The 72,089-nt window shown below is 39.4% G+C and overlaps 5 protein-coding genes and 1 long non-coding RNA gene across 6 annotated transcripts in view; 1 reads left to right on the plus strand and 5 right to left on the minus strand.

The window, feature by feature from the left end:
* The first annotated feature begins 8,384 nt into the window (after positions 1–8,384).
* On the plus strand, positions 8,385–11,227 carry LOC111875655 (protein lifeguard 1). The gene is made up of 2 exons (XM_023872077.2): positions 8,385–8,492; positions 9,371–11,227. Exons 1-2 carry the CDS (start codon positions 8,478–8,480, stop codon positions 9,752–9,754), a joined length of 399 nt encoding a protein of 132 aa, XP_023727845.1. The 5' UTR covers positions 8,385–8,477; the 3' UTR covers positions 9,755–11,227.
* A 16,315-nt stretch (positions 11,228–27,542) lies between these two features.
* On the minus strand, positions 27,543–29,269 carry LOC111875660 (neuropeptide-like protein 31). Its single transcript, XM_023872082.2, has 2 exons — positions 29,025–29,269; positions 27,543–27,854 (listed from the first exon to the last, which is right to left on the minus strand). Exons 1-2 carry the CDS (start codon positions 29,037–29,039, stop codon positions 27,594–27,596), a joined length of 276 nt encoding a protein of 91 aa, XP_023727850.1. The 5' UTR covers positions 29,040–29,269; the 3' UTR covers positions 27,543–27,593.
* Positions 29,270–33,384: 4,115 nt separating this feature from the next.
* Positions 33,385–37,961, minus strand: LOC111875653 (spore coat protein T-like). Its single transcript, XM_023872074.2, has 2 exons — positions 37,826–37,961; positions 33,385–35,380 (listed from the first exon to the last, which is right to left on the minus strand). Exons 1-2 carry the CDS (start codon positions 37,850–37,852, stop codon positions 34,961–34,963), a joined length of 447 nt encoding a protein of 148 aa, XP_023727842.1. The 5' UTR covers positions 37,853–37,961; the 3' UTR covers positions 33,385–34,960.
* A 15,691-nt stretch (positions 37,962–53,652) lies between these two features.
* LOC111875659 (protein FAM98B-like) lies at positions 53,653–56,383 on the minus strand. Its single transcript, XM_023872081.2, has 2 exons — positions 56,272–56,383; positions 53,653–54,399 (listed from the first exon to the last, which is right to left on the minus strand). The coding sequence occupies exons 1-2, from the start codon at positions 56,284–56,286 to the stop codon at positions 54,049–54,051; spliced, it is 366 nt and encodes a 121-aa protein (XP_023727849.1). The 5' UTR covers positions 56,287–56,383; the 3' UTR covers positions 53,653–54,048.
* Positions 56,384–58,679: 2,296 nt separating this feature from the next.
* On the minus strand, positions 58,680–61,896 carry LOC111875654 (glycine-rich protein 5-like). Its single transcript, XM_023872075.1, has 2 exons — positions 61,798–61,896; positions 58,680–59,395 (listed from the first exon to the last, which is right to left on the minus strand). The coding sequence occupies exons 1-2, from the start codon at positions 61,813–61,815 to the stop codon at positions 58,985–58,987; spliced, it is 429 nt and encodes a 142-aa protein (XP_023727843.1). The 5' UTR covers positions 61,816–61,896; the 3' UTR covers positions 58,680–58,984.
* Positions 61,897–68,206: 6,310 nt separating this feature from the next.
* LOC111875668 overlaps positions 68,207–72,089 on the minus strand; it is a 10,301-nt gene continuing 6,418 nt past the window's right edge. Inside the window, exon 2 of the long non-coding RNA XR_004512641.1 lies at positions 68,207–69,270. This is a non-coding gene — a long non-coding RNA (uncharacterized LOC111875668). The remainder of the gene's footprint in view (positions 69,271–72,089) is intronic.

The following is a 72,089-nucleotide window of genomic DNA, read 5'->3' on the forward strand; positions in this document are numbered from 1 at the left end:
ACCGTAATAAGTAATGCAGAATTCTTTGCATGACTCAGTGTGAGCTTTATCCGATCCTTCCTATTGAATGCCATTTGTGGTCAAAGGTGATTGCTTGCGGTCACATTAATGTTTCCATTTTCTCATTGTTTCACTTTAAATACTTAAAAACCAGGCAGCCATATTATTAGTAAATTAATAGCCTAATTATGCAATCATTAAAATAAATAATGAACGATTTAATAAAAACTAACTAATTACTAATCCAGCAATATACACGTAAATAATTTATTAACTGGCTGAAGAGCGAAGTAATTTCTTTATCTAATTATTCTATCAACTCGGAAGGGCCGTGTCATAGCTGAGGCAGTTAGTCGCTGACTTCTTATCATGATATCTCGAGTTCAGTCTTGAAGTACATAGATTTTTCCCTGTCAATTATCACTGCACAAGTTCTCCACACTTAGCTGGTATAGAGGCCCATATAAGACCGGAGTAACAACAGACACTATGTATTGTAGCATATAAGTGTACGTACTTTACGTCTAAACAACTTATGTGATGGTGGTTTCCCATTTGTAGTGATGTTTGCCCTCTGAAGATGGTCCATAGAGACCGAAACATGTAAGGGTGTTAAGTTTTCATGTAGTAAAAAACTTACAGGTCACATTGGACGGAGTTATTTATATTTGTAACAGACACAATATCACCCAACTGCTACGTTTAAGAAACGTAATTTATTAACTTAACAAACAGTTAAGTAACTTACTGACTTAACCGAACAAAATTTACTATCTTAACTAGTCCGATAAACTAATTGCCGAATAAACGAACAAATAAGTTGTTACTGACGTAAGTAACGGGGCTTCCTACACTGACTCAGCTTATTCCGAAGCATTTGCTCTGCTTTCAGTTATGCTAGTTCATGTACACAAACTTGTTTCCATAATGATCAGTTTACTGTTTGCCACTTTTAAGTTTAAACACCCTAAGTTGTCTTATTTCCTTGACATGTCACAGAATAACGCTATTAATGTGTTTGAAAATAAAGAGTTAAAAGATAGTTGCAAAATATAACGAAGATAAATATCATTTTCCTGTTTCGTGCTGTTAGGATTATAAACCAGCGGGAAGTGAGCGCAGAAGTTGGAACTTAGGGAGATAGGTTACGCGGAAAGGAAGTGGAAGGAACTGACCTCGTACTGTTTCCAGTCGCCGGCTTATATATTAATTTATTATATTATGTTCATTGCCTAAACATATCGTCTCAGTATTGCAGCACTGTAGCAGCACTTCAGGGCAAAATTAAGATAGACCGCGCCATAGCTCAAGCGGTTAGTCGCTGGCTTCCCACCGCGGCGGCCCGGGTTCGATCCCAGGTCTGGTCAAGTGGGATTTGTGATGAACAAAGTGGCGCTGGGGCGGGTTTTCTCCGAGTAAGTCGGTTTCCCCTGCCAATCTTCATTCTACTAAATTCTCCGTCATCATAATCACCCGGGGCAGGCTACACTAGGCCAATCAGTGGCCGCCGTGCCGAGTGGACCCAGTTGGACTCCACCCCCCACTAAGTGAATTAAAAAAATTAAGATAATGTACTTTTCCCATTCTTCGTATTTTGTTATACTAGTGCCTCACATTTCCATAGTTTTGCATCACCTGCAAGTATGATGTTTCAGAATGTCCTTTTTTATGCATATCATTTAAACTGCAATTGATTCCCAAACTTCAAACTTTGGTTCCTGGAAAGTAATCGCGGTGGTTGACGATATGTCACCATAATTCGTTTAAAACGTGAAAATGAGAGAAGTTTTGATATTTAAGAAGTTCTATATTACACAACTAATACTTTTAGTTTTGGGACAAAGTGAATATATATACGTATAGAATAAGAAACTAATGGTGCTAAAATCTTTCTTCAGAGATGTTACCAACTTGTTGTGACATTCAGCTGAAAGAATTTTCAGTTGAATATCACAACAACAGGCAACTCTCTCCTTCCTATAAGTAGAGTGTCGTAACGTGAAACAGGTTTGACGGACGAGTAAGCTAGACTAACAGAGGGAATGATATCAGAGGACAGTGACATTGAAATTGACCGCCTGCTCACACCTTTACACACACTTACCGTTTCGTTGCTGTTCTTGCTTTGTTTCTGCTGGACGGTATACGTACATTGTTCTGATCGCTCAGAACAGGTCATCGAAGCTCCTGTCCTTTCATTTAATTTGAGATGAGCGTGCAACGTGTGTCAGTGAAACTGATTGAATTTACGATTAACTCGCTAGTACCAACATCATCATACCTGTTTCCGTTTTTGAATACAGGTGTTTGAAATCCAGGCTTTCTTTTTGGCATTTCTTTTATTGCTAGTGGGGTGGGACTAAGTCCCTTGCACTGCGGCCACTTCTGGCCTATTGTACCAGCCCCAGATGATAAGTAAGGGTGACTGTGGAGCAGTTGGTGGAAGGAAGATTGGCAGGGGAAACTGAAGTACTCGGACTAAACCTACCCCAGGGCTACTTTGTCCACCACAAATCCCACTTGACGAGACCCGAGATCGAACCCGGGCCGCCGCGATGGGAAGCCAGCGACTAACCTCTTGAGCTATGGCGCGGCCCTTTAACTGAGTTAGGGCATTGTCTCTTTAAAACATTTTCTGCTATCCTTCTATCGACTGTATATCATTTAATGAAATGGCTGTAAATTTTAGTTTGGTATAGTCAATAAATGAGCAGCCTTGCCTACATTATTTATCATAAAATTTAATCATAATCTGGCAAATTCTTCGGGATAGAAAAGACGCGCTATTACACAATCAACGAAACGAAACCGAAATAGGATAATGTGCCTTACGGGATTTCCGTTTCACTAAGTGCTTAACCATGTTGGCTGCTACGATCTGCCTGTTGCGCGAGTAGGTGAGCGCATGCGCAATAACGAATAATCGGACTCGCTCTTTCCGTATCTTGTACTAAGGAAACAGTTGACAATCGTCACGGCAGCAAGAAAAACAATTCGTATACATTGATAAATAATTTGCAAATTAGTCACAGTTTGTCATGAAACTCTGCAAAAATCAGAAATCTGGAAGCAGTTGGGCTGTACAGAGGTATTTCTTGTATTGTCACGTGTTTCAGTGACTAAGACGCGGTTTTGGATTGGTGACTCGGTTTATTGGATCTTCATCAGTCGTAACTACAATTAGATCTTACACTTTCAAGACTACTGTAACTATAGGACGTGTAATGTCACACACTAAGTCTTCTGAGTCTTCTTCTGGTCACACTGCGGTTCCCTTGGAACTTCGGAACTCAAGTGAAGTCAATTCCCATTACCGTATTAAAAGCATCACAAGAAATGTAATTATTTACATTGAATTTCGTTAAAGGTTAACCATATTTCAATTGAAGGTTAAAGTTACCTTAATGAGATGTAAATACTTTTATGTGCTTTTTTAATATAAAGATATTTTCTCAGTTAAATTTCGTACATCGTACAATGAACTCATAAGCTTGAGTTTCATTGTGTTATTTATTACTTTTATATTTATTTATTTATTAATGTATTCCGATATTTTTACACACGAAACTGAACTTCATGGAAGTTTTCAAACGACAAAGTTAAGTATTGGATTACGCTTTTTATTAAGTATTCACAATACATGTTCGTTTCGTGATTCGTAATGCGTTACTGAAATCGATCTCATCATCCGAATTGAGGTTTTCCGTGACCGTATCCGTGGTGGCCATATCCATGTCCATGGTGACCATATCCGTGGTGACCATATCCTCCTCCATAATGAGGTCTGCCATATACAGAACGGCCCTGTAATCCTTCGTAACTGTAGCGTTTCTCACGAACCTCGTCTGCGAACGCAAGCACTGCCATCAGCAAAACTGAAACCTAGCGGGATACACAAGCACGTTAGAAATAATGCACCTTCCTGGTATGTGAATACCGCTCATGTTTTATTTAGTTGTTCAAAATTAGCTTTTTTAATAATTATACATTTCTCAAGCAACCAGCGTCTTAGATTTAATGAGAGCAAACTGCTGGAGAATATATTTCGACCTAAAAAGGATCAAGTTAGTAATTAATTAGTAATTAATGTGATTGAAATATTTTATTCTGAAATACTGTTGCAGGTCATAAAATATACTTCATAAGATCTTCGTTTGCTTGCTGATTCACTCACTGGTTTACTTTCTTGGAAGTTCAGATATGAAAAATTATAACTCAGTCCCGTTCTCATAATCCTGTTATTTGTCGTGTCTGCAAATGTGGCTGTGAAGAGCAACTACGACGGTGAAATTTTATGGAGTCTTGCTTCTAAGTATAATGTGCTATTATTTACTGCTCACCAGTAGGAATATCTTCATGGCTGTGGCCGGTACAGTTTCACGTCAATCTCTGGCTCCCGTTTGTGTCAGACTCGGGAGGTTTCATTCTATTTATACAGACGACGCTGAATGTTTACAGATGACTATCTTATGTGTCACAAGTCTCGAGCTTCAAAACAGCCACTCCGTAAAAATATCAGAAATCCATTAGGCTTTATGTTACGCGATGAAGGAATGTGCATTTCGGTATAGTAATTGGGGATTCTGTATGATTAGATTTTAAATGCTGTGCTTCTACGTAATATTTAACATATAACATTGTCTTTATAAAGTGAACCAAATACAAATAAACATGCGATATATTGCATTCTCATTTCTAAGTAGGTGCGACTAGAAACATGATTTTTAGGTGATACAGTTATTTTATTAATTATAATGATCAAGTCAAGGGGAATGAGGTGGGCAGGGCATGTAGCATGAATGGAGGAGGAGAGGAATGCATATAGAATATTGGTGGGAAAGCCAGAAGGAAAGAGACCACTAGGAAAACCAAGGCGTAAGGGGGTGGACAATGTTAAAATGGATCTTGAAGAGATAGGATGGGATGGTATGGATTGGACTGATCTGGATCAGGATAGGGACCTGTGGAGGGCTCTTGTGAACACGGTAATGAACCTTCGGGTTCCATAAAATGCTGGGAAATTCTTGAGTAGCTGTAGATTTGGCTTCTCCTCAAGAAGGGCTCATCTCCATAAGCAAGTAAGTTATTTTACAATATAAGGAGTCGGAAGAAAGGCGAGTCGGCATATCGACGGGCTGGACGGTCTGGATTCGATTCTTGGCAGTGCGATATTTTTCTTCCCCTACAACGTCCAGACCGGCTCTGGAGCCCACCCAGCCTTGTACTCAATGGGTACCGGGCGTAAAGTGGCAGGGGCATGAAGCTAACCACTCACCTCCATATAGCGCCGAGGTCAAGAATGGTGGAGCTTTACCTCCACTCCTTCATATGTATTCATGGCATCTGTAATCTATCTGTAGTAACTTAATTAAAATGGTTGACTTTAAAAGAATAATTCCACATAAATAACCGATGTATTGAAATATTTTCATCTTAGTGCGGCACGAATCTAGGATATAAATAGCCCAGCATGGTCTGAAATGAAATCGAAATCCATGTACTGGAATATGCTGATATAGCGATGACAATGCGTTTCCGGCTGTCGCATGACATACATCTTGTCTGCTCTCGATAAGCTATCAGCTTGTATATGTCTAACGACGGTTTAACGACGTCTTCTTGCAGACATTAATAAATCCCGTGAATCCCCGATCTCCTTGCGTCATTCTCTACTTGCAAAGAATTTCTAAGCACCCCCGTCAAAACAATATACTCGGTCTATTACGGTGAGCTGATAATAGGCCAAATCCCCAGTGAAGTGTATAAATTCAGTTCGCAGGTTTCTTATTGTAACATGGCCGGATAGCGCAATCTGGGATCTCTTTCTCCTCATTTTGCCATTCATAGCTCTCCTAACGTCCTGCGTCATTTTCGTAGTCTCGAAACAGAAACCTGTATTATGGAAACAGGCCAGTCGCTGTACCATGCTGTTTTATTCACGCTGAGAAAACAAAGCGAAGGGCGACGGTGTGCATTTGAATATGAGGCAACGGTTTACACTCCTCTGATTTTTTATTGTTTTCGTATGAAGTCGAAGAAGTGTCTTGTGTGAATACCAAAGTTTCAAGTCTCGCAAGGAGAAAGTTCTCAGACTTTTCCAATATAATATAGCTCTGATTCCTCTTTTCCTAGTAATGAGAAATTACTTCCCCTTTACTACAGCATTATGTAAATATGCGTATTAACATCGCACACTGAATTACCACGCCATTGTCTGTAGTTACAGAAACTGTTTTGTGGAACCTGATTCTACCTGCACGTCCTTAGACGTAGAAAAGCGAAGGAAAATTACTCAGCTTGGGAGTTACGTTTAGCAAGCAGAATGTGATAACAAATGATAGCATGTGTTGCTGAGTCACGTGTAATTTGTGCAGAGAGTAATTCAGAAAGCAGAGGAAGTTCGATTTGAAAATCTCACACCGAGGACTGTGAAGGGATAGGTCTGACGTTTCGGAACAACATTCCGCCTCCAATCTTCAAGGTCGAAACTGCCGTATATCAGACTTCATTTTCCATTCTAATTTTGCTCTTCTTACCGCCTGGTTGTTGCTGATTTCTTGCGTTGCTCATTTGATTCTGAAAATGGAGGCGATGTATTCCTCCGAAAGGCCGGACTTCATCCGAACTACGCGGCGTTGCGACCTAGAAAACTTTACTCCTACACGTACTTTCGATATCTGCAATGTTTATATTTTCATAAAATGTAAAATGTCAATATATTTCTCTGAAATATTTTGCATTTATCGAGTTTCGGTAAACAGAAATTTTCCTGCCATTGATTGTAAATCTTATGTATGACGGTTATTAGAAATTGTGTTCCTTGTGACATGGCCATCTCATGACCACAGATAGACGCACAGTAAATGGGTGGCAGGCTAATTTTGTTACAGATTAGTGGAAGTTTTACTGGTCCTCCACGATCAATCTAACACTGACCTCTTCTGTTTAGTAACGCCGTCATGTGATACTCGAAATAAAGATATTGTGACATGACGCATGAAAGCCGGAATAGCGGAGCCAGGGTAGACGTTCATTGTTAAGGAACGACTCGATAAACATGTTCCCTCGGCAACGAATACTCAAGCAACAATTGAGGTATTTTGAGGCTATAACGATGGAAATGGTGTTTTCTGTTTCGTCCTTACCGAGGATATATATCAAGTATTCCAGGCCAATTAAGGAAATAATTGAAAGGGGTCTTTTGAGACGGCAGTCGAGAGGATTGAGAAGAGAAGGAAACGAGTTCGTTGGGTTGCAAGAGTGTGGCTATGAAAAGAAGACTTCATATGGTATAATTACCTTGTTGAAATCCATTACCAGGATGCGACTAGTGAAAACTGAGAACCCTAGCATGTGTGTAACAGTGAAATGTATAGTGTGTGGCTCTGCGATATCGCTATATTACTTGTAGTTACGAGTTGATTGTGTAAGTGCGACAAATACGATCAACCAATCTAAACCCCGTCTAATAGTCGTACACACCCATACAAGTGGAAATATGAATGTTCTCTCTTGTTTAAAACGTATGATTGGATGATTGCGAAGTAATCAACAAATCCTAGAAGAAGAACCGTTAGCAGTACCCACCCATTTGCTTCGCTTACGCGATAGAGAACAACATCCATTTCTTTTTCGTAGTTTGTAGTCACTGCACTTCGCCCCAAATGTGTATATGTGGCTTTTCCGCTTACCGTGTCATCTACAAACCACTTCCAATGCTTGTTCTCTGTGCCTTCAGTATTTCCTTCTCCTGAGTCGTGTAAAAAGAGATATTTTCGCGTTTATAATTCATTTGATTCTGTGGTGGTCCGTGCAGCCTCTAGATAACGTGTTCATACTTTCATAAGCTAGGCTTTGGTAACTGAGTCATATAACAGTTACATTAGATATTAGTAAGATTCATATCCACCAGTCAAACCCAGCATTTCATTTGTGTCAAAGCGAAACTAATGTAGTAATATCATTTTGTACCTGTAGAAAACATAAAAAGGTTATTCCTCAGTAAGATATACAAAGGTATATAAGGTATGCCATCTACACAACAATATTCTCTATTTAAAAACAAAGAAGACACTACTGTATCAACATTTGCTTTTATTCTGCTTCTACAGACGCGTCTATAAAAGCATAATAAAAGCAAATGTCGATCCACTAGTGTCTTCTTTGTTTTAAATACAGAATATTGTTGTGTAAACTGCATACTCTGTATATCTTATTTATGACACACAACAGGTTGCACACTATGAAGGTTATTCCTCAGTGTTATCAGAATCACCCTGTATTTCTACACAAATATGACCTGCCACATTTTGCTCAATACTTGTGAAACCTGTCCAACTACCAGTAGACAAGGCCCGTGCGTGTAATGATAAGATTGTTACCACAGGGACTGTCAGTAGTGACTTGAATTTGAAGACAGAAGGAAGGAGTTTCATTTACGTAAATTGTATACAGTGAAGAAAAACAGAATCTCCCAAATGGATAAACATTCAGTAAGTATAAAATTGAAAAGTGTGCAAGAATATGCTGCCGGAGTCCGGGTTCAAATAACATGGAAACAGCATGAATTATTATCCGGAGTAAACCGGTATTGCTCATTTAATTTACGCTTATTTGCTTATTCCAACCTGTTGCATCACTTATCATATCCATTCAAAAATATAACAAGATCTCATCTTTCAAAATTATATTCGTATATATTATCAGAAATTTCAGCTTTTGAATCGAAGTCTCATCGCTCTGTTATTATTATTGTTATCTAGCAAGTTGTCTCAAGCGCAGTACTTCTGATTTTTGTTCGGTAGGTTCTCTGTATATCCCGTCTTAGATTCTTCGTCGTTTATCTCAGTCCCTCTAAGAACAACTATCTTCCAACGCCGTATGGCCCGAAGGTTGACAGTGTCGTTAAGCAATCTGCAAGTACGGAAATACAAATTGTTGATGCTGTTGATGATAGTGCATTTCCATTAGCTTCATGAAAATTTATAGGATCAGTGGAGGGCCGACTTTATCCTGCAGGGTCCTCCTCGGGAAACTTAAAATTACTCACCAAGCTCGGAGATTTCATGCTATTAAGGAAACTGAAAGTTTAATACCATGTTGAAAACATGCCACTATTGAAGACTATCTTACGCCAAGTAACTCAGTCTTCATTCTTACATCTCTGTCTATTCCCTCGAAGTTTCCGAAGACAACTGCCAACTTTTTCGTTTCCACCATTCGTGCTATAGTTCGCTTCTCTTTCCTGCCCCTCTGTTTCGTCACTCTAACAAAATTCGGTGAAGAGCATGAATAGAAACCCCTCGTTATACAGTTTCTTGCGTCCTCTGTGTTGGGCCTAAATGTTCTCAGTGTTTTATTTTCATTTCAGAGAGCCCTTGTCGTCGTTCTGTGTATAGCCATTTCCTCCACAATGATGGCTGTTGTCTCTTCTCAAAACACGCCACCTGCTGCTCAAAAGGACAAAGTGGGTATGCGTTTCTTCCCAGGTTCTTATCCCGGGGTCTATATGGGATCATACCCCAGCCCATATCCCGGAGGATACTTTGCGGGAGTCCCTGCACAACCTTATCCCAGAATCGTGGGTCATCCGCTGGGCTACCCCATGGGAGGATATCCTGTTGGACCAGGATTCCCTGTGGGAGGCTATCCTGTTGGGCCAGGATTACCTGTGGGAGGCTATCCTGTTGGGCCAGGACCAGTATACCCAGGAATTCCCATGTTTTATAATAACGGGAATACCGGTGGAAGATAATGAAACGTGTGTGTGTCTGCATCTTATACGATCACTTCCATTCATTACTAAAAATATGTAAAAAGTACAAATATAAATACCGGTAACTGTGTCAAAAAATTCAGATGTGTTCTGTGTGTGTTATTTACAAGTACTTCATTATTGGATTGATAAGAAAAATTTACTATCAACTGGTGGACGGTTACGATAGTCTCCGGAGCCAACAGTGTCAAGGTCGGGAACCACTGCTGGATTCTGAACTCCGCCGCCCATTCCTGATAAACATTTGTCGGTAGGCAAAGAAAGAACTCCCACTGTGGTCTGCGGTCAGATTTATATTACGTATTCATTCTATCATACACCTCATTCTGCTGCCGCGTCTCGTTATCTCTGAAGTGCAACAGATGGTTCGTATTGGGTGGAACTCTATGGACTTGTCTAATATAGAACAGGTATAAGAATCATTTCAAAACAGTACTGTAATTTCACTTCTACGTTATCGCACACGTTTGCCCTTTAGAAGCACGAATGTGTGAGAGAAACTGTGGAGGTCGGGAACCATAACCTGGTCCATAACCTGGTATGTCTGTTTCAAGCATGCAATGTATCCGGTGCCCAAGAGGTGCTCACTAGTCTAGCTGTTCATGGAAAAAAAATTATTAATTTGCGGCACGATTGTTAAAATGTATTTAATAATTCAGTTTATACTTCACAAGAAAAGCACATTGCCATCATTATAAAGATTGATTAATTATGTGCTGGGAATTGATGACTGTTTCTTCTGAGAATCATGCAGAACACATAGAGTCTTGGGCAAAACGCAGGCATTTTTGATGACAAGAAAAATTATTTTAAAACAGCCATTATGATTTGAATTGATTAACTCCAGGAATACACGTGAAATATTTATATGAATGGAAGTTTTTATGAGTTAAGGCGCTGTTGCTCTGTTGCCTGTATTTCTAATATGATATGAACATCTTTATCATTGAAATAGAAATAATTGTATTGGGGTGAATTTTTAATCTTAATCTTACATATTAACTAAAACATTGTTGCTTTCAAGTTATTTTAATTCACAATTATGTATAGATGCAACAGTTAATGTAAAATTAATTCCTGTCAATTTTTCTTATATGCTTTTGTGAATAATTGAAATCATTCTGTTTTATGTTTATGTTTGTACGTCTATGTTTATCCTTACACTACTTTAATACATATTGGTATAACATTAATGGTTCGGCTTTCTGTAAGATATATGTTCACTTCTCACTGCAATTTCGTTGGGGCTGAAATATTTAATTAATAATGAAAAAATCTTATTTTTCAAACTGTTAAACAAAAACTTAGTACTTCATAGTATTAAGGTATAAATTATATTCGCATTTTAATAAACAAAAGATCAGTGTTGTGTTTTGTACTTTTATATCTAGCTTTCGCCTGTAAGCCTGTACCTATGTAGCATAAAAAATAGAGAATGTTACGAAATGCATATTCGTCTATTATGTAGTGTCTTCTTGATTTGGGTAAAACACTGTTGTACCCATTGTATTTCTAAGGCGCACCCTATGGTGGTATAGAAATTTCGTTTATTAATCTTCCGCGATAGAATTTTGAACTGGTGTCCCTCAGCCATTAAACTCTGAGTGGAAGTTCTAAACATTTAGACTCAAGTGTTCTAACTATATCACACTTGCAGTTCACTTCTTTGACCCAAAGTTTCAGAGGAACAAAACGCATCCATCATTCAAAATCATCATCATTGGCTCGTCTGTCCTCTGTGAATCCTAGTCCTCTTCAGAGTCTCCAGCCAGTCTTCTCCAGGCACAGCCACATTCCTCCAATTCCTCACTCCTAGGGCCCTGATACCCTGGATCACACTATTCTCCCATCCCAGTTTGGGCCTTCCAATTTTCCTAGTCCCTTCAGGTCTGGTATCAAGCACTTTCTTGACTGTCCTACCACTTTCCACAAGTATAATATATCCAGCCCAGCTTAATCTATATATTTTTATATATTTAGTAATGTCTGACTCATTAACTAGCTACGCTACCGCGTGTATACAGACACATATTAAATTCTGGCAGACATGGGACTATATCCTCTGATACAGAATAATGTAAAAGCCCTCGGCGAAGAACTTTATTACTTCTGAGATGCGAGACCGTTTTGTCTGTTAGTTTGGTAGCGCCGTTTCGGATACCATCTTCCGTACATCCGCACCAATTTTCCCGCGAGACTTTCTATTCTACCCTGAGATTACACGGCATCATATCCCACGGAACCGAAATGCTGATATATCGCCTTAAGAATTTCAGTTCATATGTTATCCTGAAGTTACTTAGACTCATACAATGCTGTTTGTGTGGGTGCTAATCGTATTGGTATCTCAGAAAGTTTCCTCAGATATTTTCGAATTTGGCAAAGTTGGCCACGTTTTTAGTTTTAATTCGTACACGGAAAGAAACTGCACTGCAATCCTGAAAAATTAAGTTTGCTGCCCGCCTACATTATTGAAGAGCAGATTATGTGCACAACACATATGCCGGAGAAGTTGCCGCTCATGCACGGCGAACTATATCCTGTGTCATTATTAATGTCTTCGTAAGTTAATATCTAACTGCTTATTTAGTTAATTTTGCACTATCTACTCTAAATATGTATAGTAAGTTCCTTCCAATTATCACTGATGAGAACTTCACTTTAAGAAATATAATGATGTCTCATTTACGTGCCTCTATTACTTATAAAGGCATTGGCGATATTTTCTCTTGATACGAGCAGGTTAAGTTCCCTGTATAAGATATAAAACATACAAGAATATACCGTCTACACAACAACACTCTGTATTTCAGAACAAAGAAGACACTACTATATCAACACCTGTATTATTAAAGCTTTTATGGACGTGACATATTTCGGCCCCTATATCAGACTAATATTTACCTATACAGACTTCCCCCCTCGTCTCCACCTTATCGTGGTGAGGGGGTTTCAGTATGCCAAGGACCCTGAGAGCTATACCAGCGGTAGCGTAGCTACTGGCAGGGCCTCCCTTGCTGGACAGGTCAAAAGGTAGGCATCAGACGAAGAGAGACACCAAAAACCATAGACTGATGCCGGAAGCAGCGTCATCAACAGCGACTTGAAGCACAGAGCAAATGATGCTCGAGATGGTTCAAGTTCGTATAGCAACAGGCGTGACCAGAGTGGTTTGAACGGCTGTTGTACTGCGATGTGAAAGCAAATGGAAAAATTACCATATTATCACTTTTCCTGGATAGTCTTTTTCCAAAAACAGAGATACCATGTATGCGAGATGTTTCCTCTGGAGACAAAACAAAATGGAGGGGCGGATAGAAGTGCCCAGAAGACGAAGTAGAAAACGTAAGAAGATGCTGGATGACCTTGGGGACAGAAGAGGATATTTTTATTTGAAGGAGAAAGCTTGAGATCGCATTAAGTGGAGGAATTGTTTTGGAAGAGACTGTGGACCTGTCGTCTGACAGATTACTGATGAATGAGCCAGGCCATCATCAGGCGTACAGTGTTCGGCTTTAAGCTGCTGAACTGCATGCAGTTATCGTTCAGTTGACTAAATAAAGATCCTTATTGTGTTTTCGGACTTAATTCAAATACATAAATATATATAAAATAAGTCTTGATCGAAATTTTAACTGAATGTACTTAAATGATATGAATTAAAATGATACCTAAAAGGTTTAAATTAAAAACATGATAAATTAAAACAAGATGCTGAAGGTTAAGGCGGTAAAAGTTAACAGTTAAAAATTGTGTATTGATGGTAGTTAGTATTCCATACTGTAGTACACAGAATCACCAATGGCGTTCTTTGAAGTTCGCTACGCCTATTTGCTTCAAGTTGTACTGGACTGCAGACAGAAGGACATATATACATGACTTCAAGTTTTTGAAAGATAAAGTAGCTTAAATCTGTTATTTTAGCTTCAAGAAAGTTTCTTCAATTTCTATGTTTATAATAATTTCTGTTAATTTCTGAAAATCTCTTGGTTCCTCCCAAGGTGCTTTTCAGTGACACATGGTCTTATTTCGGATGTAAATGTCCATAATTTCAGAAATTATTATGGCAGTGTAGAACAGAGTTAAATAAATTCTTCCCTGCAGCTACTGTTACTCGGATTAGAACGTCTGCTTTGCGCCTGCATGTTGTGGAACCCGTGCCAAGTATCTCCACCATATTTAAGTTCTACGTGTTCTTTACATTTAAAGAATTGTATGGAGGAGCCCCTGAATGAATGTTAAAAATTGAAGAAATTGATTAAGGTCCTTTTATTTGTGTGAGTAATATACGTGATTAAATACTGAATATAACTTTGCAGCATATTGGACGTGTTTATTACTTCGATCTTTTAGAAACAATACACAATAGGATATAGAACTTTGTGACGTTTGTACATTAATACAATTATTGTGTTTCTGTATATTTCAAATGTTTCTTTATTTAAAACCCACGACGTTTCGGAGGCAGGATTCTGAGTGAAGACGGAGACAGACTCAAGTCTCCGAAACGCTGTATGTTTTAAATAAGAGTAGGGGGAAAGACAATGTCCAGAAACATAATAACTGCAGTGAATTTCACCGTAGGCCATGTATGGCAATCAGAAGCGTCCTCTTGCCGCGTTTTGACATGCATATCATTGGTCATAAAGCTGCTATAATTGAAGACTAACGTCCATAGCCGTAGGGCCCATCCCTGTATTGGCCGTATCCTCCGTGACCGTAGCCTCCGTGACCGTAACCTCCGTGACGGTGCTCCTCAGGTTTATGTCCACACTTCTCTTTGGGCTTATGTTCCGGCTCCGCCTTCTGAGGTGGCTCTGGATCTGGCTTTTTAATCTCTTTATCCTTCTTCTTCTTTAGCTTTTCGAGAAGGTCGGCCTCCGTAAACTGTAGCTCTAGGGCTATCAGTAACACTAACACAAAAACAGCCTGCAAAAAATGTTGGAAAATGTCCTTGTTAAGTAATATATCGCAAGTTGCGTCATTGTAATTTCATACAGAAGTAGAAAAATGCCTGAGAATCTTGTAGCCAAACAAATAAATGGTTCGGTCCCCAAAACGAGAGATGCCTTGCCCAGCTCACAAAATTCGTTACTTCTGCTGTGGTACGCTTTGCCCTGCATGTTCGCAGACAAATATAACGATAAAAAAATGTAGAAGTTAGGTTGTTTGTTTTAACTTAGTAGTTATGCTGTGTAGTATGTAGTAGTGTATGCTCACTGCCGTGGTTATGAAGAGTTCTGTCTTGTGGAACATACGTCGTGTAGTCCGTTAAAGTCAACCAACGTTTCGGGAGAACATGTCGCCTCCATCTTCAGAGTCGAAGAGTAAACCCAGCGTGAAATTTGGTGTCAAGCTTGCCATCTGCTTTCGTGTTGATTTTTTGTTTTGCTTATTCTTCGACCCTGAAAATGGAGGTGACATGTTCCTCGGAAACGTCGGTTGACTTTCAGTGGACTACAAGGCGTTAATATCCCAGATGATAAAACTCTTCTACTGATTATATTGGTCTTAATTTCTTTGAATGTAATTCAGCATTTCAACGGTGCTGCAACTGACAAAGAGAGATTTACATGTCAACAGTTCCAAAAGTCAATTCCCTAATGCCAGTGAGATACTATTTTTTTATTGCTAGTGGAATGGGATTAAGTCCCTTGTACTGCGGCCACTTCTGGCCTATTGTACCAGCCCCAGATGATAGGTGAGGGTGATTGTGGAGCAATTGGTGGAATGAAGATTGGCAGGGGAAACCGAAGTACTTGGAGAAAACCTGTCCCAGCGCCACTTTGTCTACCACAGATCTCACTTGACCAGACCCCGGCATCGAACCCGGGCCACCGCCGTGGAAAGCCAGCGTCTAACCGCTTGAGCTATGGCGCGGGCTCCCCAGTGAGATACTAATAGCCAGCAACGATGCTTTGGTCATTACTGGTGGTCAAGACACCATATTATTCTATTTCTGGTGATTTATATTGATTTCTCGTGAAGGTATGAGTGATTTGATATATGTTATAATTTATTTGCAATCCTAGAGTTGGGTGGTCACTAGTCTAGGTCTAAAATAATCGGTCAAATGAAGGAATGTGTGTTTCTGTTGGCCTGGCCTTTATTGTAGTGGCACTTTGATATAGGCTTACTCAAAATCAATTAGAGAAATATACATATATTCTTATAATATGTGGTGCCTTGTATTCTAATAGATCTTTCCCGACCTATCGGACACACCTCCTGTCTCCACCTCCAGGATAGAGGAGTTAGACGAGGGTTGAAAAAGACGTATGAATTAAAGAAAATTTTATTATTAATGCTAACTTCTATAATTAAATTTCTCAACTCAAAAAATTACACCCATGACATTAGTATTCTGTAGAAGTTCGACAGAAATAAGAAGCATTCTCAGAAAAATCTTACTGTGCTTATCTCACTTCAAATATTTCTGTCCTTACGGAGAAACTTACAGAGATAAACTTAAATAATTTTACAATTTCATGGTTCTTTCTCTCCGTACGCTCCAATTGCACAGATTCATGCTCTGCTAATGTGAGAAGTAGTTTTCTGGGTTTTAGTGCATGTAATTCGTAGAGGCCCCGATGCTTCTGAGGAATATACATTTCCTCCATTTTCAGGTTCAAAAGGAAATCCAAGCAAGAAACTAGCAGAGGTAGGCGGACAACTGAATTGAGCTTGCCGCCTGCTTCTGCTGTTTATCGCCCTAGCTTAGTCTTCCATACTGGAAATGGAGGTGATATTTTCCTCCGAAATGTCGGGATTTCTGCTGCCTACGTGACGCTAGGATCCAGAATATCGTGTTCTTCATGTGCATCACGAGAACCTCAAATCCGGTAAACTAGGTTTGCCCCATATGACCTCAGTATTTCGCGTGGTTTCGGAAACAACACGATGAGACTCAGATGGCTGTGGAGGCAGTCTTAAAACTTACTTGGGAAAACCTACTGTTATGATGAACGACATTCAAATTAGTAGACGGTGATGACAGGAGAAAATAATGAAGTTAAGATTGCAGTTTTCTGGAATGTGATGTCTGTATATACTCGTTACCAACGTTTCAAAGGAACCTACTGGTTCCATCAGGGTAGAACGTGGAGAACTGTCACCCATATTAGAAAGCTTTATATTGCAGAAGAGAGGAGAAGATGTCACGCGTCGCGAAATATTAAAATTATTTCGGAAATAATTTCGCGTAAGATCTAAAAGTTTGTGACGCTGGTACATTCATATAATTATAGTGTTTTTGGTCATTATCCATCGTCCTGTTTTTATTTAAAGACGCAACGTTTCGGAGAATGGATGTTTTTGTGTGACTTGAGGTAGAATATACTCAGACCCAATCCATAGAGTTAGTGTTCTTTGTTTTGGTACCATACAGATAGTTTTTCTGTCCCGTGATGAGTTCTGTTCTGATAGTTCTCTAGTACAAAGCCTCAGACGTGTGGAGTTTTTAATATTTTGTTTTAGCTCTCCTAGATAGTGACCGCCTGTATGGTCTAGTGGTCAGAGTTTCAGGCTACAGATCCAGAGGTCCGGCTTCGATTTCTGGCCCTACCAGATTTTCTGAGAATTATTGGATCTGGAACGGGGTTCACTCAGCCTCGTGAGGATAATTGAGGAGCTATTTCAAGGAAATATCGGTTCCTGTCTAGGAAACCGAGATTAACGGCAGTGGGGATCCGGTGCGCTGACCACGCGACACCCTCTATCCGCTAAAGTTGGTACTAACTTCGCAGACAAGCGGCGGTCGCTCGGTCGATATAGTTCGCTTGCGGACTAAAACAACGGAGTTTGTTTTTGTTTGTTTGAATTTTTTCTGCAGGTAGTTTGTGCTGTGCTTGACTTGTATAATCCATCTGGTGATGATAAAGGTATCAAGAGATATAGACTAGATCTATCGATTAGAACGAACTGAGTAGGTTAAGAAAAAGGTCCTGAAATACGGACTACCTCTGTCAGTGGGCTCAAATATGTAGATTTTGTCTAAAGACGGAGACAGAATCCAGTTTCCGAAACGTTGTGTTTTTAAATACGTAAAAAGAGGATGGTGTTTTAGACAAAACAGGATGATGGATAATGTTCATAAACAAAATATTTTAAATAATTTCGAGAGCATTATTTCAATGCATGTATAAAGCCCAAATTCTAGTACTCTGAAAGCAACCACACTCACATAATACTTGCAGAATAATTCCAGTTATTTAAATGTCAGACCTGTATTTTACGTACCATTGCTTTTGCCATGTCTATCTCGTAGTTTGCCTCAGAAGCTGAAAGAGGTGCCGTGAGGAGTAAGCTGTGACACAAGCGTCCGTGTTCTTCAATATATACCGAACTCTACCCTGCGTTGTAATTTTCCAGAAGGTCCTCCGTACTTTGTTATCTTCAGAAACATTGCGTGTTTTGCACAGCGAGCGCTAATTTTGCTATTTCTAATTTTTTTCATGTCTATTTTATTGTTATCCTACATTCCTTATCTTAAAATAAGAAATTCTCGGAAGGACTAATTGCCTACCTTCCTTGATACGACAAGGACCGCGTAGAAAACAATGCTACACATTTCTATTTTTGCATATTTATTCATTGCCGCCAACTTTAGCGAATAGAGTGTCGCGTGGTCAGCGCAACGAATCCCCACTGCCCTTAATTTCGATTTTCTAGACCGGAGCCGCTATTTCCTTGAAATATCTCCTCAGTTATCCTCACGAGGCTGAGTAGACCCCGTTCAAGACCCAATACTACTCAGAAGATCTGATAGGGCCGGGAATCGAACCCGGGACCTCCGGATTTGTAGCCAGGAACTCTGACCACTAGACCACAGAGGCGGTCAAAAAAGGAAGACATAATGTTAAAGTAGAAGGTAAACACAGTAACCATTTTCCTTTAAACGATTAATTCCTCGTGGAGGATTATATTTCTGTCTGATGCTTTTTAGTCATCATTCATAATAACATCAACTCAGCAGTTGCTATAGAGCCTAAAATAAATATAAAATCATCCAACTGTGTATTGAAATTACCTACAGTTCCTCATATTAAGGGGGAATATGGGAGACATAACAAACGAAAACAGAATTTTTGTTGGAAATTCTGAAGGGAAGAAACCACTTTGGAGATTTAGAAGAAGTTACGAGGATAAGAATAAGATTAATTTCGAATTTAAATGTTGTATGCATTTTGTATGTTCCCAGTGTATCCTAGAGCCCTTCCTACCTCACTGTTGTTGATTTGATCACCGTAATGGAATTAGTTTGATGATACTAATTATGGAAAACGTCATTAAGCACCACTTTGCTCTGACGTCCTTAGTTTATGTCCTTTTCGTAGAACGAACAATTAAATTTCATGTTCGTATAACATTAAACGGAAAATTATAGTATTCTGTGTTTTAATATTTATCGTGTGACATGAGGTATGAGAAGATATAAGAGTCTGAACCGAAGAAGAGTTTTCACAGTTAATTTAGCGAAGATTTAATAAATTTATCGTATTTATATTTATCCATCAGTCACTAACATGAGAATTGGTAAAATGGCGTTGGTGGGGCTCAGCTGTGCCCAGGTCCCTCTCGCTCCTCAGATAGTCCAGGTATAACTATAAATATTATTAATTTTTTAGCGTGTACAGCCGTTTCTATGTAATATGCGGAGAAGCAACGACGTTATGCAACCTGTTTCTAGGCAACGGAACGGCAAATACGTTCCCACAGCAACGAATACAAACACAACCATACATTTATCTTTGTAAACGGCGTTTTATAGTTGGTCCGTGCAAAGTGGCTATAAGGAAGACAAATGGGGTGACCCAGTTAATTGTTAGTTGAGAGCTGAATTTTGCATGGGAGGGTGTGAAGATAGTGACATGACAGGAGGTTGGAGAAAACTGCATAATGAGGAGCTTCATAACTTGTACTCTTCTCCAAGTATAATTAGAATGATCAAGTCAAGGAGGATGAGGTCGAATGGGGGAGACGAGGAATGCGTATAGGATATTGGTGGGAAAGCCAGAAGGAAAGAGACCACAGGGAACACCAAGGCGTAGATGGGTGGACAATATTAAAATAGATCTTAGAGAGATAGAATGGGATGGTATGGATTGGATAGATCTGGCTCAGGATAGGGACCAGTGGAGGGCTCTTGTGAACACGATGATGAACCTTCGGGTTCCATAAAATGCTGGGAAATTCTTGAGTAGCTGCAGAATTGGCGGCTCCTCCAGAAGGGCTCAGCTCCACGAGTAAGTTAGTAAGGGTGTGAAGATAGAATCTCAGCGCTCGAAGCTAAAGAATTTCCGTGTTAGTAGCTTTCACCAGGAAACGACTGAAGAAGACGCAGCAGACTGTAAAAAGACTTAGCTGGTGCTGTGGTGGTTTGCGATTTGTGGAGATTAGCGATAGCGCTGTAATTTCTTGTAGTTTCGAATGATGTATATAAAGTGGTCAATAAATCCACTCACCAATCCATGCTTTCTTCCAACCGCTGCTGCCCGGGTTCCAACCCGGGTCTGCTGAAGTGGATTTGTGGTGGACAAAGTGACACTGGGGCAGGTTTTTTACGAGTACTTCGGTTTCCCCTGCCCATCTTCACTGCACCAAATTCTCCATCATCATAATCACCCGGGACAGGTCCAATAAGCCAAACAGTGGCCGACGTACCGAGTGAACCCAGTTGGATTCCAACCCCCCTGTGCGAATAACTTCGCAATTCTGACACATGGTGCCGTCAGCTTTACAATTAGCAGCACCAGGTATCATCAGAGCAGTATGTATGTCTGTAGTTGGCTTTGGATTAGATGAAAAGTTCTGATTCTAGTAAGGGGTCCCAAACTCTTGTATATTGTCTGGCCCCTTGAAAGATCACTGCGCTAGGTATGTCTACAATATATTAATCTCTATATCTTATGTACTATTTCGTATTTTCTGTGGAATGTTATAAAATGCAGTGCGCTATTTGATCCAAGTATAACATGCAAACGAATAAAAGAAAAATATTTTGTTATTATTTAATTATATATATTTTACTTGGTAAGGAGCCGGAAGAACTAAGCCGATATGGCGACTGTGCTACGGGATGGACAGCTCAAGAGTGGAATATGATTGTAGGCAAGGACAAGAGAATTTCCTCTCTGTACACCGTTTTGACCGGCTGCGTGGCCCATCCAGGGTCCTAACCAGTCGTTACAAGGGGAGAAGGCCTCTCGCTGGTTACTAAAGTGACAAGGACATGAGGCTGACAACTCACTCACATCTGGAAAGAAGTTGAGATTGCTGGAGCTACACTTCCGTTTTTCCCGTACGTTTTCTTATGTCTGTGCTAAATTAAAAGTAGGGACCGATCTATCTTTTCGTTTATACATCATGGTGTCGAAAGATACAAATGATCTGCAAATCACTGCAGAAGATACTTAAATAATTTTTTTAATAGATCCGTCTGACACGATTAGAAGCGTTATAATTTTTTTACGTAACCGTCGCAAATGATCCTTGTAGTGTTGTAACATGTTCATCTGTCAGCCTCTATTTATGGTAAAAACAAAGGTATTTTCCATTGTTAGCCAGTTGGAGCGCTGTTGCTATTTTTGCTTGAAGGACAAAATTATTTTTTCGTTTTTATCTAGTTAAACATTCACCATAACAGGATTATCTCCTGCAGGATATATTCATATCCAGTCAAGGTAAAGTGTTTTTGTTTCTCTTATTTCCTTTTACCAAGTACACATTTAAAGTGACCAAGTCACCCAAACAATTGTATCTCTATTCCAGATAAAGTATGCATTCCAAACAAAATAATCTCATAATTTTTCATTCATTTCACCTCTGAACAAACGCCCTCACCGCGTAGTGGTCTCATGGATTTGTCTCACTGTTTTAGCTCTATCTAAGGTAAAAAGTGTTCATAATCACCGCTGTGAGATCTGCAAATCATATATAGTTCTCTGGACTGTGTCGACCTCTGTGATAGCATAATACAACTGATTTGTGTGCCGGGCATGTTGGCCGTTGCGTCAGTGGCAACATCTGTTAGGGAACTGCGTTTCGCAAAGTGACTCTGTCAACTACTGACCTTTACGTAGAGAAATTAACATTCATAACAACCATCTCTTGATACTCTTTAAGGCCCGAAGCAAAAGCGGAGCACGTAATAATAAAGAAAAGAACATAAATCGAGTCACCAAACCAAATAGCCTCTCATACACGTTACAATACCGAACTGTTGCATCATATACAGCAGGACCATGCTTTTAAATGTACTGAAAGTTACATACGGCTCACATGACATATCAAATGATGAGACAATAGTTCCACTGAAATCACACGTAACAGAGAATGGGATAGCCTGTTTTGAAGCCTAAGTAAAACATGGAAAGGGTTAGAATCATCATTTATTTATTAACGATGACTCTCATCTGTCAAACTGTTATCCATGATGTCCTCCAAAACCACCAAATCGACGGCCGCCTCTGTGCCCACGTCCGTACCCACCGCCAAACCTCCCGGTGTGTCCATAGCCACGGTATATCCCGAAGTACTGAGCCATGGCTCCAGCTGATAAGACCGCAAGCAGCAGCACCATGCACTGGAACATCAAAAACAGCTCTCTTAATATTAGAAGAAATATAGGGTGTCCAGATGAAAAGTATCCAAATTAAAAAATGTATATCTCGGAAACTAATTGTCATATGTGTATCCGGTTTATATCATCGGAAAGGAAAACTCTGAAAGTTCTTTTTTTCACACCCTGCTTACGCGCATAAGCCGCCATGTTAGGAATCAACTGGAGAGAGAGATGGCTGCGATATGAATTGTCAGAAGTGGCCCAATCGCTTGGCCTCCTAGGTCGCCAAATTTAACCCCAGTGTTTTTTTTTTCTTGTGAGGTTCTGTGAAGAACATTGTGTACCAGGTTAAGATCAACGAGTATCAACACCTGAAAGCCCACATAAGGGACGCTGTGGCTACGGTAACATAAAACATGCTTCAAACCTGGATATTTGTCGTGCCACCAAGGGAGCCCACATTTAAATTTATTAGAGAAAGTTATATATGCAGAAAAAACTTTGTTAGTTTCCCTTTGTAATGGTGTAATCCACTAATGTGTATAGTAATTTCTTTCTGAGATATAGTTATTTTATTTTGGATACCTTTCATCCGGACATCCTATACATTTATTTAACATACCAATAAACGACATTTTTATGCCCAGTTCTTTGGATCAAATTATAACTTTTCTGCTTTTATTCGAGAAATATTGGGTTTAAATTTCGATCGAGATACTAACCGTGCTGACCGGGCTTTTCGTACTTTTACTGAGTCCCTCCTTGAAAATACAGGAATATGCGCTTAAAATACGCCACGACCACTTCCTCCCACGTTCCTCTTTCTTAATTATTCACTATTCTCATTCATAATTGTAAAAAGTAAAAAGTAAAGATATCCCTGTAAGAGGCCCACATTTTCTAGACAGTCGGCTCATAGAAGGCGACAAGGTTGTCATCCCCACGCGCCGGCCGCCTTTACCCCCAAGAATATTGCTAGTACTCATTTCTGTTAGAGGCTGATTCGACCCCAGGGCCATAGTTCGGCTGAAAGGATTAGGTAAATTGAAAAAAATCCAAGGACCTCATCAGGACTCGAATATTCGTAATTGTATAATCTTAAAATGCTGTATCTTGTTTGCGTAAGAAATGAATATAATCGCTCTACACCATCACAGATTTTTATTTCTGCACAATATAGTCAGCTCCACAATATATTACGGTCATGTGACCATCATCAGGTAGAAATTACAGTCTGGGTTAGTAACTCCATGGAGCGGAGTCCTTCTTGAGACATCGCCAGTCGCTAAGCTTCTTAAGACTTTTATGGAATCCGAAATTTCGTTACCGTGTTCACAAGAGCCCTCTACAGGTCAATATCCCAGGCCAGATCAGTCCAGTCCATAACAGCCCAGCGTCACTAAGTAAACTACAAATAAAATATCCCAGGCCAGATCAGTCCAGTCCATAACAGCCCAGCGTCACTAAGTAAACTACAAATAAAATACAGGGGCTCCATGGAACTCGTGGAATCATTGCCGAATAACAACAGACGATGTCGTCGGATCTACAGCGCTTGGTCTGGCGATCAGAAGACCCGAAATTTCCAAGTGGTGTGGCAAGATGACAGTTCTGATATTTCCAGTACTTGAGAATGTGAAAATACCATCCCCCCCCACTTTTACGATATTCTTCCTAAGAAAAATGTAGCCGCAATAAAGTATGTGAAGATTTTCAGAGAAACGTGGGAATTCGCTCCACTTAAATGTACATAATGTAGCACGATAATTTTATGTTTCATAATGATTAGCATTACTTTAATAACCCCGTGGAACGGAGTCCTTGAGAAGATGACAATCGGTTAGCTGCTCAGGAAATAACTCGACTTTAGGCCTACACGTTTGTCTATTTATTGTTTATTTAATGATGCTACCAGTAGGTCATTATATTGCCGAATTATGGGATGATTAATGAACAGTTAATTGGAATATGAGTAAAATAATGCACGATGTCTGTCTCGGTAACCGGAAATCCAGCCTTACCGTTCCAATCATCACATGGATACTTGTGAGTAAATAATGCCTTGTAGTAGGCCTACATAAAATTATTTTTAAGGATTGTATCCTGTTGCTTATATATACAATGAACATATATAATTTTTACCGTCAACGCAACAATACTTTATTATTTATTTATTTATTTATATAACACTTAACAGTTATAGTGCGTGCTATATAAAAATTAATAATAAAGAATTATTACGTTGACGGTAAAAATTATATATGTTCACTATACAAAATTCGTGAAACACTCTCATGTTGCTGAAGATTCCAGGAATGTTGAAATTGACTCGAGGGTGCTGAATTCTGCAGGACAGTGTAAATTCAGTAAGACTTACAAATAAGATGATTCTTTCAAGGCCTTCTGATAATTTGTAAGGCGCAGTGGTGAAAAGTCTCCTTTATATGTCTGTCATGAACTTGACATGGTTCTCCAGGCTTTTCAACCGCAGTCGCTTTATTTCACCTTTATGTTCACACGGCATGGGCAGTGGTGAACAGAGCATTAGTCTTCCCTGTGGCAAATCGCACAAGTCTTCCTCTTGCCAGGCTACCGTGTTGATGAGGACAGTCGTGGCGCACGGATGTAAACTTCTGACGAAAGCGCCTAAGAGAGTGTTCCTTCAGAGTGTTCGGCTTAAATACATCAATTAATTGACTCACACATATGACCGAGCAAGATGGATCAAAAGATGACGCTTCTCACCTGCATTCTGGATCCATTTTAGCCAAAAACAATTCAGTAACGATGGTTGTACACTTATGTGAATGTCTGAAGTTTATAATTTGTAGCGTTATTGTAATAAAAGAGAATACAATATTAACACGTTAATATCAGATTTATATATCGATTGTTGCGTTGAAGGTCAGACAAGTACATCTAACAGTGTACGCAACAGGATGTAAAAATTAAAATTATTTTATTCTGGAGGTCACTCGTTCGAAACTTCGCTGGGATACCGACGATCCTGACTAAAGAGTTTCGTGGTTTTCGCAGTTCCTGAAGGAAAGTGCTGGGATATTAGATCAAATAGTCTACCTGTATGATCGCGTCCTCCTTCATCCTCTTAATTTTTTTTTTTTTGCTATCATCCAATCACTCGATGCCGTATGTTTTGAGTTATTTATTGACAGCCTCGTTAAATAAACTACAAAATAAAATCCAGTGTATATGATGTTAAGCATAGTCTAAAAAAGATGCTTAGTAGTTCATGAATGGCGCGTAAGTAAGGTTAAGGTGTTAAGACGTCGTTGCTTATTTCGAAGTGCTGTCCTATCATTCGTCTGGAGGTACCGAGGAGAGCTCATCGCCAGTGCATCCTCTAACCTAGACGTGTTTCGAATCAAATTGAAGTCTGTAGCGATATCTGTGTACCAATTTGCTCGTTGTTTCAATTCAGGATTGGGGAATGGACCTTGTCGTATGAGGGTTGTGTAGATACTGCCTCATGCAGAACTTAGATGTACGTTTGCTACCTATCTCCACAGAAACTTTCACCTCCATAGTTCCATAGGTTCTTTAGATATCTTCGTAGAACATAAAACAAAATATAGATTTCACGCTACCACCATATTATTGTTTTATATTCTACAAAGATATTTTACATAAATTGAATATTTTTCGAGGGTTCTTACCATACCAGATTTTTGGGCCATATATTAATTGGTCCTAATGTCGCACCCTTCTTACAATTTCTCACGACAGCCATATTGATATTATTGTTGGCAGGGAAGTATGAACTACAAACGTGACACGTGATGTCCATGCCACATTTAATAACATCCCTTCGGTTGAGATGCTGGTTGTTAAGCGGGAACAGACGCTCTGACACGAAATCTTTCCTGTTATGGTATAAGAAAACTGAGCTATTGAAATAGGCTTATGCATTATCACGGAGTAATTTGAATCGATCGGTGAACTGCTATGTTGTTCAGCCCTGGTGCAGACGGGTATGTTAAATTCATTATAGCAATGAAATATCCTTAATTCTTACTTGCCTTGACCTTCCTCGTCTGCTTCACTCCGCAGAACAAGTATCTTGATAAAACCCGGTAATTTTATGTTCTGTAAGCATGTTATTATCTGAGAAGGAATTACTAAATCTCTACCTACGCTATTCGTCTGCAGAAATTATTCTTGCATAATGAATGCAAAATGAGAACAGTTCGCAATATAATGCTAGGCCCACACGGGCTTACCCCACCAATGATTCTTCCCGCTTCTTTTCGCAGAAGCTAATTAGTACTATCTTCTGGGAGCAGGGTCTTATTTGAGAAGGCAGCTGTGACAAAATCGGTCAAGAAATTATCACCATTATGATGCCCCATATTGCAGGACGGCGTATACAAAATCCCGCTATTGTAATCTGTACAAATCGTGCCTTTTTTACCCTTACGTAACATCAGAGTTTCCCATCTTTATTCCCATTAGTTCCAAATATTTTTCTCTCGCAATTTTGTTTGAAAACATTTTTGTCTTATTTTATTCCCACAAAATCAGAGACCCCCATATCACAACCACACAAACTGATGGATAAAATTGATTTATAGAAAGGTAATTTTAGGAAATTATCTTTACTCCTCCGAAAGTATATTTAAAAATAAAAATTTTCTGCACAAATTAAAGTTTATTGCTATGGAGAGGGCGACGAAGAAGTTTATATTCTAATTTAAAGGTTATTTAATAAGAGAAACGTCGGTCACTCTACAAACCACAAAACTTATCTGCCCACACTTTTCCCATCATTTGAACGTCAGTTTATTCTCATCTGTCTTGATTTTATAACTTTGATGTCGCAATTTTGAGAAATTGGCGGCGTGAACACCCAAATTTATCCTTAAAATAAGAGACCCACTGTTCACTTCCTGACTGCGTTATGCAGTTACATGCATCAGCCAGCCGACACTGGCATGGCTATGTTTGATGTGTACAAATCTTAGCTCATCTCCAAGCCTCCGATGCCAGAACTGGGTGAAGTCCATTCCAGTCCGTTCGCAGAAGTGCAGCCGGCATTGCGCATCGTTTCGTTCTTCAGAAAACTGAAGTGTGCAGGTGTCTAGGGAGTGCGCTGAAGCTACGGTGTGTGACTGAATCAAATGGAGCTCTGGTAATCGAGTGTGTGACTGTTTCTGTTAGAATTCCCTCTTATAATACACATGCACAGTATCACGTTTATTAAGGAATGTGTTTTATTTTTCAACAGAGGTAAAGAATACATTATCTGCCATAAAATCCGTGTCCATAACGCTTATGCCCAAATCCTCCGTGCCCATATCCTTTATGTCCATAACCACCATAACCACCAGAAACACCATATACAATATACACACGCCCTACACCATATCCACCATAACCACCATGTCCGTGTTTGTATCCATGTCTGTATCTGCCACCATAACCGCCACCATATCCATACCCATAACCTCCATATCCGCCACACATAACCTCTGCTAGGATCGCCAACAAAACAAAGATAATCTGTAAAAAAATATTTTAGAGTGTACATTTTTGTAGCTGAATTAGAACGCTAAGAAACGGAGTTTTTATTTCACACAGTAAATTTGTTTTCAGATGGCGGTGAACAGTAGTTTCATTATTTGTTCTGGGTGTCTGTTTGCATAATCAGACAGGTATCTAGGGATAATCATATGCAGGTCTCAAAACATTCTTGAAGTCCATCATGATTACATGCTAAGATAAGTAAAATCTTTTCAAGTGTCTCTTATTCAGTGGATATGGAGGTCTCTGCCGGGGAAAAAGGCTGCAGTGCTGTGAAGATGGTCACTCACCTCCATTTGCTGCGGAGATTAAGTTTGCGTGGAGCTATACCACCACTCCTCATACGTCTTAATTGTTCTGTATTTAAATACATGGAGAACTCAGCCGTTTTGACTTTCATTTTACAATTATACAGTCAATTTTGAATATTTTACAGTATGTAGTTTACCTGGTTATAATACAGGAGACTTCAAAAACATTCTTAACTAAAGGCAAATTCATATATTTACTGACAAGAATTCACAAAGTTAATATATGGCCCTTTGAAAATATCTTCATAGGCTAGTAAAATGTATTTTTACATGAAAATTAAAATTTATTTTTATTTACCCTCTGGGACTTTGGTCCTTTATTTACTATTTCTTTTTCATCATCAATCTAGTGGTAAAATTTTATTTCCCGGAAGAAATTTTCTACAAAATAAAACACATGTCCGTGCATTCTCAGAAATTTTCCAGGAGAAAAATATTTCGTGTGTCTATATACGTTGTACATCGAAATTATTTAGGTACTTTGAACTTTTAACTTAAAACAATACCTCATGTTGCATAATTTTTATCGGAATGTAATGTATCTAATAAATATTAATATGAGCCTGAAATTCCTAGTACAATGAAATATATTTTCTGAAATAAGTATGATTTTTTTAAATATTAGATTTTAATTTACATTCTTTTACATAGTGACATTCTTTTCCTAATCTTAAATATAATTACAGACTCTCTGAAAATTGTTCCTGAGAACCCTGTATTGATAAAAGTGCCGGAAGCAGAGGAGAGATAACTTGCATCTATAGAATGGGCTATATTCTACGTGGAAGGCAGGCCCATTTTCTTAATGTCAGACATACATACACAAAGAAATACTAACCAGATATCTTGTCATTCTGCTGAAGAATGGAGGATACTGAATACAAATATTCAATATAGAACTCTGCCACAAACCGGAAAGTTCCACGATCTTCTTCAAGAGATATTCAGAACACAGTGACAAGTAGACTCTTTTATATACCGCCCCGGCATCATGGCGGATTTATTCAAGGACTTGAACCATTTCACCCGTGCCGCCAATAGAATTGAATCTTATGTAATTTTTCAGTGTGGGAAAGGTAGAACACAAGTCCGTTGCAAACATAATTTGTTTTGAGGTTTGGTAAATCCCAGAAGTCTTCTTTTATTCGACTTTAGTCTCTTGTGAGCAGCTTTAAGATAAACATTGTCTGTTTATGCTAAAAGTAAAATGCGAGAAACGCCAATTCATCTTCACCTTGACCTTTCTGGGCGCACACAAGGAAACACGCATTTCTGTAAAACGTAATTACGTTGCTCGGATTAAATGTGATGACATTGGCTGAGTGCGACTTGATAAACCTCCGATTATGCAGTCAGTCGTGTAACATTCATCAATCAAATTCTTGAAGCAAAATTATGTTAGAGTGTTCGAAGTCAAGGTACTGTCCCCACTAAAAGTAATCTTAAGAGACAGAGTTTAACCACAAAGAACTCAGGAAGATGTTCTAATCTAGAAGAGTCTACATCCATAGTAGGGTTCTTCGTAATTGGTTCTCTTTGCCTTATAATTTTCTTCTTCTTCTTCTTCCACCTTGATTGCTTAAGCTGTCTAGCCTGTGTCAATTAAGAATTAATGCATTTTCCTGAAATTATTAGGAGAATTTGATACAGAATTGTTGATGGATGGCACTTGCAGTACATTTCGGAAAATGAGAAGAAACAATTAATATGACTATCGTAAGGAAGGGAACCAATTCGGAAACGGGGGTAGAGGTGAGGACAACATTAAAACTGGTTTTAGGTGTGACGTTTCGAATGGATAACTGTTTGAGGCACTATGCTACAAGCTGGTAGGTCGCGGTTTCGATTCCCGATGGAGTCATTAGATTTTTCAATTGATCTAATCCTTCCAGCTGCACTTATGATCCTTGGTTCGAATCACCTTGTTACAGAAATGAGTGCCGGGAATCTTCCTGGGAGTAAAGGAAGGACGGCGCTTACGACTGGCAATCTCACAGCCATCTGTGAGCCAGTTGTGTAGAAAATATGGGAGCCTCGACCTCTCACAACCCTATGGGCTTGTTACAGGGATAGCCTTGCCTTACCTTAAGTTAGGATCTGGTAATTGGAGTTTGTGTATATGTTTATAAAATTCTGGGTTCTGTAAAAGTAAGGTTTTTTGATCGGCTGGGTAACTGTCAATTGATCAAAGATGATCATGGATATTTGTGGTAATTTGGAATTTTAACAAAGTAAGCTGCAATGTTTTTAAGAAACTTATCGGTCAGTCAGTGGCTCCTATTTAGCGAATTCAAGACATATGTAGGAAGTATGGACACTCGAGAATATTGTTGTAATCATTGAAGCCTGAAAAGGAAACAATAAGGAATAATAAAATAGTGTTTGAAATTGGGAAGTCATGGGAATGCGAGATAGGCTTTACTTTATATGGAGAGAAAAACGTCATTTTGTTAGGTCCCCAGGCTTCGACCACTCGCCATTCTTAAAAGGGTGACGTGAAATTGAAGACAGAATTGTTGGAAGTAATGGCGAATAAAACTTTTGGAAGGAAAATCTGGTAACCTTAACAACAGAACCATTTATTTGTCATGGATATAAATCGAGAGGGCTGCATTGGAAGCAGACAGTAGCCATTTGGGAACCATCTCAGCATTTGTTTTAAGAAAGAAGCCGGTCGCAGGAAACTTCGGACGGATGCTGAATTCTAGCCAGCAGTCCAGCAAACGAAAAGTATTCTGAAACATGAACTTCGTTGAACGAACTCAGATATTACTCAGCCTCGTTTACTGCTGTTTATTCTCATAATCATGCCAAACCCAAAAATACATTTTATGGGAAAACTGTAAAGAATATAATGTTAAAACAGCGGTACATGCGGCAACTGCTGTGTTATAAGCGATTTAAATAGGCATGTGGGATTCAGTGAACATTACATATACTAAAATTTTGTTTCAAAATTTGTCTTCGGGTGCCAATATCTGGATAGTGCAGGACTCATTTCGAAGCTAAACATGATCTACCTGACTGTTAATTTACCTATGGAATCTGTCGTTCACATCCAAATAATTGTAATGAGGTTCTGTCATTTAAAGTAAACTAGCAATACTTGTACAAAACTGTCTTACGACTTGAGTGGAGTAGACTGATTAATATAATAGTGCTGTTTAAAACCCGCATGTTTATCGAACATTTGGGTTCGAGTTGCCTTTTGACCAAGGACAAGATCCAGATCCAATTCTATCCACTTTCCACCCTGTAACCTATTTCCCTGAGGCCCGTTTTAATGTAGTACTCCCAGCCTCTTAGTCGCCTATTTGTATGCTGCTCCACCAGCATTTTGTGCATATGTCCAATCTTTCCAATCTGAGCTCTATGGACAGTCCTTCACAGCTTACCTTTTCCCATCTTTCTATAAACCTCAAAATTTTGCCGTTACGTAACACATCGAAAACTACTTCCAGAGCCTTCTACATTTAAATCTTTCTCGAATATTCGACACCGTTCTATACATTGAAAATGTTCTGAAGTTTCTTTAGTTTGCTGGGAGAGGAGTAACTGACACAAATCATGGGATTGTCTCGAGTTGCAGAAGCATATTTTATCTTGCTTAAGGCCATATATTTCCTGAGTATCTTATTCCGAAATTGAAATCTGGACAGAATACTACAAGTCTTAATTTAATAATTAGTTTGAACTTCCTAAATGTATGACTCTTTTTATTTCAGAGAAAAGTTCAGAATTATTTTAAGGAAACTGTACTTTCGAAAACGTTTATCATCATCATCATTGGCAAAACAGCCCTTCTTGACCCATAGCCTTCCTTGAAAGATTCTGCGAATTTAGACTATCCGGTTTTCACTTCTCTGGATTTCGCAGCAGTAGCAAGACCGTCAGCCATCCGTCAAACCCCCACCCGGAGGGCCAGGTCTCTGTATTTATGTCCCTCAGTCACAGAGTGGCCCAGTTATACCCCGGGCAACGGATTATCTTTTCTTCGCCTTCTACGACTCGCAGGGCTATGGTGGAGGTATTTTAGCCCTCCTGCACACGGGGATTTCACAATTGTTACGCAACCCCAAAACATAAAGGAATCCCTGCCTCATTGCTTCTGCATTTCTTGACCTTCGTGAATACAGGTGTCATGATGGGTAATGAGATTTTCACTTTTATGCAACGGAGGACTGCAACCTGATGGCCTTGGAGAATCAGGTTATTGCCCTAAACACTGGAAATCAGAGATTAGCTTCATCAAGTGCTGCCTCCTCACGACGAAGTAGTGCATCAAGTGGTGCAATGTAATGAATGTGCTGTGCGCGTCACCTGGTGCTCACTTCCAGAACCAGGATTTGAAATGTGTGCTCTTGTTTGAAGTACGTACATAATGCGTCACTGGAAATGTTGCATGCAATATGGAATTTGCTTTCCACTTCTACCTGACTAATTCCATGAAGTTGTGTCCTTCTTGAGAAGTTAATTATCTGTCGGACAGTAAAAAACTTCCCTGTTTCTGGATCTCGTCTCCGTCCTCAGGCAGAAGCGCCCTCAGTTGAGCCCAATCGGCAGAGGTATTCTGCTTCCGGACATCGGAACCCGAGAACTGCTAAATGGATTTTCATAAAATGTGGTATTATGAAGGCAGAAGTTTGCCGACGTTTCGGGGGAACGTCGATAAATTTTACCAGACTGCTGTGACACCACATCCCGGAAGGTAATCACAACTGTGAACGTATCAACCATACCACGATATTAGGAACATTTACTAAACTTCGTCGATTTGTCCACAATCAGATAAAAATAACGGGCATTTTTGATGGAGATCCACAGGCGTTTCTGCACACAACTCGTTTGTAACTCGCTAAATATTCATTGGCAAGGAAAATGTGTGTCTCGAACATAAATAATAACACATTTACCTCAACACAAATTTCTGCAAGGCTTAGAGTCTTCGACGTAATTAAACAATAGTAATTGTCTCCAACAGTTACATTCCTTTCAGAAGTATATTTAGCCCTGTATGTACAGTTACGGAAAAGTTAATGCAGGAAAATATTTGCAGAGGATGAGGTGGAAGGGACTGTGTGGATCACGTGACTGGATTGTCACAGTTTTAGCATGTACAGAAAACATGCTAGTTGAGAACCTGCGTTATGCAGTAATTATATCTCTGGAAGTTATCAGATAAAGCAACACCTACGTGGTAATGGTTTTATGTATATTTTGTTAGCGTACATGATCACCATTATACACTACAGAAATATTCACGCTCACAATAACAAAATATTTCTTTGTCTCTTAAGCGTTCATGAAGCCAAAATAGTTCTCTTCTTGATGTTATACTACATTTGTAAAAATAGTCTATTTTGTCATGTTATAAAGATCTCGTTTATTTCAGATGCTACTTGATTTTACTGTGTATTGAAGTGTCTGCCAAACTTCTGCATATGGACACACACTAAGTACTGAAGGTGAATATTTCACATCACACCACATAATAAATTGTTATAAAGTTGTGTGTATGCACATATTTAGTGTGCATACCCGTATCAGTTTCACGTTGTTTTTTCCAGTGCTTTATAATATTTACATATACATACTCTCTCTCTCTCACACACACACACACGCAGTCATTATGCACTTTTGTAATATTCACTAAACTTTAATTGTAACGCGTTTCTTTACGAGTCCGAAGTCGGGCGGAAAAGGCGGATGGGTCTCCCGTCAAGTCAGGCCGACTCTTAAAGCACAGGTTCGCTTTACGGCTGCGTTTCTAGAAACGAGCAACAGACTACAAGAATGGGAGATAAATTAAATGTTAAATTTTCAGACGGTAATTCTGGAAGGCACAATATGGTATAGTGTTATACGGGATATCAGTAGGTCTGTGTGGTAAAATATTGTCACGTGTAGGGGGGGTACTTGTCGCTAATAATAGTGGGTTCTAGATTTGATTGTCGGATTTGTTGGACGTCCCTATTACAAATACTTTTGATTACAACAGTTCACTCATTTTACTCCTTCTTGGTAACAAACCTCTCACTGCGCTCCAGCCTCTAGTCTTCTACTTGAACTCTCTCCGACTGGCGGCTTCTTATAACTGTTGAGCGGCTGTGATAGAAGACAGCCTTGAAAGATTATATTCTGATTTTTGAGATCGCATTTTGTCGGAAACCATTGTAATTACAGTGGTAACAAAATCTCCTGCCGTATATTTGTTTACAACGTAACCCTCGAACGTGTGTAACCAGTCGTTTCTTAGCAATGGTCATCTTTTCTGACTTCAATGCGGGAACAGTGTTTACCCAGCTATTGGCTTGCAATGGACGTTTGCTTTGACTTCGATATTCCGGCTTTCAAGCGGTTGCCTGTCAACGGACGCCTGGCTCCAACTCCAATATTGCGGTTTTTAGGCGTCATGTCACAATATTATTTTGGCTGCTAATTATGATTTTAATTTTACCTAGAGGCGATTAAACGTAATAATATACATTCTGTTTTAGGCGTATGTTTTCTTATTTTTTAACACTGGTATTGAATTGGCACAATAGGTTACATAATCGAATAGTTTATTTACAAAAAATGCAGTGCAGAATTGTTTTGCCGTTTCTCTATTTGATCTCTCTGCAGTTACACAAGACAAAAACGAGAGCATTAGAATTATTGCTATGAAAGTTTGGGGGTTATCTTTCTGATTTTGAGGAAGGTCACCCATTCACTGACAAGATTTTGTTGCTTTGCGTACCTGGTCTCTTTGTTAGTATCTTCACGTTTGTCACCTTACCTTCGGTACTGATATGGATAATAAACATTTGGATATTGATAACCAGTCCTGTATGGATACCCATTTGGGAGTTGATATCCGTACAGCGGATAGTTAGGATAACGGTTTAATACACTTTGGGGATAACCACCAATTCCATTCTGATAGCCATTTGGAGGATAAAAGTATCTGCTGTTAGGATATCCGTAATATGGATTTGGAGGATATTGATATTGATAATATGGAGGGTAAATTTCTGGATTTTGAGTATACTGTACTTCTTCGTGCGAAGGATATGCTGCCAAACGCTGCTTGTCGGATTCTGCAAGCGGACTTCTGGAAGAAAGCGCTGTCTGTAATGCGGATTCTGTTATCGATTCTGACGTCACTGGGGTGTATGTGGTAAAATATGCAACCAGCATGAGAGCGGATGCAACCTGGAACACGGTAGCAAGACAGTACGCTTATACAAGGGTTTGTCATCTCGAGCTAACAAATAATTTCACAGCATACAGTGCTGCAGATTATTCCTGTGGTGACAATCAGTTTGAATACTTATTTATTTTTAATATCACGATTAAGAAGGGATTAGCATGTGAATATTTGTGCTGAAAAAATAAATGATATGTTTTTTTTTGTTATTGCTAGTGGGGTGGGACTAAGTCCCTTGTACTGCGGCCACTTCTGGCCTATTGTACCAGCCCCAGATGATAGGTGAGGGTGATCGTGGAGCAATTGGTGGAATGAAGATTGGCAGGGGAAACCGAAGTACTCGGAGAAAAGCTGCCCCAGCGCAACTTTGTCCACCATAAATCCTACTTGATCAGACCCGGGATCGAACCCGGGCCCCCGCGGTGGAAAGCCAGCGACTAAATGATGATATGTTAGTGTAATTCTGAGAAATGTATTTGCTTTCACGATGGATAGGCCCATTTTTAGTGTTCATTATAATAACTGATATCCACAAGGAGAACTGACAGTTTTAATCATTTTGTTTGTTCCCACGGGATAAATTGACAGGAGTGAAAGTGGCACAGTCTGTTAGGAAATGTAATACGCGAAATTACTAAAGGCATTCTTTGAAACTCTTAGGCTTATTTAAAAGGGGGAATAATGAAATTAAATTAATGAAGGCCTCCATCTACCTCGAAGATGAAGACGGTAAATTCCACCGAAACTTCGGAAACAACTAAACAGACTACACAGCGTCAAGTCCCAGGGGACAGCAATCTGCATTCTTACATACTGTGCATACAGTATTTACGGAACGAGTTGTCTTTAACGTCAGGAGAATTCTGGCGTAGTCTGATTTTCGCTACATGGACCTAATTCTTCAGGACTTCGTATTCTCGTGGCTAATCAATAATACTGGTTACAGTAAGGCCACAGAAAATGAATTACCGCATTTTGTCTTTGTTTTTATTCTGTTAATGGAAGTAGTTTATTTTGGGTTCTGGACGTTACCTTCATTTATTACGTAATAATTACCGAAACAGAGAAGCTTCATAGATATAACCCGAATTGCAAAAGGCTGACTGTTAATAAGCCTCCTTCACTTGCAATCTGATTTTTATGAAGATTCAGAAATAATTTCGGCAATATTTGATAAGAAATGTTGAGAATTCTTGTACATAATATTTCATCGCAATATTTAAGGAACGGTATACGTGTAAGAAGCATCTAAAGTTGAGAACCATATTTGTTGTTAATGATATGACTTTAATAGATTAAAGTTTTTCCATACAGGCAACAGTGCACCCGTCAGATTCTTCATGGGCCTTATTCACGTGTGAGTGAATGTTGAGGTATGGGAGTAAACTGAATTGTTGCAACAACAAAAATGAATTAAATAATAAATTTTTGACGCTATATGTATTTCTTACAAAATTCAGAATTGTACTTTAAATAATAACATGGCGAACAGATGATTCATAAAATGAACCTTAAGAGTTAAGCATGAGATATTTTGTTTAACAATAAACAGCAAATACGTTTTCCTTAGCTTTGCGTGTGAAAGGCGTGTGAAAGTGGATATGAATACAAATCGTGAGCATACCTGCTCACTTGATATTGTAATTTAGAGATTCTTTTACAAGAGAAACTAGAACACTCTGTATGTAAAACATATCTACCCTTCTCTACATCTGTAAATTGTTGGACACGTTTTAATTTACATTCGGTAGGGGACTTTTTATTTATATCATAAATAGTTAATCATATTAAATAAACAAACTGCAAGCAAGTAAGATTTGAGGTTTCACTATGAAGAATACCGTCTTCTGGGATGCGGCGCCATGTAGATATTGTGTCTTCAGCCACCTGCTCACGCTGGCTCCTCGCTCGCGGATTTTTAATAAACTGAAGATGGAGGCGATACATTCCTCCGAAACGTCGGTTAACGCAATATCTACTCTGTGTTACATCCCAGAAGACAGCATTCTTCAGACTTCAAGTAAGCTTAAGAAATTGAAAATAACGTCTTTGGAATTGTAGAATAGACACTGCATTATGAAGTAAACACTTTCCAATATTCTTACTAATTAAAAATTAAAACATGGCGACGGTCTTGAGTTTATGTCTGATAGCTTCCATATATTTACTTACTTAGCTGTGGCTTGTTTAAAGACGCTTTCCATATCTCAGTGCAAGGAACATCGAAAGAATTTTGAGATTCCAGAACTATACATCATTGGAAATTATCACATATATAATTGCATCTATAATTTACGATACTCACTCTACAGAGATGGAAGCATTTAAATTAAAGTAAGGTTCTTAACTTCTGTATCATAAATAATATAACATCGGTTCTTCATGTGACGACTGAGATAATGAAACCCGAAACTCTCTAATTTCAGGCATCACAGAAGTTACTGCTTTACCTGTTTCCTCTTCATTTCAGAATCCATTTTTGGTTCCCAACTGAAGAACTTCGGCCTATGTGACGTCTCGAAAGGCCTCGCTGCTAGCCAGCGTTCCGCGCTGCCAGACTTACACTTACACTTACACTTACCTGTTACGTGGCCTGGCTTCGCATTCTTGCGGTCTATCGGTACTAGAAACAACAATTTGTCTCCCACAACTGATATGACGAGTTCCTTATCAATAACCACTTTTTAAACATTTCAGAGAAATGTGGTGTACGTATGGCTTGAATCTCTGTATATTGTAAGGCAATGGTCTTCAGCCTGGAGTACGCATACCTCCAGGGGTACGCAAAGTCTTATTACGGGATATGTGAAATTAAAATTCGTCCCTAAATTGAGGTGATGGCATGCCAGAAATAGGCTCAGTCGTCTCATTAACAAATGAGAATCATATTAATAATTGATGAAATATTTAATTATATAATTTTGCTTTGATCGTTTATTAATTTTATATGATAGGCAATAATATATTTTTATTTAATAGCTTGATTCTCCTTTTTCTCATTTGAAACTTATTATTTAATATATTATTTGGGATATAATTTATTTACTTCATTTTAGATGCATATTATAGACTATGTATAACTTGAACTACAGACCAACAACTTTGGGGTTACAAAGTTGAAGAGAAATTATATCTGGGGGTTCACGAACAAAAGAGGTTGAATACCACTGCTCTGAGAAATTCAGATTGTGGTCGTCCGACATAACACTTTGGATTTGTAGGTGGTTATTGATGCTTATGAAGAACCTACTGTCTCCATATTCCTCGTATGTGGAGGCAGTTGGTTTTCTTGAAGAGCTGATAACCACTGATAAGACTTCCCAGTGTCAAAACTCAGAAAATCAAACCTCAGACTTCGCCTCCATGAAAATTTCAAATCATATATCGAAGGAAGTTCTTCGGATGGACTGAGGGTTCTTAATCGTTAATGTAAATATCATACAACTAAAATTTGGTTTCACGTTTTGTACGGATAAAAACATTTTTAATGGAAAAGACTTTAATTTGGTGGATTGAACTGTTTATTAGAACTGTATTAAAAGTAGGCAATGTTCTATATTCTGTACAGACTTTATCAATACTCAAAACTTATGGATGTAATGACAAGTGCTTTAAGTGATTTCATGTGTTGCTAGCTAAGTGTTGTGCAGAAGCATTTCTTATGAACCATAAAAATACTTTGTAGCTGGTTGTTTTTAATAATTCTCGTTGAAACTTCAGCGGGCTTCATGGGACCAGTGTATAATGTTCGCAAATTTGCGTCTGACTTATACACCACATTCTTCAGTGTCTCACATGATGCTTTTTCATTTTGCTGATAAATGCTCTACTATATGAGGAACTTATTTTTTAGGGGAAAATGTAGCTTTGTGGGATGTTTGTGTGAGTGATTATGTTGGACTGATGCGGATCAGAATTAATTTCGCCTTAACTCCAAATATAGATCTTCAATGCTAAATTTTTTCTGAACCAGTTCGATAACTTCGAAAATAAAATATATAATTTGGCAGACGGACAGATACTCGTGTTTTTCTCCTTACCCATTTATTTCATGCTAAACCTTCATTAATGGTGTAATTTCCTCCTTTGTATTTTCAAGGCAATGGAACGAGATATGGCGAAAAGTTATCGTAGTATGACGTACATTAACGGCAGGGTTACTTTTAATGCTTGCAAAAGTGCCCTTGTGGCTTCTGGATGACTAAGCCATCATTAATAACTGACATAGTGACTGGGTGGAGCACGCGGTAGCGTATTTGGTCGAGGCACTGTACTACAAGCCGGAAGGTCGCGGGTTCGATTCCCGATGAAGTCATTAGGTTTTCAGTTGACCTAATCCTTCCAGCTGAATTACGGCCCTGAGGTCGGCTCAGCCCCTAACATAGAAGAGTACCAGAAATCTTCATAGGGAATAAAGGACGGCCGGCGCTTAAGACTGACAACCTCACCGCCATCTATGAGCATCATAAATAGTTAGTGAATAAATCAGACGATCGATTGATTTGCTAGCCTACGACATAAGTAACGTCTTCTGAAATTTTAACGTTATAATTTCATTAAGTCAAAAAGAAATAAATTATATTTTCCATAATAAATGTATAATATTTCTGCCGGGAAACCTGCGAAATAATTATCATAGTTGTGGTTATATGCGTGAATAAAATTTTGACGGATTTAATTGAATATTGTTTTAGATTTTGGGCTGGTTTTATTTGTCTCGGAATAGGTTCCAGTGGCGGCCCCTTTTGAACAGAGTACTCTGTACGAACTAAATTTCTTGAATTTGGAAAGAGATATATCATAAACATAATTGCAGATTCTGTATGAAATACGTTTATGAATCATGAATTACAAACATAACGGTATTTAGGTCCAGAAAATTTAACGCAGCAGAATAAATTGTAACATAATTGCAGTAGAAAACTATAAGCAAATTCGATTCGACTAGGGTTCGTTCCCACGACCGTCTATGCGCTCGAACTTCACATTAGCCCATTAGCTAAACTGCATGTCATCGTTAGACTGTAGTTTCGGTTAATCGAATCAGCGTGTAACAAACATTAACAGAACTCGTGCTTAAGGTCTCTGCTCCCACCTCTGTCAGCTGCAGGTGATTCACACTGAGAAGAGGGCCTCTTTACCTGTTGGATTCCCCCATACCGCCTAAGTATATTTGCGAACAGACGGAGGGACATAATTACACATACTAGATTCATCTTTCAGGGATTAACCTAACAATTATTATTATCCAACACAGGGGACATTAAACTATAGCTAACAGACCGCCTCTGTGGTCTAGTGGTCAGAGTTCCTGCCTACAGATCCAGAGGTCCAGGGTCGATTCCCGGCACTACCAGATATTCAGAGAAGTAGTGGGTCTCGAACAGGGTCCACTCAGCCTCGTGAGGATAATTGAGGAGCTGTTTCAAGGAAAAAGCGGCTCCGGTCTATAGAAATCTGAAATTAACGGCCATCGGGATTCGTTGCGCTAACCACGCGACACCCTCTACCCGATAAAGTTGGTACTAACTTCGCAAACAAGTGGCGGTCGTTCGGTCGGTGTAGTTCGTTTGCGGACTAAAACCACGGAGTTTGTTTTACAAAGTAATAAATTTCATGGTGCAGAGATTTTCATAAGAATCTAATAGTCGTTCGGGTACTAAAGAAATTCGCCGCCTTTTATTGAAACTGAAGTTTCATTACAGTGTTCATAAGTACTCGTAACTACACCCTGTCTTAAGCCAGATGAATCCAGTTTCGTCTTCCTATTTCTTTATCTCCCCTCCCATCTGCTGAAAAAGTTGGTAGGAACGGTAATATTTCTGACCTATGTTCGGGGAGATACCAGGTTCGAATCTTGGGCAGGACTTCGAATACCTGGTGGGTTTCATGGCGTACCTCTGACTCTCCATGTAAATGCTGGAATAATGCCTTAAATTAGGCCACGACTGCTTCCCTTTCAATCAATCAATCATTTACTCTCATCCGATGCTGTATAGTCTCCGTTACTGCCAATTGCGTTACATGAACTGCACACATACATAAAACAGTCTTCCTGTCTGCAATTAGGCGTGCCAGTTGCGTCATCCCTTCGGGCCATCCGACAAAATTTTTGTTCCATTTCTCATCTCCTCCATGCATGTTACATGCCCCGCCTATTTAATTCGCTTAGATTTTGTAATCCTAATAAGTCATAACAAACCAAATTTCGTAAATTTAATGCCGGTGGACTTGACTGCTGAGGGTGCTGTTTCAGTTGATAGACTGTGATGTCACAGAAGGCAGGGGCATTCTACATAATATACCCAGCATAGTGATACATATAGTATGTATGTCAGTCTATCGGGTCAGAGGCTACGTTAGAGGGCTTTATGCATTTATTCGTATTGAACTTGGCGTTCAAAAATTGTTTAGGCATGTAGCACGCGTAGAGGAAATTGTAAATTTATACACATATTGATTAGAAAACATGAAAGGAAGAGGTCACTTGCCATTTCTAGTCACAGATGAGAGAATAATTTTAAAAAAGATTGTTTGTCAGGTGTAGTGTAGGAGCAAGTCGGGGTGTATTTTGAAAGCGAGAGTGATATATCCGTGTTTTCAGTGCAGCCACGTTTCAAAGTAAATGATACAAAGTGCTACTTTTAAAAGTCGACATATTCATCCTGTAGTTGGAAGTGAGTAACAAAAGTTCTGAGTTTTGTACTACCCATTTATCAGCTCGTGGCAATCTTTTAATTTAAAATGGCGTGTTTTGGACTTATGTGCTCTGACGTCAAACCCTTTGTGGTTTGTGTACGTTGTAATACCGTGACGTTATTGTAACCGCCGAACGCACACTCTTCCTTTTTATCCGGAAACTCTTACCTTATTCGTTGAATCTAGAGGCTTGAAGGTAATCATTTCAAACCGAAGTCATGCTCTCGGTCACTTAAAAGCATCTGAATGCTCCTTTTCCGTAGAGGCCCACGTATCTTGTTTTCCTCAGCATTGCAAGCAAATATCGGAATGGTGTACCGTATTTGGCCGTGACCACTTCCTTCGACGTTGTTTCCAATTCGTTATTCACTAATCATCCCTTCATTTTATGCTGTACGATGGGGTACCCAAAAGAAACCGAACTAATTTTTTTGTGGGCAGAGCTTCTGTAGTACCGCGTTTTGCCGCTATGAGTGCATAGAGCTAACATTCCTGAGTCGATAAGCCGACTACCGTTGCTTCAGAAGGTAGGGACTAGTTTCGGCAGAGTTTATAGTGACAACTGTTTTGTGTGATCGTCGTTTTTGCAATGGCCCGAACACATGAAAATGTTGAAAAAATTCGTGAAATGATCAAGGAAGATCGACGACGGACCATTGAAGAAATTGTGGAGCTGTTGGGAGTGACTTGGAGCTCAGTTTAACGAATTTTGACAGAAGATTTGGGAATGAAAAGGGTGGCTGCGAAATTCGTGCCACGACTGCTGACTGCTGAACAAAAACAAGGTCGCGTGGAAGCATGCTGTGCTTTGAAAGAAGAGTCCCGAAATGATCAAAACTTTTTTCAGCGTTTGCTGATGTTGCTGAGGTGAAGGAAAAAAACGACGGAGGCGCTGTCAAGCATCTCAAAAGATGAATTTAGACAATGTTGAAAAATGGAATAAAAGACTAGACAAGTGTATTAGTGTAAGTGGAGAGTACTTTGAAGGGGATTGAAGGTTTCTGCTTAAAATTTGAATAAATAAGTTAAAAAAATAAGTTCGGTTTCTTTTGGGTACCCCCTCGTATACTCTGAGATACTGAAGGAATTGTTAAATACCTAGAAATTTAAATATTAGTAACACGTCTGAACATGCTTATTTAGGCTGGGGCCACACGAGCGCACGAAGTACGTCCGTTGCAACGAAAATACTTTATGACGGACGTTGCTGAGGACACCACATAGTTGCAGAATGTGGTGTGTAGTTTTTTGTCTGCAGTGGAGCCAGTAGAAAGCGTAACATTCACCTCTCTTGTTTATTTCTACAACGGACGTCACGACGTTCGTTACAACAGACGCATTTTGTGCGCTCGTGTGGCCCCAGCCTTACGACTAGAGACTCCGCATGTCCGTAATTGAATCATATGCTATAATATCAATATTATTAAATACAAACTAGGAAATACAAGAAGCGCATCTAAATAAGAATGTTTCAAGAAAATGGTGACAGCTGACGTCAGAGACGTTAATGTTGTCAAATCCGACTAGCGACGTAATTAGTACTACCTGAAACCAGCGCTTGGAGCGCTGTAACATTATCATTATAAAACAGCAGTCTCAAGCAACACCAATACCATTTTATTGCGTAAAAAAGATAAAACTATCTCTGTAACAGGCCGCGGAGGCCCATAGGGTTGTGAGATGTCGAAGTTCCGACATTTTGTAGCCAATCGGCTCACAGATGGAGGTCGGGTTGTCAACCTTACGCTCCCGTCGCCCTTTACCCACACGAAGATTCCTGATACTCACTTCTGTTAGAGGCTGAGTCAACTCCAGGACCATAGTGCGGCTGGAAGGGTTAGGTCTACTGAAAAATCCAGTTTAAATTATAGGTGGGTCTTTAAGGGTCAGTGACGTCATATGGCCTCATCAGTTTCGCGATGGCTTTTAACTTGCAATTTACCGTTAAACCTAAAGATAAAATTAAAAGGTTACATCTGTCATATGTATGAGAATTAGAAGTATGGAAGTTTTTTATTCGAAGAAGTATTTCGAAAAAATATGAAAGGAGTTTAGGTCTCCAAAGGAAATATAAAAGTCAGTAGTTCGGTAGTGACGGAAAAGTAGTTCTGGGGCTAGAAATATGAGGAAAATCCTGTATCAGTATTTCAGTTTATTTGCTGTAATATACACACATAATGTATAATACGAGTATTATCATTATTTAAATGAATGTAGCTATGCGCTGTATCGTGAGAGTTTTATATTCTCTGTTAAATACGTGTACTGCACACTTTAATGTTGATTTTATAATATAAGACTACGGCCATTTAATAAATATAATGAGAAATAAATACAATTTGTAAACTCTTGAAATGATGTAATTTACGGAGACTTTACCATGAAACATGCACAAATTCATAAAAGTTACATGAGCAGAAACAAATGAGTACCCCTATAAAGTGTCATTGTTGATGGCAAGAATAATGGTCGCTGGCTGTGTGCTGTAATGTCGTTAATAACTGTTTCGCATGTTGAAATTTTATTTCACACTAAAATATATAAATGGGAGTTAGTAGTGTCTGAAAACTGGTCTCCTTTACGGGTTACGATAGACCTAAACTTTATTTTTTTTTTAAATGTCCCTCTCGTATAATTTAAATTATAATGAAATATTAATTTTGCACGTCGAAATATCTGAGTTTTCAATGTTACTATTCTGGCCCGGCGTGAGAACACAGGTGAACCAAATGGCTTACTTGAAGGCGATTCCATTTTTGNGACTGTCTGAAAACTGGTCTCCTTTCCGGGTTTCAATAGACCTAAATTTTACTTTCTTTTAAATGTCTCTCTCATATAATTTAAATTATAATGAAATATTAATTTTGCACCTCGAAATATCTCGGTTTTCATTGTTACTATTCTGGGCCGGCGTGAAAACACAGGTGAACCAAATGGCTTACTTGAAGGCGATTCCATTTTTGTTACATGAGATTTAATTCCGGTCTAGAAAACCGAAATTAACGGCCGTGGGGATTCGTTGCGCTGACCACGCAACACCCTCTATCCGCTAAAGTTAACACTGACTTCGCCGACAAGCGTCGGTCGCTCGGTCGGTATAATTCGCTTACGGACTAAAACCACGGAGTTTTTTTTGTTGTTGTTAAATGAGAAATAATTCTATGACATTCATATCGAGAATATTAATTGACATTCATCTAAACATGCTATTCAATAATATAAATAAAACTAATATAAGAATTAGGATACTAATGACATTTTTCGTCTCGCTGTCTGCAAAGTTGTCTTTTTATTAATTTTGACGAAGTTTTGAGAATGTTGATGTGTTTATAATTGAAGGAGTAGGTACTGAGTTTTTGCCGTTGCTAATGTTAATGTGCTATAGTTTTTCCAACTGTGTGGTAGTAGTTAAGGTTAGTTTCCAGTCTTTTATATTCATGCATCGGATAACAAAGTTGTTTAATGTTGCGGATGTCCATGGCCACTCTGGGAAGGCTCGTGTCCTTTCTGTAGTTTGGGCGCATTAGCAGAGCTCTGATCTGCCTCAGACACGTGGGAACCTCGAGCAGCCAGTGCACCGACAGCCCCTATTCCTTGACCAGGTTTAACCCTGCCGTATCCAGCAGAGGTAACCACACAAACTGTGGCCACCAGCACCATGAGGATCATCTGAAAAAAGGACCTGTCACTCAATGAAACTAGTCTAAATACGTCATAAGCAATATTATATTTCAGCATCCCGTTGCCTTGAGGCACTATCCTTATTATTAAAGCACCCGTCAATAATGCAAAAATATTTTTTAAAGCATAAAAGACATCTGAAATATGTTTCTCACTAAAAGCACCACTTTAATTATTTACGATTTTGTTAAAATCATAAAATATCATTAAGACACTAAATGTACAACTTATACACTAATAGTGATCATCCTGTCTGTAACACAGGGTAATTCATTACTCTTTAGACCAAATACATGGCTGCATTAGTGCTGTGATTCTAAATTATTTTCGGGGTTTCCGGAGGGACTCTATGAATTACCCTATATTATGATGAGCTGGGGCAGCCTAGTCATTATTGTGACGAGGCTATGGGTTCGAATCCCGGCAGAGGGTCAGATATTTATTTTCCCCAGATAGTCTAAACAGGATTTGGGTCCTACAAAATCCCCTATAGGGTTGCTTTAAGAGGCTCTGTCTCCGTTCGTAAAGCGGCGCTGACCGCCCACTTCCGTATAGTATGGAGGGTAATAATTCGTATTCTCCCATATCTTCATGCCACCGTATTTAATTAAGCACAGGAACCAACTACCTTTATCTGAAACTTTATAATATTTGGTCATCAATAATGCTAGCAACTTCCTGAAATCATTTCGACGTATTCTAATATCCAACGGAAAACACAGTCCTGTTATTATGAATATAATGTTTAAATCGCCCTTTCATGGCCATGGATTTTCTAAAATAAAATTAACTTAAATAATTGAAGCATTAATTTGTATAGTAATCTTATAAATATATATTGTGACATGTTGAGCTCTGAATGACGCCCCTCCCCCCCCACCCTCCGCCAGCCGTGATGCGCCGAGCGAAGCCGAAGCGAGCCGATGTTAACCGAGTCCTAGCATCCTGGTCGCTAGGCAACGCAAGTCAACGCGGTGACGTCACCAAGGGATATCGCGGTTACTAGGCAGCCGTCAACAACTCCGGACAGCGTGGCTAGCAACAAGGGTGCCTATTACGTGGCCGTATTGTCCGATCGAGGCTACATAGGGAGCAGCGAAGGCTATTCACAGTTAGTTGTACTGAGTCAGTGAGTGAGTCCTGGAGCTACCGCCGAGTTAGCCAGCAACTAGTCAGTTGTATTCTGGCATTTGGAGTGTACTATTTGTGATACTGCAGATAGCAGTAATCGTAAATCTGTAATTTGGGTGATTGTAAGTGCGAATGTGAAATAAAATTCGCTATACAAAATACGGCGGGAAGTTATTTGTCGCGATATACGCCCGATACGCCACAATATTATATCACACAAATTAAGTATAATCAGGTACAAAATTTGTTCGTCGTCGCAAATTGTAAATTTGAGTCTGAATTTAAATTAATTAACGAAAGTTTCTTCCTGCATCAAAGAGAAGGATTTACGATGTATGCACATATCTGAAAGCTTGAAAATTATTTTTATGACCACTGTGGTTTCTTTGATTCTTAAGGTGTCTGCAATTGCTAGATTTCGGCGTGAATAGGAGTACTATTAGTAACTTGTTTACGCGCTTCGAAAATTCAACCAAACTTCTCTGAAATATTAACCAGTAACTATACGCTCTTGTCATCAGGCCATGAATTTTTGTTACATGGACATAGTTATTCTATCGGGAGAAATAATTTCTCTCTTATTTTCATCCTTCACGTCATTTCTTCAATTTCTTTACACCGTTCATATCTTTCACTCCTTCCCTCCTTTCTATCTTATTGTCATACGAGTATAAGGTAGTGTGACTATAGACAAGGTTTCGATTGGAGATTGAATTTGTTGACCACTTTAACACACGACTTGTGACTACTCTTATTTGTAGCACCATTGATGATCTCCACACTTTACAAATCAGTAGAACGCACAGATTGGCGTTCTCAGTCTGTCACATTCTCTTGTAACGTCTTCTAACAGTGGAGATTCTTCAGGTCCGCGCTCACTTGGTTGCTGTCCGGCGAATATCCGACAGCTGCACTAAACTCTATAATTTGCCCTATTTATAACCCATTCGCACCGACCGCATAGAAAACACCGTTTCCAACAATTCCTCTATTGTTGTGCGCGGACTCGTTGCCATGAAAACGCGTTTGTTTCGTGTTCGCTACCCAGAAGTGGGTCTACACGCTACAGTATAATTTCCCTTGATTTATATGTCCTATCATCATTTACACCCTTCGTCACTCCCCTTTACGTTAATGCAGTCCCGTGCTACTTGCTGTCTTACAAGTATTACAAATATATAACTGATTCTCCCTTAGATCCACATCTATGAGCCCAAGTAAAATATTTACACCTGCATACGCTTATATGTGTAATTGTAGATAAACCATTACTTGCGTACTGACATTTATTTTAAGACTGCCTGCAATTAATGGCTTCCGTTACTCACCACAGCCTTCTTCATAATGTTCTAGGTAGATCTTCCTAGCGATACTGAAATGCTAATGCAGTGCGAGCACCGAACAGACGTTCCTTTTTATAGGACTTGTTCGCTGAACTCAGAAAGTAGCTACAGGGTCCATCTGTAGTAATATCTTTCGTTCCTCCAATTCCAAGAAAATCAACTTCAGTGTCAGTGGAGTGAAATGAAAGGGGGTTTCCTTTTCGAGCTAGGTTCTTAAATATAATTATCAATGTGGTAAACCTCAGAGGATTCTTGGATTTCCTGTTATGTTTCCATTCCCGGTAGCATAAAACATTGTTGCACGCACAGAGTTGCTGAGTCATATCCATCAGTTACTATGCGGGAAGGTAAATGTGACATTAGTGTACAGAATTTCTACAGTTTATCTCATCAAAATTACACTAGTTCGATGATGAATTGTGGGCGACTTTACTTTATGTGACGCCATATAATTTGGTAGATGTATAGCAACGTTGTCGGAGAACCTTTTCTCTCTTTAGGACAGAAAATATTTTGTCTTCATAATTGATCAGAATTGGAGAAAAATGCACAATGAGAATCTTTATAACTTGTGCTCTTCTCCAAGTATAATTACACTGATCAAGTCAAGGAGGATGTGATGGGCAGGGCATGTAGCATGAACGGGGGGACTCGAGGAATGCGTACAGGATATTGGTGGGAAAGCCAGAAGGAAAGAGACCACTGGGAAGACCTAGGTGTAGGTGAGTGGACAATAATAAATGGATCTTAGAGACACAGGATTTGATGGTATGGATTGGATTGATTTGGCTCAGGTTAGGGTCCGGTGGAGGGCTCTTGTGAACACGGTAATGAACCTTCGGGTTCCATAAAATGCTGGGAAATTCTTGAGTAGCTGCAGAATTGGCGGCTCCTCCAGGAGGGCTCAGCTCAATGCGTAAGCAATTAATTGATCAGAACTGGGAAAGACACTTTTTGATATAAAAAGAAATATAGAATGTTCTCTAATAGTATATCGGTCAATGTAGTCTTGATTGTTCACATGTCACGCTCTCCATTCTTCCATTTTTTAATTAATTCTGGAGCGATGAATTCTTGTTATATTTAATAGGGCATACTGAATGACGAAATGGTCGATCTCAAATTTGACAGGAAAATACTCACATTTATGGCGGGGCCAGAATTAGAACCCTATTTTCAAGTGTTCGAAAGTTTCAATGCTTAAGTGGTAGGGTTTTTTTCGTACTAGTTTTCCTTCTTTTGGCTTTCCTAACTTCAAGGTTTTGTTCTCTTCTTCCCCCAACTGTAACATATTTTATAAATTTCCAATTTGTTCTACTAATTTCCACGCCTCGAGATGGGAGTATAATAGTAGTTATAATGGCTGTACCATAACCGAACATCGACCTGCGAGGTGTGTGGTCCCCTGCGTCTTTGTTCTCCTCCAAAGTGACCTACGAGGAAAAAAGAAAACGAAAAAGAGCAAAAATAACTGCCTCAGTCCACTGACTTACAACGCCTTCTAAGCAAGAGCTGGGATGAAAATTAAGCCCTCTCACTAACAGGGTGTTTACTCTGGAGGTCTGAGGGAGAATGTTTAGCGGAAACCCCATGAATAGACTGGACATCTGTAAGGAAGCAACTCATTCAGTTGAACCCAGTGAAAAGTTTTCTGGCGATGGTAAGCGTAAATAGGAGTATTTTTGGACTTATATACAGTCTTGAATTTGTATTAAAACCAAATCCATTCGGAAGGTGCTTCTGCTTCCATCGTCAGGTGTAATTAACTAATTCCATGGAACCGAGTCCTTCTTGAGACAGCAACAACCTCTCAGCTACTCAAGAACTTCCCAACATTATATGGAACCTGAAAGTTTATTACCGTAAATTGCAAATTATAGAATTAATACTAAGATCTTAAATGTGATGTTATAAAGATATGTGTTCAGTGGGGATTACAAGACAAGTTCTTAAAATTTGTGTATATCCATAATTGTTGTATTGTAGGTGAAATCATGATAAGAGCAATATCGTACACATCTCATAGAGCTCATAGAAAGTTCTATCTCACGCTTATATTGCTTGAAGTCAATTAATTAAATCATTTAATTAAAAGTCTTAATTAACATCTTGGTGTTCTGTTCAACACGCCATCTACCGTATAGTTTCTTGCATGCCACAATAAGTTGTCTCTACAGCAGTATTTAGAAATGAATTTAAGAATACCAGTTTTCTATGTTAAACGTTTTCCCCTAAGCTCTGAAGTCCAATATCATTCTAAATATTGTTTTAAAATTCAGTTTATGCATCTCAAACATTTTTCACTGTACATCGATTACAAAGATCAGTGAGTTATGGAAATAATTGCTGTTTATTTTGCCCATCATATGAAAACAAAATATTCACTCTGTGTCGAAAATTGAAATATTTAAATTTAAAACAGGTGGTTTGTACAGTAACTACTGTGAATTAAAAAGCTAATATCGACGTAAAATAATCAAATAACAAGACATTGTTCTTTTCGGAAAGTTTTATTGAAAAATCGAAAAACTCCAAATAAATTATTTTCGTGCAACTTCTGATTTTCAATTTTGCTCCAATTTTTAACAGTGTTCCATGACAGTATTCCTGAAATTCAATTTCTAGTTACCGAGAATATTTTCCCCTTTCCTAGCAGTGAATTTTGTGTTATGAAGGTTTTCTGGGTCCTGTTCGGAGGAATCGATTTGTTCTTTTACGGAGTACGGTCTGTCAGAAGGTCGTTTCTTCACTTTCCAGATTATTTAAATATATTCCATTCAATTCCTTCTGAATTCTCTTAAGTTTATTGAATGTGATCATCCTCTTGCATCATCCCTCGCTATACTTATGACTAAGTCTTATACTATACTATATATACTATAAGACATATTAAGTCCCTTGTACTGCTGCCACTTCTGGCCTATTGTACCAGCCCCAGATGATAGGCGAGGGTGATTGTGGAGCAATTGGTGGAATAAATATTGGCAGGGGAAACCGAAGTACTCGGAGAAAACCTGCCCCAGCGCCACTTTGTCCGCCACAAATCCCACTTCATCAGATCCGGGATAGAACCCGGGCCGCCGCGATGGAAGCCAGCGACTAGCAGCTTGAGCTGTGGCGCAGCCTCACATATTTAGTTACTTTCTCTTTTATTCCTCAATATAAATACGCCTAAAAGCGCTGTCATGGTGTATAAGTTCCAACAACTGTAGGAATTTAATTTTTCGAAATCAGCTATTATAAAATTCTGATTAAATTCAGAATTCCTGGACATATTTTTTCAACATCAGCTTGAGGTATACTTGCCAGGTCCTTAGCCATGATGCTCAACCAACGAACACGCGACAGTTTCTGCAATGGGAATCGAAACTGGAAATTCCTTTTATATGAAAGGAGACAAGTAAAATAACAGTAGATCTACTGAGAGTGTGAAGCTTATTATTGGCATTCACAGCAGGAATCATAAGTAGAAACAGTTTTCTCTTGAACTCAGCTTTACGCGTTGCGTTATCTTCTTCTGTTCTTGGCACTTCTTTCAACTGCTTTTGTTGTCGTCTGTTTCTATATCAAAAATCATTCCTCAGACTAGCAGAAGAACACAGATCACAACTCATGCAAATACAAAACTTGAGAATTCTCTGAAATTACTTCATGGTTATTTGTGATATAATTCCTGGATTTTAAAATCCGGTTTTACCTTTATTAATATGAGAATTTGACCTTCTGAAAAATATCAGAGTACGAAAATGGAATACGCCTTCAAGAGAAATGAAGGCGGAAAAAGCTAAGGCAAAGAAGATGCTAAAGGAATGGAAAGAATTTGATTAACGACAGAAGCAGAATAAGATGATGATGAAAAAGAAAGGGAAAGGAGAATAAAGGATAGAATAGAATTGAGGAGAATAAAGTGCAGGAGTAGAAAGAGAGCAGAAGATGAGAATGGGACAAAAGAATAAAGGGATTAAGATGAAAGAAGACTAAGTGTTTCTTGTGTCTACCTGTTACTCTGACTTCTTGTTGATGTCGGTCTGACATCATCGCTTGACCATTTAAAATCTAAGTGATATTTAAGTACGCATGAAAAGTATGCACGTGTGTTTCAAACGATGTCTTTGCAATTCTCGTTTCTCATTGACCTTGAAGTTTATTTATTAAAGATATAAGTAAAGTAAAGTGGTGGGGGCACGCGGCAGTGTAGTTGGTTGAGGCACTATGCTACAAGCCGGAAGGTCGCCGAATCGAATCCCGATTAGGTGGATGTTTTCGAATTGGCCTAATCCTTCCGGCCGAACTATGGCCCTGGAGTCGACTCAGCCTCTAACAGAAATGAGTACCAGAGGTATTCCTTGGGGTATGAAGGGCGGCCGGCGCGTAAGGCTGACAACCTCACCGCCATCTCTTAGCCAATTATCTAGAAAATGTGGGAGCCTCAGCATCTCACAACCCTATGCGTCTCCACGGCCTCGTACAGGGATATCTTTACATTTTACTTTACTATAAGTAAAGTGGTTCCCGTGCTTAATTAAGCACCGCGCACCCAGTCGTCCTTCCACGTTCAAGAAATATGCTGTAATGTGGGCAGCTTGCCTCCTTCGAGCCGCTCCGTGGTGTAATTTTACGTATGAACTTGAAACTAAAAATATTAGCATTTGCAGGCAATTTATAATTAAAAAATTCTAATTTCAAAGATTGGAGTATATATATATATATATGAAAGTAGAAAAACGTGTTTCTGAATTGCCATTTACTGATGTTGGTAATTTTATGGTAAATAAGTAAATCTTTCCAGTTATGTTGTTTCATGCTTAGAATAAAATAAAACCACGAAACTAAAATAAAAGAAGCTCAAAATTTTTTTGTGTAAAGTACATACGTGTATATATTTGTAATCAGTTGACCTTATTGGATTTCATTTTTTTAAATGACTTTCCTACATCGAATATTGCTCACCATTGTTAAGAAAAAATAAATTCTAAACAGTCCAGCTTTTTAAATATTTTGCTTTTGTTCTGGCAAATGAGACGACAGTATGTTTCCAAAGCGACGGCTGGCGACAAAACTGGTTGCCGAAGATATCGGGTTCATATTCGGTGTCAGGATTTATTCCAATTCCATTAAAAACAGCACCTTGGTTTGGAAAGGCTATGGCAAATCATATTACAGCCGCAAGAAACAGTACCACTGTCTACAAAGAAGAAAATAATGTCTCTTATTGCCCTTTATTTGTACAGAACATGACTGTATTCCGGTATTTCTATGAGGTCAACGTAAGCACGTATTTGATAGAATTATTCATAATAGCCGCTGTGAGAAACTTAAATCCTATACTTATTCTTCTTTTGGGATCCGTGGCTGATAAAGACTGAGAACTTGTGACCCGGCCTAATATCACAGTCTTAAGGCAATTTGTACTCGTCCAACAGCATTTTCGCAAAGTCATACTGTTAAACCATGTTTCTTTAAAAGAAAACATGGAGAGTATATCTAACAGAGAAACGTGGGTCCTACATATGATCAGACTAGAGAAGAGATTCTAGAAAGTATGGAAGTGTCTAAAAGTAACGCGTCTCACACTAAGTGCATAAGAAAAATTCGTAACATGTAGCGGTATAGAAATAGAATTTTAAGAGTCTGAACTACATTAAGTTAACACGTTATATTTTTAATTTAAAGCCCATAATGTTTCAAAGTATAAATAAAATATTCACAATTTAAAAATATAATTTCATCTTAAATAGCATTAATCGGTTTTGCCTTGAGACAAGACCTCGTATTTTTTTTAATAATTCTGGTTTAAGTAACAAGGTTCAGCAACACTCCTAATAATCATAGTATCGTCTATATGCCATCCAAGGAAACAAGCCAATAGTTCCTCCAAATCCAGCACCACGTCCGAGGAACGGACTGCCTCTAAAGCCATGTCCTCCGTGAGAATGGCCAGCATGAATACCACCAAAGCCACCTCGACCGCCTACAAATCCTCCACGACCTCCTCCAAATCCACCAAAGCCACCTCGACCGCCTGCAAATCCTCCACGGCCTCCTCCAAATCCACCAAAACCTCCTCTGCCACCTCCAAGGCCTCCACCAACACCCACTGCATAGCCACCGCCGCGGGCGGGCTCCGCTTTCACAAGGCAGACCAAAACCATAGTGAGTGCCACGTATAACTGTAAACATACCACATTTCGTTGATTCCTACCACAAGTATTGTCTTCATTCTTTAGGCATGTTATAATGTCCGTAAATTCTTGCGTATAACCAACTTGTTTTTAACTGATTTGTCCAGTGAAGACTAAATCATCAGGACAGAGGGCCACCATGAAGATGTAGGCAGCAGAGTCCTTCGTAACGTTAGTGTCTTTATAATAGACTATATTGTCACGTGTCACTACAGACGCGGATCGGATTGGTGACTCGGTTAATTGACCACTCGTGACTACACTTTACAGATCACTGACAAATACAGAATAGTGTTCCCAGCCTATTACAATCTGCACTAGCCGTTTCCTGGAAACGGATTTTAACACAGGAACCATAACAGTCTCACTGAATTACACTCCACATATCACGCATAAATTCTTCTCTTCACAGCCGGACTTTTAACTGAGCACTCCTGCAACTAAATCTTTACCTCACAGTCTCCCAAACGGAACGGTACTACGTATCAACAAGCTTTGTATCTTGCTTATAATGTCTCGGCACGGACAGCACAGAACACACCGTTGTTCTGTTGTTGCGTTCATGTCCGTGTTTACAAGGCCGTTACCCAGAAACGGCTGCAGAATGGGCCACAGAAAACACCGTTCTTCTATTACTGTGTGCGTGTACGTTGCGGGAATTACCTGGCAACGGCCACTATTTACAGAGTCACCGCTTAGCAACGGGCCTTATGCCATAATATGTAGCCTCCTTCCAGAAGACAGTCATTTTCATAATATAACAACTTTAACAGATTTTTCGATGAAAATTTTGTCTTCAGGGCATAAGATCACCATGAACATTAAGGCAGCAGGATCCTCCGAAAAGTTAGCACCTTTTTATTGGATCAAACGGCATCGGATCCCAGAAGACAGTATTCTTCATAGTATAACTACTATTAATGGATTATCCGGTGAAAATTATATCTCCAGCTTACAAGATCGCCCTGAAGATGCAAGCAATAGGTTCCTCCGAATAGTTAGCAACCTTTCTCTTTGACTACACGGCATCTCATCCCTGGAGTCAACATCCGTCATTGTACGTACTATCAATTCTGATAATGCATGAAACGGACATGGCGTTCGGCTATGTAGAATCCTTGCTTGAGATTTCGGAGACCTCACGTCCACGTCTCGGTTCGGGGCCGGCTATCCTGGCTGAGGTTTCAGCCCTTCCAGACAAACGTAGGCCACAACCGCTTCCTTCCACATTCCTCCTAATTCATTATTCACTCTCATATGACTATTTGATGGTATATAATATGAGCTGCTGATGTTTAAATAAGTAAATATAAATAAGATACTGTGGCATGTAGACCCGTTGCTAGGCAACGAGCGCGAAACAATTAGACAGCGGTCGTTACTAAACAACAGTCCCTAAACAGCAACAGGGACGGTGTTTTCTGTGTCGTCCGTGCTGAGATATTATAAGCAATCAGTCAGTGGAGCGGAGTGGGTTGGTGAATGAGTTAGTGAGTTTGTTGATGAGTTAGTTAGAGGACTGCTGCGGTATAGTCGCGAGCCGTTGCTGTTAGAAGCTGGTAGCTGAGGCCGAGGACAGTTAAGGGGCCCAAAGGAAGGGGAAGGTCGACGTAGGAAGCCGCTACAAAGTAAAAGCAGTAAAGGTGTGACTGTGGAAACTAGTGTGTGTGTGTGTGTGTGTGTGTGTGTGTAAGTTTTACAGTGAACTGCAAAATGTAGTCATGCGCTGTATCAAAGAGCCCAGTAAATCCCGTCACGAATACAGTACCCGTCCATAGTCACTGCAGGTTTACTTATAGCAGCATTACAAGCTCATAAATAAGTACAGCCTCTCTAACTATTGCTAACGAATTGACTTACCAGGTATTTACCCATGATCGTCAGTTGTCTTCACAGCCGCTCTCGACGGGTGACTTGGCGCTGGGCAACTGATACAGTTTCGTCTTCATGATTATATAGCCCTGTAAACCCAGAGCAGCGCTTCACCGAATATTGGCAATAAGAGAGGCACGAACACTTCAAGGTATCCGACCCCCCCCCTTTCTCGTTGCTAGATGTTAATTTACTCTTATTCACACTTGTGTACTCACATTACTACATTAAAAACTGCGTGGACATATGTGAAAAAGCAGTCTGAAATAAAATTACGTATGACTAGTCATAATATTTCGTGCTCTGTCCAGTAAACTTGCCAGTAGTGGTTCGATATATAGGTACCAACGCTTCGAAAGAAATTGCTGTATCCATCTTCGAGGAAGACTGCAAAAATGCAACAGATTCGAATTATTGGCACATGCCTAGTAAACTACACATCTTCGTGCCCCCGAAGACCGTTATCTTAATATTCAAGGCCATGAGAACTTCAGATATCATTTTCTCTTGTTATGATTGTCAATCGTATAAGGCTACCATTGGATGGACGTGTAGCCAGGGTACAAACATGCATATGGAATTGTGGTAGGGAAACCTTTTCGAAAACGACGGCTTAGAAGAATGAGGATAAGGGAGGATAATATTAAAATAGATATTATTGAAATAGGTTCTGAGTGTTTGTGAAGAATAGCGCTGACATAGAATCATATCCGATGTCGGACTTCATGGTCATGGAGTTTTTTTTTCCATATGAAGTACATATAGTATTTTATTTTTTGTTACGGAACAACCTAAGTTAGAAGTAGGTCTGTACATATACTGAGCCCCGAGAAATATGTTGCAACTATGCAGCTGGTAATTGTGTACAAAATCAGAACATTATTGTTGTGTTTGCATTGTTAATTGATTAACTAACTAATAAGATAACTGTAAACAAAAATACTTGAAGTTTTGAATGCACAATTACCAAACTTGATATGAGGGGCTCCCACTACTCAAAATATGAAGACACTAAATGTTTATTTATAAGTAAATTCCTTTATACGTAGGAAGGGTTTGGTGAGGAGTTTATTCTCAGAACAGGGAAAAATCATTAATATTGAACTTAGTGCACACAAAATTATTACTTATAAAGCATTCCTTTATTTCTAAAAAAAGATCAATGTGTTTGTAAAATGCACAAAACAATACATAGAGCCAAAGCAACCATAACTGTATGACACAATTTCTCATTGAATGTAGTGGTGACGTATATATCTGTGACAAGATTAGAAAAACATGCAGCATCGGATGCTGCATTGTGATATCTGGTGAAGTTTGTATCTATGACAAGATCAGAAAAACATGCAGCGTCGGATGTTGTATTGTGATATCTGGTGACGTTTGTATCTATGACAAGATCAGAAAAACATGCAGCGTCGGATGTTGCATTGTGATATCTGGTAAAGCCTTTCATATGTAATAAAACTACTAATTACAGGGTGCCCAATTTAAGTCGTGTCCGAGCCGTAGAGCTCAAAAGACTTCCGCATTTTAGTGAGACTCTCGCCGACCTACCTCTGAGGATCAGTAGCTATAAACTCTTCGCTCTGTATAAAACTGTATTTTGAGGTATCAAGTCATAAAAGCGGGCAAACCATCATACATAAAAAAGGTAAAGCTATCCCTGTAACAGGCCGTGGAGGCACATAGGGTTGTGAAACTTCGAGGCTCACACATTTTCTAGAAAATGTTCACACATGACGGCGAGTTTGTCAGCCTTACACGCCGCCCACCGTTTACCTCCAGGAAGATTCCTAGTACTCATATCTGTTAGAGGCTGAGTAGACCCCAGGGCCATAATGCGATTGGAAGGATTAGATCAATTTAAAAATCTAATGATCTCATGGGGAATTGAACCCCTACCATTCCGGCTTGTAACATAGTGCCTCAAAGAACTACGATACCCCGTGCCCCTAAACCATCTACATAATAAATATGAACAGAAAAATATTAAGATTGATTTGCGAAGACGCTTAGTAAACTGATAAATATGATGGATATTTTCCATCCTGAGCATCACAGCTCTTACGCCAGCAAAGTAGCTTATAGAGTTGTAGATTCTGATTGCTTAATAAATAAATAAAATAAAAAATCCATCTTCTCTTTCTTGTTGGAAGAACACGACGTCTCGGAACCCGGCTTTGCGTCAATATTCAGGAGAGAGTAATGAAACCGTTTCTGTTCCGTCCATTAGATGGGGCTAGTCTCTGCCTAATTATACGAATACCTGATGTGAGATGGCATTATCCGACATACTTTTGTGTTAATATATAAAACCATTTCACTAAAGAAACGTTACACACATACTCAAGGAAATTGGCCAGCAATTACACTCTTAGAATAGGCAACCACTGTCGGTTTTGAGAAAAAGGGAATTTCTTTATTTTTAACCAAAGTAAATTAAGCATATAAAACACAATATTGACAACATTGTTCTGTGCAACACAATTGTTTCTATCTCAAATACATGAAATTAGAGTACTCAGTTCTCTTTGGCTGAAGTTGAAATAGCATTGAAAGATCTTGATAATATTATACAAATTCCATAACACTGTTACACTTTCAAACGGAATTTCCATGGAAGAAAATTTTAATAAATGCATTTCTTGGTCACGAATTTGTTGGACAACCATTTCTTCATTCTTTCAGGTATTTCTGTTTACCCATGTTTGCCATATCCTCCGTGACCACCGTGACCTCCTAGACCTCCTCCGAATCCTCCGCCGCCTCCAAATCCACCACCTCCTCCATATCCACCACCTCCTCCAAACCCACCACCTCCTCCGAAACCACCGCCTCCATATCCACTTTTGCCTCCTCCGAAGCCACCAAGACCACCTCCATGTCCTCCTCCTAAACCGCCATGACCGCCTCCATGACCACCTACTCCGTAACCGCCAAGACCGCCTCCATGGCTACCCCCACCATATCCGCCGCGGCCTCCACCAAATCCACCACCATGTCCACCACCTCCGAAACCACCAAGACCTCCTCCTCCGTGTCCACCACTCCCATAACCACCTGGCGCTGGCAATGCCCAGACGGCAGCTACTAGTAGTGACGAGTACAGCTAGAAGCAGAAACATTGTTGCATGTTACTGGCGGACCTTTGATTGCAATTAGCGTCCATTGTTTATCTTCCGTGAAAATTGCAACACTTCTACATTCTACACTTCAAAACTACATGTTTGGGGCTCGAACGTCCATCTTCAGGTGTTTTTATGTTAGAGATATTTTACTAAAACTGTGTTAAAAACTACTACACTGTTTTAATTCGTGTTAAAATCACACGCTATAGTCCTCTTTTTAAGTAAAATGAGATAAAATTCTTTAATTTCTGTTGTATGTTATTCCACCTCACCCGGGGTGTCGTCATTTTTCGTAAATGAGTCAAGGTGCTTTTCTTGGCAACTTGCCCCTCACGTTCGTGGTCTACTTTCAGTTTTTGACTGCCATATGCTCCTGGTTTATGTGTGCTTCCTCCACAGCGTGTGGTGTTGCCTTTACTAGTTTTTACTAGTTTTAACACAGTTTTAGTAAAATATCTGTAACATAAAAAACACCTGAAGATGGCCGTTTGAGGCCGAAACATGTAGTGTTGAAGTGTAGAATATAAAAGTGTTGCAATTTTCACGGAAGATAATCAATGGACGCTAATTTGAACAATTGCAACGGGATGCTGAAATACAGAATCATTTGTTTGCAGACCCTAACTCATAAAATTAATTCCCCACTAGAATAATTAATTCGACGTGTGAAGAAATGGCATCATCAATTTATCAAAGAGAGTAATTGAGAACAATTTCGGGTGTGAGGTTTCCACAGCGGTGGTCATGAACAGGTCTATCTTCGGGGATATAACGCCGTGCAGTTCGCTGAATGTCAACCGACGTTTCGGCGGAACATAATCTTCAGGCTCGGGGTCCACCCAGCCACCTACACAGTGGGCACGGGCGTTGTTTCCCCGGAGTAGAGCGACATTGGCGTGAAGCTGACCACTCTCTGTATCTAGTGTGTAGGTTAAGAATGGTAGAGCTATACCTCCACTTCCACTACGCCTTCATGGAGCTGTTCTTAATTAATTAAGCCAAGGGCTAACTTTGCCTTACCCTTACTTAAATCAAGCAATTCGTCTGCAATCAGCATCCTAAATTTTTTATGTAATTCATCCTTCTTATGTCCAAGTATTCTCCTGGGCATTTTCCAACAATTTTACTTTATTTGATTCTCTAAGAATAAGAGGGTGTATCCCACAGCTACACAAAGCTAACTCCGTGGGACAGAGTGATTCTTGAAAAACGAAATGTAGTTCGCCTCGTCAATAAATTTCGTTACCGTGTTAACAAATTGCCTCCACGGTCTCTACTTTGAGCTAGATGAATTCAAGTAGATTCTATACAGTTCTGACATATGTTGTATAACACTCATAATTATTCGGTTTTCAGTCTTTGTCTATCGCACGGTATTATAGAAACTAGAAAACTCGACGTTTCGGAAACTGAATCTGTTTCCAGATCTGGTCCAGTGATTGAGGTTAGCTCTTTCTAAGGGACCCAGCTCAGTAGGTGTCTTCCCTCCCCCCACTTATGGACGGAAACAGATCCAGTTTCCGAAACGTCGTGTTTTCTAGTTTCTATAATACCGGATGATGGAAAGGGTCCAAAACCGAGTAATTATGAGTAGATGAATTCAGTACACACGCTCAAATATTATTCGTGTGGGATAAATTTCAGTGTTATCCTGCAATATATACTTAGGTTTCCCGTGTGATCTCTTCCCTGAGGGTTTTCCTTACTAGCTTTACGAACACATTTCTCAAATATTCATCTCCTGCATTCTTCACCCATTTCGTGCGCCACCATTTAATGTTTCTAATAATATTTGGTGGCCGGTCACGGTAGCCGAGCGGTCTAAGGCATGCACTGTCTTCGTTCGCTCGGAATGCGAGATCGTGGGTTCGAATCCCACTCAGGGCATGAATGTTTGTGTGCGTTTTTCTGTGTTTGTCTACAGGTAGAGGCCTTGCGACGAGCTGATCACTCGCCCAAGGAGTCCTACCGTATGTGTAAGATCTAGAAAAACCGAAGTGAACGGAGAAGTTCATGGAGGTAGGCCTAGGCCCACTGGGGCTGTAGTGCCAAGGAGAAAAAAAAATTTGGTGACGAGCAGAAGTTAGGAAATTTCTCATTATGCAATTTTCATCAGCAACCTATTGATTCTTGCCTCTTTGATCGAAATATCCTACTCAGTTCCCCGTTCTCCAATACTCTTAGTATGAAATATCAAGTTCTATACCAATACATAACCAGAGGCAAATTTTACCAATTATTTTAAAGTAAACAGTTCCACCGCATGTTTTAAATGACAGTAATCAAGTACAAACATGTACTTTTCGCATACGTAAATACAAAATGGGATTGTTTGCCATGCCCCTTTCACTTTGTTCACTTTGTTAATCATATATATACATACCAGGCACTTGACCGTCATGTTCTTCAGAGTGATCCTTACAGGGGACGCAAAAACTGACAACTGAGGAGCAGACTGCGAACTCAGTATATATATGGGCTTCCAACCGGATTAAATCGTGAATGAACAGAAAAAGAAAGTCTTGAGGTAGAGGCAATGCCCAGAAGGTGAAGGTTTTGTAACTGATTGTTTGAGAGATGAGCCTGATAAATTTCCCATGTGCGATTCGAAACACTGCTGCTTCCATTGTGATTCCCCTGTGCGGTTAAGTTTAAGAATGGCCATGAGATTATTAGACTGCACTGGACAGAACAGGATGCCTACAAAATCAGTTCCCACTCACCATCTCATTCCTGACTTTGAGGGACTGGAATCGAACTGATTACGTTATATAAGAAAGTAAAATTAGATTCTAAAGGGTTCTGATGGTTGAGGTTAGCTCTTTATAACGGACACAACAGATTAAGTGTCTTCACTCTCCCACATGAGCAAGGAAATACGTCCTCTTTCCGAAACATTGCGTTCCCCTAGTGCTTTTTAGAATACTAGACGATAGACAAAGTCCAAAAACCCAGTAATTCCTAGAAATTAAAAATAGTTGCATTTTCTATGTAGTATTTTGAACCCTCTGAAACACTGTAGTTACTATGAGTGTACCGTATATGCCATCTGTTTCGCCATTAAGAAACACTGCATTTTGCTCACAGAATTGATCAGTTTCCTATAATTCCAGAGGAAACTGTTATCAATTCCCTAGAAGGTTTTAACCAATCCGTCTTGTTAATTCACAAGCAATGTGTTTCCTGCAAGGTAAGAACTGCAATATTATATATAATTTAGACAAATTCTGCACTTCACAAAGTTAAAGCATGTCGGTAACATAATGTACAGCCTGCTTTAAATTTCACAACCATGCACTTGGACCACAATATATTTAGCGGTTTCCTACGACTCTCAGAATAGACAGTGATTATTTTCCTAACCAGCACTAGGTCTCATAGATTGAACTTTGTATTGTAAACGCGGTGTGTTCTCTTTGCGATAGAACATATTTTAAATACTTTTTATATTAATTCCTTACTTTAGAGGCATACTTACGACGGAGACTTTTCAGAGAGATGAGCTCCATTCCCTGTTCATTTAAAATATTATTGGAGTGATCAAATGAAGGAGGACGTCATGGACGGTGCATATAGCAGGCTGAATGATAAAAAAAATTATACAGTGCCCTGGAAACTGAAGCGCAGATTGGAGGATTACATCACGAAGGAGCGAGTCCTTATGATGATATCTGTTCTTTGACTATTGATATCTTTTTATGTACACATGCGTAACATAATGTGTCATGTAAAGGAAGCAGTTTGAAATTGGTTATTTGTGCGTATTACTCTTGGGAGATAAAATTAAACTTCGGTCTCCGCGTCTCATTCGATATGGGGGACTGGAAATAACACGGGGGAAAACAGTAATGTGACAGCTTGCACTATAAACAATGGGACTCACATTCTCAGCGAATGCTACAATAAAAGTTAAGCTATCCCTGTAACAGGCTGTGAAGGCCCATAGTATTGTGAGACATCGAGCCTCCAAAATTATCTAGACAATGGGCTCACAGATGGCGGTGAACTTTACGCGCCGGCCGCCCTTTACCTTCAGGAAGATTCCTGGAGCTCATTTCTGCTAGAGGCGAATTCGACCCCAAGTCCATAGTGCGGCTGGAAGGGTTAAGTCAATTGAAAACCCCAATGACGTCATTGGGAATCTAACCCGCGAACTACAGGCCTGTAGCACAGTGCCGCAACCAACTACGCTACCGCGTGTCCGAATACAACAACAGTAGTTATTTATTTCCAGAAACTTTATTTAAATAGTATATTTTATCTGTTTATACGTCATTTCCTTCTTAGCGGTGCACTCTCATCAGATTTCGCCTTCAACAACGTGGCCTAGAAGCATGGCCCTTTCGGGGCTAACAACCTTAAAGTGATTCCCCTCAGTCGTGGTATAAATGTCAAGGTTATTTCGAACGAAATGGGCCGCATTCCATAACTTCCCAGTGTAAACTCCTTGTATTTCTTCTTACAGAGAGGCTCTGTAGTTTGTCCTTGACTGGTGTAGACCAACCCTGCCCTCCTGGCGACATAACTTTCCTTCAGTCGCCAACACACAAAAGGAGATATGCTAGTCCTCGTCTGTGTAGCCTGTGAAAAGATTTTGATAGATACAGATGTAGCAATATTTGTGGCAGCATTGGCCCAGCTTAAGAATTTTTCCCCCCACACATACACACACGGTCATACTCTCACATAGTAGTATGGGTGACTGTAGGCGGATTGCTACAAAATGAGGAACTTCATAACTTGTACTCTTCTCCAAGTATAATTAGAATGATCAGGTCAAGTAGGATGAGGTGGGCAGATCATGTAGCACGAATTGGGAGACGAGGAATGCGTATAGGATGTTGGTGGGAAAGCCAGAAGGAAAGACACCACAGGGAAGACCAAGGCGTAGGTGGGTGGATAATATTAGAATGGATCTTAGAAAGATAGTATGGGATGGTATGGATTGGATAGATCTGGTTCAGGATATGGACCAGTGGAGGGCTCTTGTGAACACGGTAATAAACCTTCGTGTTCCATAAAATGCTGGGAAATTCTTGAGTAGCTGCAGAATTGGCGATTCCTCCAGAAGAGCTCGGATCCATGAGTAAGTATAGGCGGATTAGCTCTTAGGTTAGGTACTGAATAATTCTGATGTTGAAATTGCATCTCAGACTTTCATATATTATTTATAGTTGCATGGAAAATTTAAGTTTTGTTAATTTTATAGGGAATTTAATATGAGTCGTATGCTTTAAATTCCGAGTTTGTATGGTGTGTGATTATGATTATTATAAAATGAACACGCCACACAGATAATCAAGTCAAATCATTAATATAATGGGGTGCATAAATTCAAGGTGAACAGACACTGTGTTCTTCAGAAGACCGTGAATTGGAACGAAAGTGAAGCTAATTCAAAACAGGAAATGACTCTGTTGTTATTTATATAAATGTTATTATTAAATGAAATATGTTGACTGTGTGGCTTAATCTTCGACTCTGAAGACGGAACCGTATGTTTCTCCAATTCTTCGCGCTGCCTCCATATTACGCAACGTTACAACCCAGGGGACCGTGCCATATACAGTCACGGCTTGAGAAACTCAAGTCTAACATAAAAATATGACCATTATCAGTATATTCTGAAGGGTTCCGACTATGGTTTACAACACTCAGAACTACTTGGTTTTTGGATTCTATCCATCGTCCAGTATTCTAAAAATTAGAGAACCAACGTTTCGGGACCTGCATCTGTCTCTGTCCTCAGGTGAGGGGGAGAATCACCTACTCTATTGGGTCCCTTAGAAAAACTTACCTCAATCACTGGACCACCCATGACAGTATAACTACAACTATATATACACCTGAGATCAGGCTTTGTCGAATGGAGATAACAGGAAAATATGCACCAAAATTGTGATAAATCATGCACAGACCTGAAAATGTTATGCAACAAATATAGCCAACAAATCAAGTCCGAAAAAAACCAACGCATATGAAAAAATGGAGAATCAGTGAACTTATTTGTGCCTACCACTAGTCCAGAAACTCAGTAATTCTGATTTACCATATTCTATATACTGATAATTCTAATGAAACTTCTTTACGTAGATTTTTACCATTTATTCCAGTCAAATTTCGGTTCAGTATTTTGAAATTAGTCATGGACACTACCTTACTAATATTTTACGTAACCAACATTCGATGCTGTAAGCATATTATTCGCAGAACATGTTATAAAGCAGAAACCATGGGTTGTCTCTAGCCGTAACATGCAGCGGTTTCCATTTGAACTAAGTCTTTCTTAAGAAGCGATCAGTTTCTCAGTCGTCCACGAAATTCCCAGAATTTTATGGAACTCGAAGGTTCAATGCCGTGTTCACAAGAATCTGCCACTGGCTTCTGTCCCGAGCCAGATCAATCCAGTCCATAGATCTCCATCCTATTTTCCCAAGATTCTTTCCAGTATTATCCAATATTGTACGTCTAGGTCTTCTCAGGAGTGTTTTTCCTTCAGGTTTTCTTCCAAAGCTTTTATCCATACTTGTTGCCTCCCATAGGTCTGCATTCCCAGCCCATCTCATCTTCCTTTACTTGATCATTCTCATAACATTTACCAAGAAGCACAAGTAATAATGCTCCTCATGTGATTTGCCAAGCCTCATATTAATTCACCCTCTTGGGTCCAAACTACATCATGAAATAATGTATAGGTTTGTGCAATATTAGTGTGGTTTGCCTAATAACCATAGATTTATGTTCGGAATGCACAAATAATCAGGACATTGACTTATGTAAGTGAAGAAACAACTATTTTTCAAAATGCGTGTAATCTGTTTCATTATATTTGTATATTAAACTTTTACATATTTTGGAATGTAAACCAGTTGCTAGGAAACATATTCCTAACATGCACCAATGAAATAGTTGGGAATCGATGTTCTCTATACGGTCCGCGTGACGGCTGCGTGACGCAAGAATAAAAGAACTGTTGGGAGGGGTGATCCTGTGCGGTCCATGCCGAGGAAAATCTAGGGTTTACTTAATTCTGAGACAGCCTCCGGCCGTTAAGGATGTGGACATGGAAGTTGAGGGATCTGCGGCGTTGGAAGCCTTACCAGACAACTGGTGAAGGCATCGGAGACTGAGAATTCCTAGTGCTTGCTGTAGTGAATTAGCGATAGCGTTATAGTTACTTGGGAGTTACGTTTTTAAGAGTTTAACAAATCCCATTACCAATCCAAACCCCGTCTGTATTCACTCCATCACGTTACAATACGCTGTTTGTGAATTAAATTTATATTGTGTATACTGTATTCCCATGAGGTCTAATTTATGACGTCTCCATACTGCTGAGACCGGCTTGAAGGAAGTGCAAAGGAAATAATATCTTTAATGTCAAGGTTAATTCTTTCATCTGTGAAAGGATACGACTTAATAATCTGAGACAAACAAAAGGAAGCTTCTTTAATGGGGTAAATACTGAAAAGACTTGTTCACCAGCGAGAAGATTCGTTATTGGCACGCTTACTGTTTGCGTCATTCTGCTTCGTGGCCTTGTTATCAGGAACAAGAGTCAAGTAATTTCTTCTGATCAGTGACATTGCGCACGAAAGTACCTTGTCTAATGTTTTGTTTCTCTGCCTTCTTAATATCCGGAATATACCAGTATTTCTTCAAGAGATGAAATAGCTCAGTCGGTATAGAAATGGTGTAGGGGATGGATCGCCGGGGTTCGCTTCCCGACAGGACGAACTTGTCTCCTCTCCATAACGTCGAAACAGGCTCTGGGGTGCTCCCAGCCTCCTATCCAATGGGTACCGGTGGCGATTTCCTCAGGCCGGGACGAGAAGCTGTCCGTCTAGTTTCGAGGTGAAGAAAGAATGGTGGAGGTGTACCTCCGCTCCCCCCATATATCTTCATGTCATAGTGCTAAATGCATTAAGGACAGACAGCTTTACATACTTCTTCTTCTACTTCAGCTTCAGGAATTATTAGTCATTCACCCCTTTCGTAATTCGGAATTAATTTTAAAATAATAAATCATTTGAAAAGATTTGAGGTTCCACCATCGTGTCTGAAGAATTTTAACTCTTTAATCTGTTAGTCTGAAATTTGAGGCAACGCTGATCTCTGAAACTTCGGTGAATATCCCTGCTTTTTACTTTTTTCACTCAGGTTTCTTGGTTTGCTTTCTCTTCGGCCCTGGACGTGGAGGCAACATGTACCTCCGAAATGCCATTTGGCTTTCAGCGATCTACACGGCATTTTATCCCATAAGATGTAAATCTATATCTATCAGACTACATTATGACACACCGCAGAAGACAGAAATCTTCAGCGAAAAATTTTGTCTGTTGGTAGGACCCCTTACACAGGGTGAGCCCATTGGGAGGAGATAATTGAACACGTACAAGAAACAGAGACGTACTACGTAATATGCCCTAAATAAATCCGAAATCCTGATCCAGCTGTTAGAGCTCTCCATGACTGTATGCCCCTCAGAATCCCAATCATCTTCTTGTCCATACATGCGTCTGTTTGTTTGTTTGTTTGTTTGTTTTATGACGCTCTTCTGACTACTGCGACTTTTTAACTTCGAATTATGTCTGCATGAATTACGAATCCGACGAACAGATGAGTAGAAAGTAGCTATCTTTTATTCTATTAAGATGCTATGCTGTAATTTATGTAGCGGGACTGGGGAAGATCATGAAAATATCACTCAGGATAGCTGATCCCAAAACTGAGATTCGATTTTTTTTTCTTGAATGCTGTTTTAAAGGCGATGAGATTAAATGACATAAAGATATATTTAACATAATTGTGCTTTATTATTCATTGCTTACATTAACATTAAATATGATACTGGGTTTACAATTAAATTGATTTCACTAAGAAATTCAACAACGAAACACTGATAGTCCTTGAAAAATATATATGCAAGGCTTTGCTTTTGCATGATGCCGGCTTCACGCTGGTTTCTTGCCTGGCTTCTTCTACAGCTCTGAAAATGGAGGAGAAATGTTCCTCCGAAACGTACGTTGACTTTTAACGGAATACACGGCGTTATATCCCAGAAAATATAACTCTTCAAAATAGTTATTTCGTATCCTTAATATTTACTTTAGAAAATACTATAATATACAAAAAAATAATATACTTTTTAAACAGAATCAGACTTATATTATATATTATTTTATATATTATTATATTCCTCAGCAAAAACACAGCAATTCCTGATCAAGGAGTTAGTGAGGATCTGATTACAGACAGTTGTGTGACGTGTCTTATGATAGCGAATTTCAAGAGTTTTCCTGTTCCAGCAGAATGGACTTTGCTATGTGAAGCAAATCCTTAGTCACGGTGACTTAAACCTTGATGAAGGAGAAATATGAATCCTTTGAAATGCTTTCCACGCTCTTTGAATTGATGGAATGAATGTAACAGAAGCACATCGGAACCAAAACTATTGAAACCTGTTAGACCTTGCATTTTTCAGTCTGAAAAATTCTGTATAAGAAAAATACTGACTCAGATCAGAGCAGAGTCACTTGATAAGATATTAACGTTAAACTAACATTGGAAAATCTGTAGTACATAGTATAATATTGTGTATGCAAATATCCTCCAGACAGTGACTTATATAAACGTCTAGACGTATACTGATATTAACATATAATTTCATAGTCTTAGATTCATTATTCAAATATTCTCTGTTACACTGATGAATGTGGCTAAAGACGTAAGTTTAACGGCGTCCTTTAGGAACAGGATGGCCATGACCGTCGTTAGGATTGTGATAATGGTCCGGATCAGGCAGTGGGTTGGCCATAACATAGCAGAGAGCTGATACGAGAATCACCAACAGCACCTGCAAAGAGAACGATTGCATTTCAGTTGGATCATATTAAAAGTTGAACACTTCTTATGCACAAGGCAAGGCCGCGCCATAGCTCAAGCGGTTTTTCGCTGGCTTCCCACCGCGGCGGCCCGGGTTCGATCCCAAGTCTGGTGAAGTGGGATTTGTGGTGGACAAAGTGGCGCTGGTGCAGGTTTTCTCCGAGTACTTCGGTTTCCTCTGCCAATCTTCATTCCACCAGTTGCTCCACAATCACCCTCACCTATCAACTGGGGCTGGTACAATAGGCCAGAAGTGGCCGCAGTACAAGGGACTACGTCCCACCCCACTAGCAATAAAAAATATGTACAAGACAGCGCTTCCTGCAAATGTCGTTATAACTGATATGTAAATGTTATAAAAATAGATATTGATTGCCCTCTTTATATCATTCAATTTTTATGACTTACTTTGGATCAATTTAAAAGTTTGGGACCAAGCGTCGCGGTCCGCTGTGCGATACACTTACTTCTTATTCCAGAGAAGCTCGTAAAATGGACTGTCCTGACAGGTTTTTCGTGTGGTTCCCCTCAGTCTGTCCAGGAGAATTCCGGGATAGTATGTCGAAATTAGGTCACTGTTGCTTCCGGTCAGATCTTTCCAATTCATTATTCACTCATCATACTCTCTTTCAATGCTCTACAGTTTGAACTAACGGAATTGTCAGAGGGGTCCTAGAGGGCTCTGGAATTACTGGATTTTTGGACTTTGTCAAACTGGTCAGTCACTGGTCCAGTAATTGAGGCTATCTCTTCCTGACAGACCCAACGCAGTCGGTATCTCTCCCCCTTGCCTGAGAACGGAAACAGATCCATTTTCCGAAACGTTTTGTACCCTAGTGTTATTGGAAGCATCATTAAATAAAAGAGTTGTAGCTTTGCTTTAATATAGTTAGATGCCACGTAGGTAAAATTCCATTATACGTTATGTACCTTATTAGCCTTTAAATTTAAGCAAATTACACTAATTGTTTACTTTCACTAACAATCATAATGCAGACTGTGTATCGTCCTTAAGTGTCACTCTGTTATTAAGAGCTACTAACTTACGTACTCCGAATAAGGATATAAATGACAAGAATATCTTTGATTTGGTTCATCCTGGTCCGTCACACTAGCAATATTATAAAGGAATGAATGAAGCCATAGAAAATCAGACGTAGAGAGAAGCGGGATAAGGACGTCCAAGGGAATTCGGAAGATCGATTCTGGTGCAGCAAACATTAGTACCTGAAGTATGAAAGAAGATGGAAAAAGGCAAACCAAAGTATCGATGGTATAATATTGTGGCATGTAAACTCGTTGCTAGGCAACGACCGCGAAATGAGCAATTATACAGCAGCCGAAGAATGGCGTCTTCTGGGTTGTGGCGCCGTGTACATCCCAAAAGACGGCATTCTTCATAGTCACCGCCGTGAAAACCTCAAATCTTATACACAGCAACCGTTTTTGACTCACTGCTCCGACAGCAGCCACGAACGTAACAATTCCACGGCAACAAGAGGATACAGCAATAATGAGAAATTGTGTTTTCTGTATATTACGTGCCGAGATATCACGAGCAGGAAAATCTATGAGCTGAAAATTGTTTGGTGAGTTAGATAACAGCTCAATTTTTGTGAGCTGATGCTGTGAGAAGCTGATAGCTGAGGCCGGGGATAGTTTCGGAGCCCAGTGGAAGGGAAACGTCCGGCTGTTGGAAGCCGCTACCAAGCAACAGCTAGCGAAGAATCTAACAGACTGCGAACACTAGCCTGTGAGTCTGTGTATGACAGTGATTTGTGAATTGTAGTAATGCGTTATATGCGCAATAAATCCGATTACCAATCCAAACCCCGCCTAGAATCACACTCATACACGTGAGAAAATTTTTCATATTTAGGAGACCCGTTGCTTGACCCGAAGACCCTTTATCCCACCTAAGGTTTATCGCGAATTTTCCAAGTCCCTTCAGACATATTCAGGAATTGGCCACGGCCGCTTGTTTCCACATCCATCCTAATTCAGAATTTAGCGTTGTCCTACAGATCAATTATTTGTAAGTGTGAATATAATGAACTATATTCTAATAGATGTACGTACCAAGTATTTAGCCATTGCTTCTGTTTGCTGCCAGCTGATCTTGAGAGCAGTTTTGGAAACGTATGCGCTGATGTGTTAGTATGTCGCCCAGTTTATATAGAGGTGTTACTCAGTGCCGGAGGGTGAGTAAAACAAATAAAAATCTAGCAGACTGAAGCCAAGCAAGAACATGAAGGATTTTTAAGAAAAAGAACATCATTGCTGGGTTAACGGCATTATCATTTCTACGCTCTTTTTGTAATTTCACGGTTTCGCAAACATGTTATGCCGTTAAGAACTGATAAAATTAGCGAAATAATTTCTACAAATCAATCCAGAGCCTTCTATATTTCCATATCATGACTGAAATATAAAGATTAAATTGTAAGAAATATAGCGTATTTGTTGCTTTGTGTGGGTGCGAAATTTTGTCTCTCGCTTGAAAGAAAGAGCAACGCAGTGAAGATAATATACAGGCCTGAGAGAGAGGATGTAAAGAAGAGAGGGAGAACATTATGTCATAAAATTTCAACGTTTGTATGCATATTATTCACTTGATATTAAAGTGATAAGCGATTGCATGTGAGATAAGGGGAACACTTAACAACAATGTGAGAAATGCATACAAAGTTGTGGCAGCAGACCTTAAGGGAAAAGGCCGCCAACGAGTTCCGTGTAGATGACAGCATAAATAATATTTAGGGTGGCCGCACACCAACTGCGTCAAGACAA

The sequence above is a fragment of the Cryptotermes secundus genome, unplaced genomic scaffold (assembly GCF_002891405.2).
Source record: "Cryptotermes secundus unplaced genomic scaffold, Csec_1.0 scaffold342, whole genome shotgun sequence".
NCBI classification, from domain to species: Eukaryota; Metazoa; Arthropoda; class Insecta; order Blattodea; family Kalotermitidae; genus Cryptotermes; species Cryptotermes secundus.

Bases quoted from the DNA above. Each gene is read 5' to 3' on its own strand.
- LOC111875653 (XM_023872074.2), bottom strand. From the start codon at position 37,852: ATGGATTCTGAAATGAAGAGGAAACAG. The intron at 35,381-37,825 runs GTAAAGCAGTAA...ACCGTGTTCCAG, and splicing joins CTGAAATGAAGAGGAAACAG to GTTGCATCCGCTCTCATGCT.